Source organism: Hippopotamus amphibius, chromosome 10 (genome assembly GCF_030028045.1).
Source record: "Hippopotamus amphibius kiboko isolate mHipAmp2 chromosome 10, mHipAmp2.hap2, whole genome shotgun sequence".
Lineage (NCBI taxonomy): Eukaryota > Metazoa > Chordata > Mammalia > Artiodactyla > Hippopotamidae > Hippopotamus > Hippopotamus amphibius.
The window spans coordinates 101,048,018-101,120,106 of NC_080195.1; positions in this window are offsets into that span (position 1 = coordinate 101,048,018).

Here is a 72,089-nt window from a genome sequence, read left to right on the forward strand (position 1 = left end):
ATAGATAGATAGATAGATAGAAGATAGAGAGATAGGAGATAGGTAGACAGATGATAGATACATACATACATACATACATACATACATACATACATATATACCTACATACATAGAGAGAGGCAAGTTTCTGATTGTGAACTTAATCTTGTTCCCTGTGGGAACGTAATCCATCTTTCGGTATGAACTTAATCTAACTTCCTGCTGGAAAATTTCTGCGCTTTTGACTAAATACCCCACTTAGCGTCATACTGTCTCAACATTTCCAGCTTTCCAACAAAATAGTTGACTCAGAGACCAGGTGTTTGAGCAGATATGAGGTACAGACCTCTGAGGAAACAGAACAAAATTTGAAAACATTATACGTTCCTGGGATATTTGATTATGGATAGCTGTAGTCTTCCAAAATCTCCAGGACATGGACTTCTGAAATGCAAATGCATTTTAAACCTTTCAATAGTAAGTTTTGAATACTATAAGGGAAATAAAAGTCCTTATTCTTGTCTTTAAGAAGCTAAATTCAGATTAGAAGCATATAAGTAATTTTTGAAATTTTTGAGTGAGAAGAAGGTTATCAAGAAACTGGCCTCATTTTGCCATAGTACAGATGAGGAAATTAAGGCTCTAAGAAAATTAAATGATTTGGTTAATTGAAAAATTGGATCTAGAAACCAGCCTTCTAATTCCTAGGACAGTGTATAATGAATCAAAATGAGGCATTGGTTTACTCTTCCTCCCTGACTAACACATTGTTAAAATCTAATTTGTGATTAATTGCAAACTTACAGATAAATTGCTTTAAGATTAATGGTCAAGAAACTAACAAGCCTCTTTTGATAATGTTTTTCAATCTCAAAATATTATAAAAGTTTAAAAATATATTGCAACATTTAGACGGAATTTCATTAAGAATTTCTTAAAAGAACTTTTATAGAAAAAATAATGATATCTGTAATTATATCTACTTCCAAAAATTTGTGTTGCCTTATATTTTAAAATACTTTGAATATAGAAAATTTATGGTAACAATAGTTGCTATTTACAGAATATCACCATGTGTCTGACAGTTAGTTAAACCCTGAGGAACACATATTACCTCATTTAATTCTCGAAGCCCACCATGTCAAATATGGTTTCTTTTACTTTACACATGAAGAATCTGCATAAGTTAAAGAAAAGAAGTGGAAATGTATATGAGTGAAGAAAGATATGTGTACAAGACATTCTGGATGAAGAAATTACTAGGTTTGTAGTACTGAATTAGCTCTAAATTCAAAAGCTATAAAATAGTGTTTCAAGCCACGGCATTTATTATCTTCAACAATGCTCAGAGTTTCAAAAAGGAAGTAAAAACCCCATCTATGCAGACTTTTTTTTCTAACAGGAAGGTGTTTATCTGAGAAATTATATTTATGCTAGATTGCATAACATTATGGTTGTCATTAGATTAAATCATTTAACATCTCTCTGTAAAAGCCAAGGATGCAGCATGCTAATGGAAAATTCAAATCATAAATTTTAACACATAGATTGACATTATGGATTCCCAGTAATGGATAATTAGTGGAGCCCTTCAACTTTTTAAATTATAGTTTTTCAATTGAGAAAATGAAGTTTAGGGGAATGTGAGATTTTATTTCATTCCTTGATAGATGAACTAAATATTGTCCGACAAAGACAACATCCTATGTTTCCATTCAAAGCACATTTGTTTTTTAGAATATTAGGCCCACTGATAATATTATCAATATTGTCATTAAAAAAAATATGAGACAATACAAAGATCACTGTTATCTAAAAGTCATGGCCAAAATATCAGTATGTTTTTCTTTAAAAAAAAAATGCTTTGCTCTGCTTAGACATGGAACTAATTAAGACACAGAGATATTAAAGTAAAACACATGGAGGAAACCAATGAGCATTGTGAAATGTTTGGAAGTGGGGGAAAAAAGTGCTTCTTTGACTGTGGAGGAATCTAAACATGCTCCCTGGGGCCCATCTGATTTTTAAGTGGCCTCTCCCTCCCTGACCCACTCCCACTAGGATTTGAATGTCTAACAGGCTCCCCAGGTGAACCAGATGCTGATGGACCACATTACTCTTTCAGTAGCAAGAGTACAGGCAACATCTAAAATAATAATTTACGCAGAACTGTTTCTGATTAAAAGTTCATAAAACCTAGGAAAGAAAGAAAACCCTAAAGGAGAGATTTTTTAAAAATAAAAATCCCATAGTTTTCAAATCCTAAAATAATCATTCATATATGGACATTTCCTTCAAGTTATTTTTGTTTAGATATAGTTGCCTAGTACATATGGAGTTTTACATCTCACTTTGTTACTTAACAAACTGTGGCATGCCTCCCATGTAATTATTATTTTATAAAATAATTTAAACAGTACAAAATGTTCTGCCGTGTAGTTATACAATAACTTATTTGTCCTATTTGTACTATGAAATATTTAGACTCTTCCCAGTGTCTTATAGTATAAATAATATGTGGATAAATAATTTTTCTCCCTTCTGATTATTTTCTTATGATAGGTTTTCTATAAATTAAATTACTTCATCACAGGATATGAACATTTTAAAACTCGATCAAAATGCATACAATATATCTATCTAGGCATTATTATTTTTTGAAAATGTTTACCAATTTCATAAAGGAAAGCAAGTATATTATATTTATATTAATAATATATTCCTTGCAAACATTTCCAAATTTCATTTGTTTTTTAATTTTGTTTCACCCTGCAGAAAGTTTTCATTTTCTCGCATAGTTTTCCATGCAGAAAACCATTGCAAATTTCAAGCTTATTTTCTCTTAGATTATTTTGGTTTAGTTTTTTTTGTCGTCTAAAATATTTAATCTAACTGTAATTTATCTTTGTAAGCTTAGAACCTAATGTTATTTTACTCCCTAGGTAGTTCTCAAGCACATTGCAACCAGTGAGAAATGCCTGCCTCATGAATTTTGATGATTTTAAAATCATTTAGTAAGAATTTAGAAAGTCAGAAGTTAAATATGGGATTTCTAATCTCTTTCATAATATATCTGTAAATGAATGAGACAATTTTAATTTTATCTATAATATCTGAAGGTGCACTTTCTTTTTTATTCTAACTTTTCTTCGTATTATTTGTAATTTAAAAAAAATAACTCTTCATTTTACCAGGTGAATAGACTTATCATGTTAAGATTAAAAATGTTTCCTCTGGACTCTGACTAGGAATATTTAAATGTCACATTAGTTTTCCATTGCTGTGTAATTTATTATCACAAACTTAGCAGCTCAAAGCTCTGTAGGTCAGAAGTCCAACACACTGTGGGTTGGGCTCTCTGCTCAAACTGAAGTCAAGGTGACTGCAGGCTGTGTTCTCATCTGGCGCTAGGGATCCTTTCCCAAGTTCATTTCTGTTCTTGGCAGAATGTGTTCCTTGCAGCTGTTGTACCAAAGTCCTCATTTCTTGTTGCCTTCCTACCAGAAAATGTGTAAATTAATGCAGGGAAAAAATGGGACACTTGACAATATTTAGGCTTTCAATAAATAGCTTAAACAATACATATTTCAATTCATTTGAAATATTATATATACACTCATAATTATTATAATAATTTTTGTATGTCTTGCAAGTGTCCTGTAAAGATGTGCTGCTTGTATATTCTTGATTTATGTGTAGATATTTTCTTCTAACTCATCATTTGTATGGGAAATTTCAGCATTCTCTGTATTTGTTCTTATTCCCCTAACTGGACCCTTGCATAATTCTACGTATTTTTATCTAGCTATCTTGGGTTTTCGAGAATTAGTCAAAATGTTTGCAAATACTGATTTCTTTCCAATACTTAAATATCTTACTAATGGAGAAATTTTTTCTTTCCTTTTTAGCTAACTTCAGTTGGAAAGTCTTACCATTTCATTAATAAATATACTGACAGCTGATGATTTCATACAGTTATCCTTAACCCTATTTTAAAAAATAGCTTTCTAGTTTATCTTGGTACGTTGTTTCTTTTGTTTTGCTTTGCTTTGTAGTCAAAATGAGCATTAAAGTTGTTTTTATTTTTCGTACCAATTGAAATGATCATACGGATTTTCATACTAGAATTATTGATGTAGTATAATATTAACTGATTTCTTAATATTTTAAATCAATTAGATATGATATATATAATACATACATAATTTATATACATTAAAATGGACATATATTACCTGTATAATTTGATGTACTTTGACAAATGTATACACTATTAAGTCTACTATACAAAATCTTTGCATTTAATCCCTACTCTGTCACCAGCAACAACAGAAAACCACTGATTTACTTTAAAATGTCATATAAATGGAATTGCATTCCTAATTTGTGAATGTCTTCCCTCTGTCAGCATAATGCTTATGAGATGCATCTGTTTTGTTGTATGCATTAGTAGTTGATTCTTTTTCAATATGGAACATTATTTCACAATCTGTTTATTAACTTTTATGTTGATAAATATTTGGATTATATCCAGTCTTTGGTTATTTTGCATAAAGCTGCTATGCATATTCTTGCTCAAGTCTTCTTGTGGACATATACTAGCATTTCTCTTGGATAAATACCCAGGAGTAAAACTGCATGGGGAGACTTCCCTGGTGGCGCAGTGGTTGAGCATCCACCTGCCAATGCAAGGGACATGGGTTCAAGTCCTGGTCTGGGAGGATCCCACATGCTGTGGAGCAACTAAGCCCAGGTGCCACAATTACTAAGCCTGTGCTCTAGAGCCCATGAGCCACAACTACTGAATGCTCCGCAACAAGAGAAGCCACTGAAAAGAGAAGCCCAAGCACCGCAACAAGAGTAGCCCCCGCTCTCTGCAACTAGAGAAAGCCCATGCAGCAACAAAGAACCAACACAGCTCATAAATAAATAAATATATTAAATAAATAAATAAAATTACATGGTCATAGGATAGATGTATATTTAGCTTTATAAGAAACAGACAAATCTTTCAGAAGCAATTATACCACTTTACACACCTGCCAGCACTGTATGAAAGTGCCAGTTACTCACATCTTATACAACACTTGGGATTGTTAACTTTTAATACATTTTTCTAAGAACAATTTGCCTTAATATCATATGCTTATGGAACTTTACCCGCAGATCGAATGTGATTGTTTTTTTAACAATAATCGAGGATCATCAAATGAGAGAGAATAGCAACAATTCTGGTGGTAGAAGAGCTTCTCCTGGATCTTTTTCAGGTTTCAGTGGTTTGTGAGATAGTTCAGAATCTTAGGGAGAATTCTGGACAATATAAAATGCAGATGGAACTTTCTAAGACTTGGAAACTCAAGTAAATTGTTCTGTCAGTCACCGATATAGAAAAATGCTGCTATTAATCCTGTTATACGAGGCATGGCATATTTTATATCTCCAAACCTGTATGTATTTCAGGTCCTGAGAGCTCAGCTCAGAGTCTCCTAAGGAAATCTTTGTGACTCCCAAAGGATATTGCTAAAACAAGGATAATTTGAACTTAACAGCATTATACTGACATCATCTGAAAGCATTTTATGGCATTATTTTACTAATTTTGCCAGGATAAAACTTTCATTTTGCTTCTCAGCAGTCTTCAGTGACTCAGAATATAGGATGGATTGTTACTCGGATATGTGGTAGTCAAGGCTAATTTAAACCTTTATAAAATCCAATTGTATGTAATTAGATAAAAGCTTCCTCCACTCCAAAAGACCATTTTAGTTAAACAGTGTGTCTTCTTTGGCATCAGTAGATTTACTTCTGCAATTGAAGAGAGTAAATTACTTCCATAATGTCACTCCCTCCAATTAGGTGAATACCCAGACTTGTTGTATAAGTCATGGAAGAGTCACTTTCAATCTGGTCTAAAGAAACTCTGCTCTAAAACATATTAAGCATAGGGAAAATAAAATAGTTGACTATCGTTCATTCAATAAAGCTGGTGCATAATTAGTGATGTGTCTGAAATTTTCTCCAAGCACATTCTATAAATTGTTGTTTAGAATTATAAATGTTGCAGTAAAGGACAATGATTTTTTTTTCCCTTCATGTAGGCATCTACCCCTAGAGAAATAGCCCATAGGAAAGTTATCTCCACAATCCAGAGTTTGTATGGATGAAGCTTCAGGAGATTCATCCTCAATCCTGATGTTAAACTCCACTCAGCAAATTAGTTTAACTTAAGGCAGCTTTGAATGTATAAATTTCTGAAGTCTACTAAAATGGATTCCAGCTATCTAAGGGATCTTTACATGCATATAGGATAGAGGTGAATGTATTAGACAACCCAGCTCAATGTTATCAGAAAATTGCATCACAATCAAATAAGTAGTAATAAACATCAGAATGAAATAAATAGTAAACTTATTAAATATATCATGTCCCAGAAACTGCTTCTTTAACATTTGAGCAAATAACTCTGTCCAGCTCACCCTTGTCACTACCAAAAATACTCTGCTAAAAGGCAAGGTAAGATATGGGGCTGGTACCTTCAATATGGAGAACTGCAAATGGCATTAGAGTTCAGAGAGCTTGTGTGGCTTTCTAGGACCGTCACAGTTAGGCAGTAATCTACCACTCACATTTATTTCCTGGATTAATTTTCTCCCATAACTCAAATATATCAAATCCAATGACTTATTATAGTCTGAAATTTTATTTCTCACTTTCTTTGTTCAAATTGTTGACTTTTTCTAAAATGTAAACAATTATGAATTAACTCGGATCGCAGAGTGAGCAAACGGTAAGTGAAATTAAACTTATAAATTCTGAGAGACTGGAGGTGTCAAGATGTTTTCACAGAAAAGAAACACTGAAACTAACATGTAAAAGATGAGTAGATGTTTCCTTTCAGGAGCAATAGTTGAAAAGAATTTTAGAGAGTAAGATATTCTAGGAAGATGAAGAAAGAATAAAGATAATTGGATTGGAAATTGGTAAGGCAAACTTCAGTGAGTGGCAGAGGTATAAAATGGATTTTAAGCTCACAATGAACAAATTGTACTTAGAGTGGGGAAAATTATTTTTAAATTGTCAAGAAATAACTAGACCCAGGGATGAAAATTTTCCTCTTAGGACTTGATAACAATCGTAGACTAAAAACAGACAAACAAAAAAACAGTGAAGGAGGAAATCCCTTACAAAGAGAAAATCAAAATAGTCAAGAATCTGTGTGACGATGGCATGTATTTGTTGCTTAAGGAGAGAGCAGTGGAAAGAGGAGAGGCAATTGTTCCTACTAAGTAGGAAGCAAAAAAACGTAGGTGAAGAGAAAGGGGAAAAAATAATTAGGAAAGAGAGAAAGAAGAACCACGGGTGTAACATCTAACATACTAACTCAAAATTACAGTTTATGTGTTTCTTCTTCCAGAAATGAAACCTGGCTTAATATCCTTCTATCTCTAGTACCTGGCACAGGACAGCTTCCTCACTATATGTTTATGGAATGGATAAGTGGCGGTAAAATAATTCTTGTCACATGATTTCATTATTTTTGAGGATGGAGGAAATTGGCTCCCCTGGGAATAGGGGAACTGGCAGTTAGTTGAGAGTCCATTTGGAACACCTGTTGAAAGGAGCATGGTAACGATTTTTTTTTAAAGTGCAGAATGATGAGAATAACATTAAGTTGAAGTGGATGTGGTCAGCATGTTTTTGAGGGTTTTTTTTTTTTTTTAATCATCAACTGCAGTTTGGAGAGCAGATGTAAAAAACCAGACAGTAGTTTAATAAAATATTGCCAATGCAGCCACAGTGATATGGCCTATGTATTGGTGCTCTTGGAGGCTGTGTGTGGCAAATGACATGGCTGCCTTTGGCACCCTGGCCAGCAATGAAGGAAAGTAAAATTGGAAGTAGGTTTTGGATTTGGAAAAGAAAGGAACAGTGTTATCGAGTCCAAGGTTGCTCTGTTCGCTGCACGACAGGCCAATACATCGGAGATGAGCTGTTGAGGCAAGAAATACGACTTTATTTGGAATGCCAGCAGACCAAGAAGATTGCAGACTAGTGTCTCAAAAGAACCATCTTATCAGGGTTTGGATGCCAGATTCTTTTATAGCACTGAGAGGGGGAGGAGATGAGGAAGTAAAGTAAAAAGGCCATACATTTTGCAAATATCCCCTGGAATGGCCAGCCTCTGGGAGGGTGGCCATTTCTTCTTTCTTGTAGCCATCCACAGGTGGACAGGGTCCAGATGTTTCCCTGAACAAAGGCACTTTGGTTCAACATTCAGGCAGAGGGGCAGGGTTCCCCAAGGCAGGCCATTATGTATAGACAGTATACCTTTAGTGGACAAAAGCAATGGAAACCAAAGGTTAAAGTAAAAGAGACAGATCCAACATGTAATCAGTTTTGGCTCTTCCCTGTTATAACAGTGCATGTCAGAATTAAGATTTTAAAAGAACAGACTTAGTGGGGTTATGGAAGTGAGACAAAATATATTAAAAAAGAACTATTGTTCTTGCAATTCTTCATTTTCGAGGCTGAGAAATTTCAGCATTCAAAATTGTAAAGAGAGAGGAAACAAGATGTGATGATTTCAATCAAGGTTACATTTATGTTTGTAGATAACAAATAAAATGGAGAGACCTTGGTTTGATAGGGATTGAAGCACTCTCAGCCAGCATGCGAGAAGGATCATCTACTTGGACGATAAAGCTAATAATAGGACTGGGGTGGACAGAAAAATAGTGGAGCAAAGGCTAAAAAAATGAGAATGTTAGGAGGTGGTAGATTGATGACTGTCAGGATATGCAGAAACTATGTTATGACAAAATTCACAGAAAAGACAGATGATACAAGAACTGTATCAAAATGATGGCCATCAGTAAATAATCTCAGACGCTTCTTCCATACCTAGGTGGAAAGGAAGGCCTCCAGCAGAGAGGTGATGAGAATTTTAACCATCAGAGAAAAGTCACTTTCAGTTACAGAGTAGATGTGTAAGAAATTCTTACACAAAACGTGGCCAAGGGAAGGAGCAGTAAAACATACATTTTTCTAGTTATTACATAATGCTACAAATAAAGATTCTCTAAAAATTCATATGGAGCATATAATATTGAATATAAATTAATGTATTTCTCTAAAAATCTCAGTGTATAAATGATAATCCAAAGTGGCTAAGTGAAAGTTGTCATAAGTGTAAAAACTGGAGTTGTTACCTTTCAAACAATTATTAACATCACAGCATTATTTTGGGCTCCTGGACTCACTGGATGAAAACAGGATACAGACCTACACACACACAAGCATTCAGGCATATGCTGAAATTTTTATTCTAGATGCCCACAAAAGAGAACAAATAATATAAAATAAGATACGTTTTGCCTTAATTCTGAGATTTCTCAAGCCAGAAGTAGACAACTATTGGATTTAAAAGAGTTATTAAAAAGGCCATGAGAAAGCCAAGTCTTCTGTTGGACGGTGCAGGGTTTTTTTTGATAAATGCTACTATCGAAATAAATTATTTTTACTTCTGAAATGATTACTGATTAGGTCTCAAGGTTTTTGTTTCTTTGATACTCATCATGATCTACTCACAATTTATTTCAAAAAGCATAACTAGTTTTCCAATGATGAAACTGCTTGATTGTTATTGCCCCAGAAGTACCTGAGGTTCAGGGTTTTTTCTATGTATTTGCTCTGTATTGTTCAGATTAGATCATTTCTATTACTCTACCTTCATCTTACTAATTCTTTCCTCTGGCATTGCCATTCTGCTATTTAGCCCATAAAGTTTTAGCCCATAAAGTATTGTATTTTTTTAGTTCCAAATATTCTATTTATTATTAAATCTTCTATTTTTTTACTGATATTGTCTATGTCTTTATTTTTAGCTGAATACACTATTACTGTTTAGAAAAATTTTATGATGTCGTCTTTAGAATTCACATCCAATAATTCTAAGCTTTGTGTCATCTCAGTGTTAGATTCTGTTGATTTCTTCTCATTTGAGATTTCCCTAGCTTTCGGTATCTGAATAACTTTGGATTGTATCTTGGGCAATTTGAATATTATAAGACTAAGGTTCCTGTTTATATGCTCTATTTAAGCAGGTGGTCAACCTTTTTAGGTTCAAAATACATGTTCTGGCTCACTTTTAGGGCTACTTAATAAATGTCAATTGAGTTTATAAATTTCCTGCACTGAGCAGGTCTCTTGCACTTGTGTGTTACTCCAGTGACAGGACTCCACAATCTCCTGGGCATTGGCTAGGGAGAGGGGCAACACCACTTCACCACCACAGGGCAATGATAGAACTCAGAGTTCCATCCACATGTCTATACACCTTCTCCTTTGTGCAGGGCAGTGATGGACAACAGAGTACCACACACAGGCTCCACCAGCTAGGGGTGCCTCCCCTTCCTGGAGTGGGTTGGATATCAGAGATCTGTCCAGGGCCTCTGTATAGGAGGAGTACTACTTCATCCCTACAGAAGGAGGGTGATGCCAGAGGTCTATGGGGGACAGGGGGTACCTCAGTACCACAGGGTGAGGGTGGAAGACCAGGTTTTACCACAGGTATTGCTGCTTTAGCACGCACTGGGCTGGGGAATGGACATTTTTTTATGAGATTCACCTTGAGAACTGACCAGTATGAATAAAAAGTTTTTGTCCTAAAGATTGGCTTCCTCCCAGTACTTTGGCTAAAGATAGATAAGTGATAGATAGATGATAGATAGATAGATAGATAGATAGATAGATAGATAGATAGATAGATAGATAGATGAAGCAGCTCAAAATAAAAGTGGATAATTCCTAATAATATTGGATAGAATTAATGACCAGGGCCTGCTTTACACATCCATTGCATGATAATAATCAAAGAAAGCCAAAGATTATTTTTAATGAAAAAATATCTGCCACTTGTATAATACAGTGTCAATAAATAGCTTGACTGTTCAAGGGGTTCTAAATAAGTATTTTTTAAAAGAGATAAACCTGTTTCCACTAAATATCACCCAACCAACACAGTACAGCATATTTTGGTAATTAAAGAGTAAGTTAAGTTTATTTTTTTTAAACAAAGGAATATCATTATTTTAATTTATCTGAGAATGGAGAAAGGAGAGTGGAGTTCAGAATATAATTCAGACACAATTAATGTGCCATACTTCTTTACTGTGCATGGATCAGTGGAGAAGTTTGAGGAGGCAAAAGTCAGAATAATTAAAAAGATGTTTACCAGAGGCAAATGTTATGTTAGTACTCAGCGTCATCATTTTGACTAGGATTGATCGTAAAGGCAGAGAATCTCAGTTCTTCACTGGATGACCATAAAGGAATGCATGAGTGATTAGAAATGTGACAAACACTAGCTGTGTCTAAATATCCATACTCCCCTTTTCCCATAGTAATGAAAATGTTAGCTCTACAAATAGATATCCAGAATAAATATGTATATATTTCAAGCCCCCTTGCATCTGGGTGTCGTCATGTGAGTAACTTAGACATGTTGGGATTAGGGTGAAAGTTATGAGTTCACCTTCCAGGTAGTGTCCATGCAGCAAAGAGTATGCCATCCCCTCCAGCCTAGTCTCTTCTCCCCAGTCCAGAGTAAACCCTGAAGGTAAGTTCAGGATCCTAAGAAGTAATAAAGTACCACCTGATAGAGGGAACTCAGGTTCCTTTTGACTTTGCTGAGTGGACCTGTCATAGCTACGTGGCATTTTATAAGAAAAAAAAACTTATATCATGTTTAATTCATTATTGTTTGGATTCTTACTTACACTCAAACTCAAACAGCAATACAGGAAAAAGAGAGCATGATGAGATATACAATTTATTATATCTTCAGCCTAACGTATCTATATTATCGTAATTGTTAAGTCAATAGTCGGTTGAATCATTTCATAGCAAGACATAGAGGAAAATAGTGGAAAGCAGTTTACAGTTGTTAGGCAGAGGAGAACTGCATTACTAAATAACATTTTTACATATAACGCGGAGACCTGGGGTATTTGTTTATGGGAAAGAGAATGCAACCAATTGAAATCCAATATGATTATATTCAATTGAAAAAAAGTTTATAAAATAAACTTTAGTAAAAAGCTAAATTTAAGAACCATTTTTCTGAAGTTGAACTTTTGAGTATGAAATGTTATAATGGCATGGTAAAGCTTCAATCAGTTTTATTTTTAACTATGAGTGTCAAACGTTAACATGATAGATACATACTAGATTGAATGACATCTCCAGAGGGCTTATACTGAAAAAAAGTTAGAGCGTGGAGTTGTTTCTCATTTTACTCCAAGTATATATTATGAGCATACCATACCTGGTGTGTTTTCCACTATTATATTTAAAAGAGTAATATACTTAATGGTGAAAGTGCAAGTTTGTTATATACTGCAGTGTATACAAAATATCCTAAAACTTAGTGGCTCAAGATGACAATCACATTTCTTTGCTCATGATACATGCATGGATCATGAATTTGGGAAGGAATGGGCTGGACAATCTCTGCCACGTGGTACTGGCATCATTTGCTCTCTCCCTTCACTATGCTGGAAGGTCCAAGAAGTTCACTCGCATATTTAGCACCCGCAGGCTTCTTCACGTGTTCTCTTCCTCTCCATTGGGGAAGCCTAGGCTTCCTCACATGACGCGATCACCTGAGCTTCTTACATGGCAGCTGGCTTCCAAGGGGGCATACCAACAGAGGTGAAAAAGGAAAGCACGAGTCTCTTACGGCCCAAGCTTGGAAGTTATACCATGTCATTTCTGATGACTTCTACTGTCAAGCAGTCACAGGACCTGTCCAGATTCAAGAAGAAGGAAAACAGACTCCTCCTCTCAATTAAGAAGGACGAAGAACTTGTGGCCATCTTTGATCTATCATGATATAAAGCCAGATTTCAGATATGAAGGCAAAAATATGAAGCTGCATATATCCATAAATTAGAAAATGGAAAAGAAAAAACCTTTCAATATATTTTTTTCCCTCAATTTCTGGGCAGCATTAAAAAAGTTCTCCATGAATAATGTGAAATTTCAGAAAGCTGCAGGTAGAATTTGAACAGACTGCTGGAGATATGTGGTTTAAATGATATATATGTATCAAATGTCTTCAAAAGTGGCAATAATGAGAATTTTATTTATTTATTTTAAATTGTATTTTCCCCAGCATTATTGAGATAGAATTGACATATAGCATTGTGTAAGTTTAAGGTGTATAAGGTGATGGTATGTATTTCAAAAATGATTACACACTAAGGTTAGTTAACATATCCATCATTGAGGACGTTTATTGAACTGAGAAAAGTCTTCAAATAGATTAAGTAGTTTCTTCATTCATGCAATTGTTTCTTCATTTGTTTATTTATCTAACAAATATTTCTTGAGAGCTCAGCATGAGCCTGATGATTGTGTCAGGCAAAGAAATTGTAACAAGGAAGAAACAAATATTGCTTTCTTTCCTTCACGGTGCTTACAACTTAATGTTATAAATGAACTGGAAAGATCATTCAGCTGGAGCTTTGATAATGTAGCACAACAGCCTTTGTGTAATCTATAAATGAGGAATTTTGTGTGAACAAGATTAATGTAATGTAAGAATATAAAATACAAATTCATGGGTGCATTCAGTTATTCAATCAAAGAAGCATAATTGAAGGTTTTGTTATGCCCTGGGTTCATCCTAAATCTTTAGGCTAATATCTAAACCATGTCTTAACAAAAACAGATGCCTCCCAGCACACAGAATAGTCACATCTGCTCTGCGGCTCCATGTGGGAACATCTTCTTATTGCTAGCAGCCCATCCCCAGTTCCAAGAACACATGAGCCTCTTAAAAGAAAGCTGAAAATCTAGTGGCTTGCAAGTCGGCTGGCAGCATATCTGCATTTTTCAACAGGCTTGGATATCAGGGGGAGCTTAGAGTTCACTCTGTAACTGACCTCTCTGAGCCAAGTTCAGAGTGGTGTGAGTTATCAAATCTGACAGCTTTTTGGCAAGTCTTTGAAGACTCTCAGGCCAGACTCCCTTCCAAGCTCAGCTGGGATGAATTAGGATAAATAATAGTTCTTGCAATAGCTAGTTCCTACCATGCTTTTAAAAAGTATTTAGTGTGCAATAGTGCGATTGATGGCTTACCTGTACCATGCCTTCCATTCAAAAGAAAATAAGATCCGATTGAAAGGTTGAAATGCCCTGGGTTTTAGAACAATACAATGAGGGGAGGAGAAGGGAGAGAAGAATCAAAGAGGCCAATATTTTAAAGATTCTTTGTTCTTTAAATTTATCTCAAACGTAAACATATATTCAAAAATATTGTATTCCTCCCAAATCTGAATTTCCACCCCAAATGCAGTATTTTGAAATTTTGGTTAAAATATTACCCATCTGCCCCCCACCAACCTCCAGCGTGCACACGCCTGCACACACACACCATAAACATACACACACACACACAATCAAGGACTTTTGATCACTCTCAGCAACCAAGAGACTTGCTAGTAGATAATGCAGATTTTTATTTCTAGGACAAAAAATGAACCCAAGTACAAGTTACTGGTGAATAATAAATGGTAAATACCCAATGGAAGTCAGTGGTACAGCAGCAAATAATAATTTTCTATAGTAATTTAATAACACTGGCTTCGTGTGAACCAAGTTTTGCTTTTATTGGGTGTATTTCTTCATGTGGCCTGAGGGTAAGGTCTTGTAACCATCTCAAGACTGAAGTTCACACCTTGACTCTTTGCCAGAAATTTCCTTTTTGACCTTATTAGTCGCTGGAATCATGAACCCTCATTAATGATTGTATAGGTTTGACGTTGGTCTCCCACAAAATGTAGCTGCTTGTTTAAAATGAATGTAAGTTAAAATGTTGCTTTATATTTGCTTTAGAAGTGTTTTCTGCTTCACTTGGTGTCTCCCCTTTTGTGGCCTCAGCTCCTTATATTTTTAACAAAAACAAACAAACAACAAAAAACATTTATTGTTAATAAGAAGTTTGAATTTGGGTAGGTTCTTTTTCCACTCAGAGATAAAAAGTTATTTGAAGTTCTTTCTATGGAAATATTTTGCGTAAGTGACTGCAATGAAGATTTTTTGCAGATAGATTTTATCCATTACATTAACAACTTTGTTCAGTTATAAGGACAGTTGTTGAATCATATAAAGATTGTGGAGAAAAATGATTCAATAATGTTTACAAATATCCAAGCAGACCCTTTAACGGGATGAATCACTAGCTCCTAAACGTTGGTAGAGTACTCATGCAATACTGTTGTTGCTAACTGCTAAGGATACAGTGATACTCAGACACACTCCCCACTCTCCCAAAGCTACCTGTTAAGCCTTGATGAGTTAAGTGCTCTCTTCAGCTCCACCTCTAAATTTATGGAGTTCATGGAGCTGAATGATATAGTGATGCCAAATGGGATTGAGTTCTTAAGAATTATTAGTAGATATTATTTTAGTGAGTATGAAAACAAACAGTTTGAAATGACTACAACATATAGTTTGGCTAAGTGACACATAAAATATTTTATTGTTTTTCAATGTGAAGAGTCTGCAGTACAGCTTGTGTGTGTGCATGTGTATACACGCTCTCATATCTGACTATTTCAAGATCAGATTATGACATGTTCAGCTTATTCTGAAAATCATTTTTTGAATTACTGACTTCTAATTGAGAAGTTAGTGAAAACGCATCAAAATTTGGATAATAGAAAAAAATAAAAACCTTAGATTGCAATCTGTATAATTTAACAAATACAGTGTTAAAATACGCTTCCACTATTTGAAATATGTGGGAGATACAACGGATACAAGGCTTGGTATTTAGTTACGTGGATATTAAGAATCTCAATGAGAAAATCTCAGAAAATCTCAGTGAAATACAAGGAAGAGGTAACTAATGATCCAAAGTGAGTAGTTCAACTGCTAGTTACTTGAGCGAGAAGGGAGGGTTGACTACGAACCAACAGACTCAAGGAAGACTTGGCTGGAGAGTTATGACCGGTGCTTCTCACTGTCCAATTTAGATATCCAGAGAGGAGAAGAGAAAGCATACCAAATGGAGTATTGAGAAGTTGATCAGCATGAGCAAGGACTAAAAGGCAGAATGAGGAATAAGGTCCCAGACTGGCTAATTCACAATTGGACGATCATCTTTAATAATTAAGAAATGACTTTAGTTACAACATTTTACTTCTACGAATATAATATTTATCAATCATGTTAGCTTGTTTACCTATACAAGTTTTGTATTTATTTCAATAGAAATCAATAGTACTCATAGGAAGAATTCCCTTTGTGATACACTGTGTCTATTTTGCAGATTCCCTGAAGGCAAACACCTGCAGAAACCCTCTGCAGCACAAGGTTAGGTTCAGAGTTTTGCTGTAGAAATATTTGCTTGTCTTTTTTGTTAGTTTTTGTTTTGATTTTTGTACACATAACGTTATTTAAAAATTCAGCATTTTTGCTTTCTTATACATGTTGCTATTCATTCATGTTAACTCTTGAACATAGTTTCATTCTCCTAGTCTTTCTTTTATTTTTATTAAAGGCCTATACAAATATTCATGTAGGTTTTTGTATAAATGAATTAATTTGATATTTGTTTCAAGTATATTTTTCTACTAATTTAGTACTGAGTATTACTATTTTATGTTAATATACACAACATGCAAATTAGTAAAAGTATGGATCTGTGATTATAGATCTTCTGTAATTTACTTTTAAGTACTTCAGAAAAATCATTAGGATGCACGTAAGTAGAAAAGTTAACTGTAATCTACAACTTTGAGTGTTAGATCAAGGTTGAGAGATGTTATCTAAAATCCATGTTACAGAAACATCTAAGGAAAGTACTTAAGATATGACTAACTACATGTGCAGTAACAGGCTGTGGTAACTTGTCTCCAAAGGTGGCCACCAATGAACCAGCCTACCATAATTTGAACTCTTGTGTAGTCCACAAAGGACAATGTGCCAATTCTTGATCTATACATTAAGAAAGCTTTTGGTTTCCAATTTTCATCTCTTGGGAACCCTGAGCCACCATGAAAGGTGCCAGTTACCCAACTGGAGAAATGATGTGGAAATGCATCATCTAAGACCATAAATTGAGGGAAAGAGTAATAGTTTTCTAAGCATTCCAGCTGAGTCTTCCTGGTACTGCCATCCCAGGTACCAACTTATTGCAACTATATGAGAGACCCCAAGTAAAACCAAAAGAAGAACCACATGGAGAAGAATACAAGTTGTTCATTGATGCTAATTGTGTTGATAGTTGATGAGAGAAGAAAATTTTCTCAACCTGATAAAGTTTATTAACCAAAAAAAAATATATATATATATATCTTACAGCTAACATCATACTTAATAATGAAAGATTGAACTCACCCGGCTTAAGATCATGAACAAGGCAATGATGTCCATTCTTACCATTTTCACTCTGCACTGAGCTGAAAGACCTGGCCAGTGGAATAAGGTAAAAATAAATTAAGTAAAGAAATAAATAAACAAACAAGCAGACAAATAGCAGCACTAAAGATTTGTTTACAAGTAGTAAATGTGTATGTAGAAAATTCTAAATAATCTACAAAATATTTCCTATAACTCAGAAATGAATTTCTCAAGATTGCAAAGTTATGAAATTAATACACAGATTCTGCCTTTTGCCATAATATGCATGTACCTTGAGGACATTCTGCTAAGCAAAATAAGCCAGACACAGATGGATAAATACTGCATGATACCACTTGCATTAGGAATCTAGAATAGTCAAACTCATAAAAGAAGAGAGTACAGTGGTGGTTGCCAGGGGATGGGGCAAGGGGAAATGGGGAATTGTTTTTCAATGGGTATAAAGCTTCTGTTATGCCAGATGAATAATTTCTAGAGATCAGCTGTTAAATGTGTTTCTATAATTAACAATATGGTATTGTGTATTTTATGTAAGTGGATAGGTTCTTCAGGATCTTGCTTGGTGTAACGGTATCACAGGTGCATGCGTATGCCCAAACTCATCAAGATATAGACACTAAATGTGTGCAATTTTTTTATGCATCAATTATACCTCAATAAAGCTAAGAAAACTGAAGTCTTCAATTGCACTTCCTTTTGAGCAATGTATTCTTTTTCTTCTCCACGGTCATTATTTAACAATGAAAAATTTAGAAAAGGAAACAAAGGCATGTTAACCTCACTATATTATTTTCTTACATGTATCACATAGTTTAGCTTTTACTCTAAATCATATAATCTGAAATTTTACTTGGCAATTAAGCCATTTTTCTCATTATGAAATAACTGAATAAACATTGAAAAATAAATTTATAGAGAACACTTATAGATTAATAATAAGAAAGAAAACAGTGCAGTTCAAAAATTGGGCAAAAAATTTAAGCAGATATTTCACAAAAGAAAAGATGCAACAGACTTGTAGTGCCAAAGGGGAGAGATGAAGTGGGAATTTGGGGTTAGCAGATGCAAAATATCATTATAGAATGGATAAACAACAAGGCTCTACTGTAAAGCACAGGGAATTATATTCAATATCCTGTGATAAACCATAATGATAAAGAATATGAAAAAGAATATATATATAACTGAGTCACTTTCCTATACAGCAGAAATTAAACACAACATTGTAAATCAGCTATACTTCGAAAAAATTTAAAAAAAGAAAAAGGAAATATGTAGTGACAAATCAATAAAATTAAGATGCACAATACCATTAGGTCATTAGGAAAATGGAAATTACAACTACAGTGAGATATGACTACACAAACACTAAAACAGTTTAAAAGAAACTAACAATCTCAAGTGTTAGAGAAACTCTTGAGCAATGGGAAAATATACAAGGGAAAACTACTATGGAAAAGAAATTGTGTATAATCAGGCCATTAACCCTAGTTGGAAATAAAAAGGAATGGGTTTCTGACACTCAGAATGACATAGATAAACCTCAAAAGCACTGTGTTGAGCAAAAGGAGCCAGACACAAAAAAGCATATATTATGTGCTTCCATTTATATAACATCTACAACAGGCAAAACCAGTCTCCAGTGTCAGAAATCAGATCAGTGGTCACCTGGGTTGAGAAGTGGAGAAGATTGAAGGCAAGAAAGAACAAAGGACTATTTCAGGGAGATAAAAACACTTTATTTCTTTACTGTGGTTATTACATTGATATGTACAACAAGCAAAACATCAAACTGCACTCTTAACTTGATGCATTTTATTGCATGTAAATTATGCCTCAATAAAGTTGAAATTTTAAAATATTCCTCAAAAACATATCACACACAATGAGTAGAATGGCTAGGTTTTTTAAAAAGGTCAGCCGTAAGTCAATAGATCATAACTTCTTTCTGTTGGACAACATGTTTAGCAACTAGAAATTTTATATATTTCTGTTGCAAGTGAAAGAAGGTATATTCACTTTGGAAAACAGTTAGACAGTTTTTAATAAAGTTAAAAATACACGTATTATATGACTCAGTAAAACCATTCTGAGGCATTTACTTAAGAGAAATAAAAATGTGTCCAACAAAAGATCGGTACAAAAATGTTTATAGAATCTTTATTCATAATATCCCCAAACGGGAAATAACCCAAAAATTCATCAGCAGCTGAAGAGATAAACAACTTGTATATGTGTCATATATTCACATAATGGAATATTACTTAACTATAAAAAGAACAAACTACTGATGTATGCAATTGATTTGTGGAGAAATCTCAAAACACTACACTGAACAAAAGAAACCAGACACACAACACATAAAATGAAAGATTCCATGTATATAAAATACATGTATATATTGCTCATACAGAAAAACTAATATTTAGTAATAAAAAATATATCAATTCCACATGCAAAAGTTTATAGCACCCTTATTCATGATTGCTAAAATTTGGAAGAAACCAAAATATCTTTCAGCAGATGAATGGGTAAATAATCTGTGGTAAATAAATTGTGCAAAGAAGAAATGAGCTCTCAAGCCATGAAAACACATGGAGGAAACTTAAATGCATATTACCAAGTGACAGAAGCCAATATGAAAAGGTTATGTACTGTGTGATTCTAATTATATGACATTCAGGAAAATGCAAAAGTATGGAGACAGTAAGATGAGCAGTGATTTCCAGAGGTTTGGGGTAAGGAAAAGAGCAGGAAAAGAGGGCTAAATAGAGCACAGAGGATGTTTAAGGCAGTGAAACTACTCTTTATGATTCCGTAATGATGTATACATCTCATATACATTTGTCATAATCTATAGAATGTACAACACTAAGAGTAAATGTTAAGGTAAACTACGGGTGATGATGATGTTTCCAGAAAGCTTCATCAATTACAGCAAACATATCACAATGATGGGGGTGTTGAGAGTGGTGGAGGCTTTGTCTGTGTGAGGCCAGGGGATGTCCTGGCAACTCTGTACCTTCTGCTCAACTTTTCTGTGAACCTAAAACTGCTCTAAAAAACAAAGTCTATTCAAAAGACAAAAAAAGTTTTATCAAGTTTGCCTGATCCAAGGCGTCGGTCTTTTATTGCAAAGAGCCTTGAATGAAATTTTTGAATGACGGAAATGTTCTCTCTATAACTTGATGGGATAGTATTTACATATATACATGAGTGTATATATTTTTTTAAGCTCATGCACTGTACACCCGTAATGGATGTATTTTATTGTATGTAAATGGTACTCCAATAAACTCGATTAGAGATAGTTTTTAAAAAGCATATTTCAACAGAGGGGGCATTGGGTAGACTCTGTGGTTGGTGACAGTGAAAAAGGTGTATGCAGAAATAGTAAGAATATGAAGTACACTGTTTGGGAAACACTGATTGCATAACAGCCCTAATTAATGACACCCCTTCCCTTACCCATGTTCTTTGGATTAGTATATCTTTCCACTTTGATTCTGGGTCAGTGGTTCCTTTGGCCCTTTATAAAATAGTCAATGTGGTGCATGCTGGTATTCATTTCTGCCCTGACACCATTGTTGGACTAGTCTTGCTCATTCCTAAATCTCTGCCTTAAACAAGAAAACTTGTTTAGATTAGATACTGGATGGATGGGAGATGTGTAACAGAGCTATCTTTTCTCAGCCATCCTAGATAAGCTGCTGGTGGATAATCCAACAGTCAGCCAACACCCTTACATGTGAAGAAATACAGCTATAGCAGGACCAAGCTAAATAGCTGACCCACAGAGAACCCAATGAATGCTTATTGTTTGAGTCACTGAGTGTTAGGATGGTTTGGTATGTTCTATGGGGCATTAAAACGTAACATAAACATCAAAAGTAACTAACATTATTTTTAGATGATTCATAATATAGTCTTACTAAACATATGTTGACGGTATAGTTTTATACGATGAGCTCAAGTGTTTAATAATCTAGGATTGTCTTATATATAATAGAAATTTAAGGTTTAGAAAAAGGATTTTTTAAGCCATGAGGTTAGATTTCTAAACAAATTAATACACTGTAATTCAAATGCTTGGTGTATTTTATTTAAACAGAAGTTGGCACTAGATAGAGGTGAGACTGAGTCATTGATGTTTCTTTTGTTTAAAGTCTTTTTCTTGTTTCTGTGGGATTCCAGGACTTTCTGGAGGACATTCACGTCTACTATCTCTTTTTTTCCCCTTATGTCAATAATACTGTTATTCTCTCTCTCCCTCTCCCACCCCCTCGCCACCCTGCACCTTCTCTGTTGGTCAACCTGGAAATTTCCTGAATACTAGAACATGAGGATGTATCCAGTTCTGCAAATCTACATCCTATTTAAATAAGTTGTTTTATAATGGACTTCATGAGGTTTAGTCAGGTCTTTAAATTGCATTAGACTTCTGTGTCCTGGCCACTCTTTAACCTGATGAAGCATCAACTGAAGCTTGGCAATCTTTTATGAAAATATGCTATTTGTGGTAATGATATTTTCCTTGAAGTTCAAATTCCTAAGTAGGCTGTCCTAGTGTTAACATCTTCCACTGGAATCCTTTAGACTAGGATGTAACCTATCTGGTAAAACAAAAATGCCACCAGGTTTACAGTGGATTTCTAAATTTACTCTTAAGTTTAGAAAAGGTCAAAAAAAGATAGTATTGTTAGCCCTCTTTTATCAGAAAAGATGCAAAACATAAGAGCTGGCACAGTGAATAAAAGCTTTGGCAGATGATTATTCAAAGCACATTGAAGTTGCTAAGAGATCTTAAAAGCACTCATTACAAGAAAAAAATTGTAACTCTATGTGGTGATGGATATTAACTAAACTATTGTGGTAATCATTTTGCAATACATACTGTGTATACAAATCATTATGTTGTACAACTAAAACTAACACAATACTATACACCAATTACATCTCTGTAATAATTTTAAAAAGCACATTAACTCAAAGGGCATGTGTAAGGGGGAAAACGACAAGTCAATACAAGCTACATAACATTTCTCACATATTTGGCTACCATCTATTACACAGAACTAAAGTAACTGTTATTCCTCAAGCTGCACATCAATTTTTTATCATAAACCTGATTTTAACATTTCAGAACTAGAAAAGCTAAAATTATTGCTTTCTGATCACAATAATGAAGAAAAGTATTATTATTATTAATACATAAGTGGTAATTAAGGATTTTGTAATTTTCTATGATAAACTTCACCTGTGATTACACAAGTATTTTCTACTGGTTCATGATTTAAATATTTGATTTTATTGTTATCTTTACAATGCCCTTTTTAAAAAAGTTTATCACCTCTAGAAATGTTGAAATTTATGTTTATCAATTTTAGTACTTGCTTATTTCACTCAGACTTTGCATTCTTCCCTGGACTATTGTTTCCTCCAAAAATAGAATATGATGGGAAATGGCTGCCACTTTTGACTAAAATTGAACATAATAAATAATAAACTATCCATTATCTACCAGTATAACCAAAACAGAAGTAACCACAAACTACCTGAAAGTTTGGGTTTATAACTTTTATGTTTACAATAACAAAAGCACCTTCCAATCCATACCTCCACATACACTTTGATATATACATATACATCCCCTAGGTGCAATATCTGTAAAGTCCTCCTACTAATCCAATGAGTTTTAATGAAGCAACAATTATATACACAGCAGACACTTTAGAACAGGGGTCATCAAACTTTTTCAATAAAGGACCAGATAGACTTTGTGGATCACATAATAGTCTCTGTCACATATTCTCCTTTGATCTTTTCTTTAGCTTTTAAACAACCCTTTAAAAATGTTAAAACCACGAGGCTTTAAAAAAAATTATAGAATACCACTGCTGTTTTGAATGCAATGATTAATTTGTTATCTGAAAGTTGTCCCCCTAAGTATGTGATTTTAAAATATTTTAATTTCTATTTTGTAAAAATTATGACCTTAAGTCTCTACCTTCTCAAGGGCTTCTACCGCTGAAGTTATAATGAGTATGTGGTAGTTCAGGTAACTCTGCTGCCATACAGATATAACCCAAATTGCGATGGCTTTACTTTTTTGCAGTTTATGTACTTCTAGTGTAAATTTACATCAGCAGTTGGGTGTGAAGGTCTGTGCTACAGAGTTATTTGCGGCCCTAGGCTGAAGGACATTCTATCATCTTCAACATACAGTTTGTAAATACCGAGAACACCCTGAGCATTTATTTACGTTTGCTAAGCTGGCTTGTGTAGAGGTAGAGAATTAGGGTTTGAGGGAGATTCTTGTGAACCAAGGATGGAGGTCCATGTTCTATTGGACAAACTCAGTCATGTGACCACACCTTGCTTCATGGGAGGTAGGATAGCAGAGTCATACCAAGCATCTAAAAGGAAGAAAAAGCAAGAGTGATAAATAGTATCTAACTCAAGTATAGATAAACCAATAAGACTCAATTGAAATTCAATTTTAAGCCAAATTTGCTACAATTGAAACATTTTCTTAAACAAAAAGTATCTTTAGGTAGATTGATTAAAATGACCTTTTCCTGATTTTATACTCTGTTTAAAAAAGTGAACTTCTCATGTGTGAGTAATAGTACCCTTCAGAAATATAAACCAGACAGCAACAAATAGCCACATTATGGTGAAATGATTAAAAAAAAAAAAAAAGACTGAGATTATATAGGGAGATCATGTATCTGAGAAATGCATGCATAATTGATAACCTCCATATGCATGTGGAATAGTGGTTATTAGTGTTTGATAGGTGAGGTTTAACTCCTCTAAGACTGAGTCCTTTCCCTTAGCCAGTCAGAAAAATAGTTGCTATCAGACAGAGATTGGTGTGAACTAACTTCAGCTTTGTGATTAAGGCAGTCAATTCTGGTCATCTGAAAGGAATGGCCCCTAATCCTGATCATGCCAGGGGAAGGGCTGGAAAGCTACAACAGGAGCAAATTTGCTGTCCTATCAAATGGCTATGGGAGAGGGCAGCCTCTTCTGAAATCTTGCAGCTGAGAAGCACCACAGTCATGAGGTCAGGACTCTTCTCCCAGGGACTAACATCCTGCCCTGCTAGATGTTGTGAAGCTCTAGAATAAATGAGTAACTCGTGAGTTTTCTCCAGTGAATTCTGCACTAACAGCAGGCAGGGAGGTGTGACTTAACTGTGGCCCTCGTTTGCATGACCTTTCCTCAAATATTTTTAATTTTTCATTGATTTTACAGTGTAAAGCTTACCTTAAGATTTATACTTCCTCCATTCATTTTTTTTCCATTTTTTCTTTTTTATATTTTTAATCTTATCTGATATCAAAGTGTGAGGATTTTTTTTTTCTGGTAGGATACCTTTTTTTTTTTTAAATTGGAGTATAGTTGGTATACAATATTGTATAAATTACAGGTGTCCAATATAGTGATTCACAATTTTTAAAGGTTATACTTCATCTACAGTTGGTGTAAAATGTTGGCTATAATCCCTGTGTTGTAAAATATGTTCTTGTAGCTTAGTTTATATGTAAGAGTTTGTACTTCTCAATCCCCAACTCATATATTAATCCTCCTCTGTTCCCTCTCACCACTGGTAACTAATAATTTGTTCTCTATATCTGTGAATCTGTTTCTTTTTTTGTTATACCCACTAGTTTGTTGTATTTTTTAGATTCCACATATAAGTGATATCATACAGTATTTGTCTCTCTCTGCCTGACTTATTTCACTTAGCTTAATATCCTCCAAATCTATTCACATTGTTGCAAATGGCAAAATTCCCTTCTTTTTATGGCTGAATGGTATTCCATCACATATATATTATATATATATATTATATATATGACATATCACATGTATCATATATAATACATATATATCATATATAATATATATATGACATATATCACATATATATCATATCTTCTTTAGCCATTCATCCGTTGATGGACATTTTGGTTACTTCCATATCTTGGCAATTATAAATAATGCTGCTATGAACATAGGGGTGCATGTAACTTTTTGGATTGGTGTTTTTGTTTCTTTTGCATGTATACCCAAGAGTGGAATTGCTGGGTCATATGGTATTTCTATTTTCAATTTTTTGAGAATCCTCCATACTGTTTTACACAGCAGCTGCACAAATTTACATTCCCACCAACTGTGTACAAGGATTCCCTTCTCTCCACATCCTTGCCAACGTTTGTTATTTGTGTTCTTTTTGATGACAGCCATTTTGACACGTGTAACGTAATATTTCATTTCAGTTTTGACTTGCATCTCCCTCATGATTAGTGATGCTGAGCACCTTTTCGTGTTCCTGTTAGCCACCTTCACATTCTCTTTGGGAAAATTTCTATTTAGATCTTCTGCCCAGTTTTTAATCAGGTCATTTGTTTTTTTTAATGTTGAGTTGTATGGGCTGTTCAAATATGTCAGATATTAACCCTTTATAGTCATATCATTTGCAAATATTTTCTCCCACTCTGTAGGTTGTCTTTTCATTTTGTTGGTGGTTTCCTTTGCTGTGCAAAAGCTAAGTTTAATTTGTCCTATTTGCTTATTTTTGCTTTTATTTTCTTTACTTTAAGAGACAGATCCAAACATATACTGCTAGAATTTCTGTGAAAGAGTATTCTGCTTATATTTTCCTCTAGGAGTTTCATGGTTTCTGGTCTTACATTTAGGTCTTTAATTCATTTTGAGTTTATTGTTGTATATGATGTTAAAGAATGTTCTAATTTCATTGTTTTAAATGTAGTGGTCCAGTTTTCCCAGCAAAACTTATTGAAGGTATTGTCTTTTCTCTATTGTATATTCTTGCCTCCTTTGTCATAGATTAATTGACCATAAGTGCATTAGTTTATTTCTGGGCTTTCTGTTCTGGTCCATTGACCTTCATGTCTGTTTTTGTGCCAATACCATATTGTTTTGATTACTGTAGCTTTGTAGTATTGTCTGAAGTCAAATTATGATTTTTTTAAAAAAAGGGTTAATTAGAGATGTGAGGAAAAAACAAGAAAGAACATTAAACTAACTATACCATAAGTTCCTATTAATAAAAAGATATTTCAAGAGTATCATTTTAGTGTTGTATTATAGTTGTTTTACAGTGATTTAGCCATTTTAATTCAATATCAACACCCAATAGCATCTAATTTTTACGGGATTATAAAGATAGAAAACATAGAACATAAATATGCCAGAATACTTAAACATTATTCCACATGTTCATGTTTGAGTCTAAGTTGTTTTATTGGAAATTTCTGTATTGCCTATTTACAAGGAATAAGTTATTTCCATAGCTTTTGTTCCACTACTAAACCTTCACAGTATATTGTCATTTCCAATTCATTTATCTCTATAGACAAATATAAATATAGTGATTATATTTACTGGACTAGTTACTGAAAGATCAAATATGGGTAATTTATCTGAATATTACAAAAAATAATGCATAAATCCATAATATGTGTAAGTTTTTTTTAATGAATTTTTAAAATGAATCAAGTAATTTTTAAAATGAATCAAGTAATTTTTAAAATGAATCAGCAATTTTTAAAATGAATCAAGATTTTCAATGGAAGCACATTTACATTTACACTAGGTATCTTTTAAAATAAATTATTTCATTTCAGGCATGTAACTTATTTATTAAGTGGTACACTCATTAAGCTTTTTTGTCATTGCCTTTATATTTTTCATTCCTCTACTTTTCTCTGGGTGTATAGAGAGAGAACTTGAAAGCTATTTTCCAAGTGGAAGTAACCAATATTTTGGCCTTTGATATTGACAGTGGGCTTGTCACATGGTCAGATTGCTCTTGGGTCAGGTCACCCTTCAAGTCTTCTGCAGCATCAGTTTCCATGACTAACTCTTGACTAAAATAATCTCAAGGTTTTATCTATAATATTGGAGAATTAACTTGTAACTATTTTAACATAATAGGATTTATTTTAATGCCGGGGTGGGTGGTGCTTGAGGTGTCTGTGTCTTATCCAACAGATAGTAGAGACCAATCATAAAAAATGTGAGAGACAAGAAACAGCTCCCCACCCTCCACTATGATTCCACTTGTCACTATGAAAGACATAGTCCGGGAAAGAATTTAACAGAAAATAGGAGAGAATGGCACTAGAGTGCTTTGATATAATTGTTTTATAATGTATAAAAGAAAGAAAGAAAAATTTTAATTGCAGGAAAATGCAGAATGAATCATACCAAGCTTTGTCTAATTTGGGGAGAAGGGAAGGGGGCATGAAAATGAGAATAAGTGAAACTTTCTAGTTTTCGCTTGATTAGAGGAGATTTTTTTGTAATTAGTGACTTCATAGGGCTCTACCCTACAGTTTAATAAACTCAATACTTAGGAAAGATCATGAGTACTGCATTTAAAATAATTGAGGTGGTGATGTTTTCTACTTGTCAAGTTTGGCTAGAACCCATATTATATTTCACAATAAAATAATGATTGATGAGCAACAAATGTCACAAATATCCTATATTGTAATTGCCTGTCAAAGAAATAGATTTGCATGATGACTTTATGATTGAAAACAAATTTTAGTTATGAATTGTAAAAGGAAAGAACAAGTTTATTTGAATTAATAGTTAATTACTATCTTGATTAATCCACCTCTAACTGGAGTTAAAAGAAGTGAAATTTGAATTAATAAAAACCAAAATATTAGTATCACTTTAATAAAATACAGCTCAACAATATGCTATACAATGCATTGATTTTAATTATATCAATACATAATTTTCTATCAGAAGTCCCAAGAAATCTTTGCACATTACCAAGTTGCATTTTATTTCTATGTGCAAGAGGTTGTATGAAAAATTCATTCTATTTCGATTTAAAATTCCCCCTGTAATCTTTTTTGTCCCTGAAGATTTTAGGTATATACAATACGTAATACACATATACTGAAATACCTTGATAATTCAAAATGGGCAATATGAATTTCCACTATTGAAGTGTGTTTCTTGTAGTTCCACTTTTAAGGTCTACTGAATTATGTTATTTGCCCCTCTGGTAAGTACAGTAAACCTCTATATTTTATAGCATTTCTGTTTTCTCTCCTATACGTGAATTTCTTTTCTTTTCTTTAAATCCTTTATTTTAAATCTCATGTCAAATAGAAATAAATCTGGATTATATAGAATTAGATAATATCACACATATGCACACTTAATCCCAAATGATGTTGTTACAATGAATCATTTTTTCTGTAGAGAGAATATCTCAATCCTAAATCACTAGGGCAAACAATGGAAGCTAGTATTGATTTCATTTACATAGACTGTTGGAACATGGGCCATGGGCCTTGCTGGGCAACAAGAATGGGTCTGTGTGGTACAAGAAGGGAAGGCCTTTTAGATTCTCTCCAGTTGTAACCACATAGAAAAGATCTTTCAATTTTTTTTTAGAAATTCTGTTTATTAAAGAAAAGCCATTCAAATTTAAATTTTGATTTCTTTTTTAAGCTGAACAACACATATCTGTGTGGCTTGAATGGCCTGTGGGTAACCAGTATTTTGACTCCTAATTTAGGCAATAAAGATGAGAATAGTGAGTTTGGATCATGTAGGAAACAGCAATTCTTCTGCGTAGGGGAAGGGACGTCTATAAGGTGACATTTTGATGGAAGGCAGTGAGGGGACCTGGCTTTGAGTTTTCTTTGCATACCCAGCACACTGTTTACACTTATGTTGTATAATTTCAGTTTAGTTGGGGAGTGGGTCTCTGATGGATATTTAGGATATATGTGAATTCTCAATAGCTGTCCCTTAGTCTGTCCCTCATTCACTGTCCTGTTCTGAAAAGAAGAGCCATGTTGGTTCAATGAATAGTCTAATATTATGTTAAGACTATGTTAAGACGAAAGAGACAGAGAGAGCCCCCCGTCTTTCTTTATAGACTAATGCAATGTAATGAAAGAATCTGGAAACGTCATTAATTAGCTTTGTGGTCTTGACAAAATCATTTACCCCATGTGGTTTTTGGTACCTCTCTTTGTAAAATGAGGACATTTTACCAACAATCTCTCTAAAGTCCCCTTTTAAACATAAATTTTTATGATATAAACTTTGATCGGATTTAATACATATTTTTGAAACAATGAATGCAGAAGCAAAGTAGTAATTTGGATGGTTTGCTAATTAATGTAAGGTGAAAGTACATCTAAAAATAATCTCACATCTTAAGAGTCCATCTGACAATAGCCATGATTGCAAATGATTTTACTATTTAGATTACACTATTCACCTATGCCAGTTCCCTCATGCTGCTCTATTTATACTCCCAAAAGTAACATATCCAGCAACAGAAAAATGTTACTCACTTATTGAACTACCCAATACCCATGCAAATTTTTGCCAAAGTAGCATTTTTAAGTGACTGACCCACCCCCATTGGATTTTTTTTTTTCAAATAATTCCTTTACTTGATTCATAAGCGACAACCAGCCAGTGGAAATTTTTGCAAAACTCTTGGCTTTCCGTGCTAACCTAATAGTAGATGGATATTTCCCCACTACAGATGAAACAAATGTTTCTCTTTGGATAAGTTCGCCCATTAAACAAACTTTTCCCATTGAAATCTATGTTTAGATTTGGGCGGTTGGGACATCACCAAGTAAAACAGATGCCTGCTGAAATATCTGTTTTATTTTGCTGATTCAGAAACGTGTTAATTGTTTTGTGAATTTAGTAACAGTCATCAAGCATTATTTTAAAATAATTATGTCAAAAGGTGGTACTTCTAATGTTTGATTTTTTTGGCTTGTGAAGTAGATTTCAATCTTTGAAAATTACTTAAACTATCTACTTTTTCCTGAATACAAATGAATCATTTCTTTCTGTGTGTGTGTGACAATCACACTCTACTCAAAATTTGCCCAATGAGAAATCCAAGACCAGCAAAACACATCATTGTTGCTTAATGGAAAAGAAAAAAAAAAAAAAAAACAGCATTTTTTCAAGAGTTCATACCTATATTAATTTTGAGCAACTTGCCCCTTCTTGATCTCAGTTTCCTGTGTGTGAAATGATGAGTCTGCGTTAGATGATTTCCAAAGTCTCTCCAGCCCTAAATTACCAGGACTCTATGACCCCATTTATAAATCTTACTAAGCTAATTTACTGCAGATGTACTCTGGTCCAATATCAATGCCAATAAACATCAGCATTGAGAAACAGTTAATAATAAACTAAATGTTCTTGACGGTGCAAACAGATATTAATATAAATGAAAGCACAGTTTAGTTTTCATTAGATGTAACTGGATTTCTCCATCATTCTTTTTGTTACCTACAACATGTAAGTTTGGAATTCCTACCTAACTTCAGTGTATCATCCTCACTTTACTTATCTTCTATCATATTCTGAAGATTTAGAGGCATTGAGTTGAGAAAAGCACCGGTTTAAGGGGAGTATTAATAAGCTCTTCTCCAAGCCTCAACTTCTCCCTCTCCTGACCCAGAAGCTCAGATGCCCTGCGTATGGTTGTAAGGCATGCACTGCTTAGGGATCAATGTGGTTACAAATTAATAATAAAATCATCCGTAGGAAATAGTATTTTTTTGGCTTACAATATATCAATTCCTTGCTTTCCTCTTATTAATAAACCACAGAGGCGACAATATTCCCAGCCTCATAAAATTAATCTAAGTCAATCAAGATAACCCTGTGCCCTTCAGAGAACTATTAAATTTGCCAATTTCCCTTGCCCTGTAACCAATTTGAACTATAAGAATTAAAGGTACGTCTGCTGGAGGACTTTAACTTTCTAGATACGAGAATCATGATCAGTGGTATCACCCACCTTTCCCTTCTTATCTTGGTGCCTGGAGTTGGAGTTGCCATCTTGCAAGTAGAAAGAAAGACCACGAGAAATAGATACACAGAAGTCCCGACATCACTGAATGGGTGAATCAAAACCATAGTAACTATTCATATCTAGTCTTCTTTTCGTTGAAGAGAAAATCAAGATGTTTGTTTACAGTGAATGAGGTTATGGGCTGCCTACATGCCCTCTTCAAGATTGAAGGATTTATTCTTCCACCTGCTAAAAAGATTATGAGCTGACATCCTTCCGCTGTCAAGCCTTCTTCCAGAATTGTGTCAGCTAAAGGATGCCTCCTTGCTGAGGGAGGATATGTGCCCCCTTCCTAGAGAAGCCCCTATCCACTGCCTGGTTGATGTGGGAGTAAAAGTATCTGGGTATCTCCCTTCAATACAGGATAACCATCTCTGAAGAGCCACCCATCTTTGGTGTTCCCCACAAGTTCAGCTGAGTTCTTGTTATAAATTAACCTCAGCCTAACTATCGCTCTACCCAGAGTCCTGCTTTCTTCAGAATCCCTAAAGTGATGTTTCTGAGGACACTCCCTCTGAAAAATTCTGACACTAGTCTCTGTCTCAAATTGGCTTCTAACAAAAAAACAAATTACAGTGTTGCTTAATCTGCTGTTAGACTTTCTGTTACTTGTGGCCAAAATTATCCCTAATTTATATATGAGTATATGAGACAATTAGAAGACTGGTTAAATTCTTCTAAAATAGAAACTGTTACCAAACTGAGTCCTTTGGACCCTGCTCAGGCCCTAGCCCAACCCAGTCTCTCTGCCTCCACAGGGGAGGGTTTTTTTTCTGGTGTGGTTTGAGTAGATGAAATCAAAGCTGAGATCAACACAGCACAAGCTTTATTCAGTGGCCAAAAAATGGAGAAGGAGGAACTAAGTTTACAGATCACCTTCTTGCCCATCTAGGTAGAGGGATTTAACTTTTAAAAGTAAAGATAAAGGGAGGAGGAGTGAGGCTAAAGATGGGGAGGCATTATGCATTATTCTACTGAGGAAGAGGCAGGGCTTTTTCCAAGGGAGTGGGGTGCCACCCCCTTTGTTATCCTTTTTTGGTCCTTAATGTCCAGTCATGGCCACCAGTAGGTGTGTCATTTAATATGCTAATGTAGTAAAATCAGTGTGTAATGAGACTCAGGGTCTGTGGGAGGTCAGATTTGTTGTCATCTTGGTTCCAGCTGGTTCCATCTGGTTTTTTTGTTTGTAGATTTCTTTCTTATTTCCGGACTCTTTAATGTACATATTTATGTTAACTCCTGCTAAAGGTGGAGGGTTGATGCGTTTTGAGCAAAGACCTGGAGTAGCACTGGCAACAAAACCATTGGGTGAAACTAACTGTTTTAGACCCCAACAAAAGAGACTTTGCACTGATAGAACACTCACCACTTTTCATGGAGGTAGGGTTCAAATCCAGGTTTGGTCTCTTAACCAGCAAGGTAAATTTAAGCTTTATATTTAAGCTTCTTTGTCCTCAAATGTTAAGTTTAATGATAACAACTTTCTTATTATTTAATTCTTTTTGGTGAGTAATAAGTAGGTAACACATATGACACATCCAGCACATATAATTGTCCTTGATCATTTTTGTGAAGATTCAACAAAGTAACTCTGAATAATATCTAACATATATAGTCACCCATTCCATAAACAATACTTATTACTATTACATTAACTTCAGAATTGTTTTCCTAAAATGACACCAGCCCAAAATTATAATTCCAGATTTGATTACCCCAGAGCTTATCTTGTATATGTAACTCTTTGGCATTTATTGTTTCTTCTTTCAATTTTATTTTTAAATCTGTATGTGGTCCAAGGTCCTCACTGAGATTTATGGAAGTGGCATGAGTGGGGAGATTTGAGAATGTGACAATGACAGAGGTGCACATTCAGACCTGCCTCAGAGGAGAGCCAGAAGTCCAGAGGATCTGTGACACATTCACAGTGACCTCAGGTCTTGGACACAAGATGGCTTCAGATAGGGCCTGAAGCTGAATCCAGCCTCTGTATCTTGACACCAAATTAAATCTCAGAGGCAGAGTTTTGGGTGAAGTAGAAAAAAAAAATAGCTTTATAGCTTTGCCAGGCAAAGGGGGTCACAGTGGTCTAATATCCTCAAAACTGTATGTCTCAACCTGGAGGAAGTAGTGAGAAGTTGTATATCAATGATTCAAAAAGGGTGTGATCAGCTCATGGACATTCTTCTGATTTGATGGTGGTGTGGTAAGTGGGAGTCAGTACCATCAACTGTCTGATTCCAACCAGTCTGGAGCCTAGTGCTTGCGGGCAACATACCGTTAACTTCCCCCACCTGGTGGGAGTTTCAGTATCTGCAAAACAGCTCAAAGATGTTGTTGTGTATATCCCTTAAGGGGGAACCAGGACGCTGTACCAAGGCTGCACTATTGTTTCTTTTGACTTCTCCACCCTGTCCCTGCATCCCCTTCCTTTGCTAATTAGCAACTGTTTGAACCTGCCCATTGGAAACCAGGGAAGGTCATGGAGGCTCAATGAAGCCTAGTTCTTGTAATTGTGCCCAGGAGCCCCACAGGGTCCTGCTCTGTATCAGACCCACATGCCCCTTCCACCCAAGAGGATCAGGACCTCAAACTTTTGTGCCAATTTTGACAGACTCTTGTTCCTTTATGCATGGTGACTTTTGACAGACACTTGCTCCCCACATCATGTGTGGGTGGTTCTGCATTTATAGCTTTGGGGCACTTGGTGGAACCTCAGTAACTATTTGTTGATCTTGAAACAGTTTATCAGTGGGTTTCTGGTCTATTCTATGCTTTTAACAGTAAAGAATGAATTCTTCCTCTGAGTTAGTCAGAAAGACTGCCCAACCAAGAGGTCAAGTATTACCCCTCACTCTTAACATTAAAAAAAAAAGTCAGTGTTACAAGGGAGTCATCTCTTAAAATTTGAGCAAAGAAATGTTGGAAATCCTATTGTAGAATTGTTGGTAAAGGAGGCTCATTCATGGCAATTAACCTGCCTTAATTACTATAAGATTTGCTCCCCTCTCTTGAGGTATTCATGGCCTGGTGGGAAAATTAATGGTGAAATTCTATGTAGTAAGACTCCCTAAGGGAGTGTATTAGGCTTGCCACCTTCAGAATCTGGATAGATGAGAGTGGGCTACCAGGGAAGGTTTATTAAGGTTCTGTTCCTGTTAAAAGCCACAGGTCCTCAGGGAGCAAAATTACTGGGCAGATTGCTATTGATATTTGGGCTCCAGCTCAATATCTCCAGAATAGAGATTTCAAACTGGCAACTTGCAAGCTGAACGTGGCCCACAGATATGTTTTATTTGGCTCTTTTACTGTTCTAAAAAATGTTACCAACATTTAAAACTGGGATATTTCACATAAAAACCTAGATTTCTGGCTTCTGCTGAAAAAATAGAAAGATCTGGCAACACTGGGCTCACATTCCTGTATGACAATTGGCTGGATCTGTGTAATGGCTCTCCAAGAAAATGCTCTTTTCTGTCCACCACAGTCCCCACCACTCCCTAATATTCTCCAATTCTGAACCCAAGTGTCAGTTGCCATTTATCACCATGCTTATAGTTTTCTAGTGCAAAGAATTATTTCTTTGTAGAGGTGTACAACTTTCTCAAAACCAGGGTAAAACAGAATGAGAGGCCCTCAGGTTAAAAAACAATGAGAGAATTTTCCATTAGAGGTGAAGAATAATCACACACATTTAATTCTGTTTAACTTAAAATTTATACCTGACCCTAAGTTAAGGGAAAATCCTTACTACTCTTTAAGGGTTCATAAAAATATTAATTTGATGAAAAGGTGACTTTGTTCTAACCACATACTATTGACTTTAGGATTGAATTTGACATATCATAATGCTTCAGTCACCTAGATAAATGAATACATTTCAATGGCAAAAATCTAGAACCAAGCCATTTCTCATTCCAAGTCATGCAGATTCTGAGGGAGACTTTCTGTCCTCTAGGTTGTGAAAGATATGTGTTAATTTTAAATCCCTGCTGAGATATTGACACCTCTTCACTACCTGAGAACACCTGCACAAACATTATGAATCTGCACTTCCAAAATGCATCCATAGGAGTCTTTCATACTATCATCTGATAGACACTTTAAAAGATGTGTTCCAGGACTTAATGCTTGACCTTGTCTGTCCAAATCAGGAGTTAATGAAGACATTGCTGATTTGCTTAACATATTTACAGAAGACAGTATTGAGGGGAAACGAATGTCTCCAAACTAGTTTTCAGGTCAATATCCATGTCTTGAGTGCTAAACACACTAGAGAATCTACTTTAGAGGTCTAGTCAACATCATAGACTCAGATGAAGACAACAGTAGTAAAAAGAGACATGAATCAACAAAAGAACATTTAAGAAAAAAAAAAAGCTAAGAAAGGCTCACTATGAGTAAATAGTGTTACATGACTTTTTAAAAAGTCTAAGTAATCTTAGGGCATTGATAGAAATATAGAACGTTAGCTCCTCCACACCATGCACTTATCAAACCTTATTCAGTATTATTTTCATTTCTCAGAATCACAAATGTGTGTGGGGGGGTGGCGTATGTAAAAGGGGAATGGCAAGATCAGGAAGATTGAGTCAACAGCGTGTCATATGAAGAATGGCCAAGCAAACTTGAACTAATTAATTCAGAAAATGATACAAAAGTCAGGCATATATTTTATTTAAAAGATATAGTTGTGTTTGGATTATTTGGGTCTATTTCCTCTGTAGCTCAAAGACATAGAAATAGTACTAAAGGATAAAATGTCAATACAAGAAATATTTTTTTCACAAAGGGTTCTGCCCCCTCCTCCCCATCAAACAGGTAAATTGGACTATCTCAGGGAAAATCATTGTCCTTATCACCCTTCCTGTAATCAACTGAAGCTTAAAGAAGTATCATACTAGATGATATTTAAGAGCTGTTCAGTCATTGGGAACTTCTCATTTTATAATTTTTTGTAAAAAGGAAAACATTTGGTCTCCAGTCTTTTATACAAATCCAGACAGCTGAAGGTTGCTATCCATTTACAAAAGGTCTACCTTGTTTTCAAAGACAATTGTCCTTTTTCGCTTGTTCAGCATTCAAACAGACTTCCAACTTTTAAGATATTTACTCTCCTCACCTTCTGATAGGCTTGGTTGACCAGATGCTCCTGCCTAGAACTTTGACTTTGGAATGAGGAGTACAGAGTCCATGGGCAGTTAAGAAAGTATTCCTAACAGCAGTGCTGGCAGCATCGAGAGTCCTAGGATGCCAGTAAGGATCTAAAAGAAGCGTCGTATCTAGATTCCCTTGATCACTGATCATTTTATGATCTGGTTCCCCAGCCCTCACATCACTTCTGTGCATGTCTCCATGATATTCTAAGAAATAATTTTGCTGCAAGAGCTAACCAGAGATGATTTTCGTTGCTTGTAGGCAATAAGTTGGTGAAGCAAAAATTTTATGAGACTATTTTATAGAAGTCAATGCAAATGCATTAATTTACAAGAAATAAAACTGCAAGAGGTTGGCTTTTGTGACATATGCCCACCCAGCACATTCTCTTACATGAGAAGAATGCATTGTAATCTACATTCTAATCAGAAGATTTGGGGGGACTTAGAATCTATGAGAGAGCTTTAGGACTCACATGGTTAAAACTGATCACAAGATCAAACAATGGAGCTGATATATATTTATTCTCATTAGCAGGGCTCTTCTCCTACAGAGACAAAAGAAAAAAAGAAGCAGAGATTTGAAGTGTCTCTAAACATCTCTAAGTATTTGGATGGGTAATAGTAGTTTTCATCTCTGACTCCTAGTTTTCAATATTTCACGATGATGCATTCTGATTGGTACATTTTAATGTCCAACTTTTTCCTTTGTTGCTTCTCAAGTAATAACAAAGCATGTAAACCAAGATTCCTTAATCACCCACTTAATTATTGATTTTCAAAGCTTACTTTTGAAACCATAATCTCTTTCAAATTTTGGGAATACCTTTACTATTCATTAGGTACCACCTATGGCTGATTGTGTGCTTTTATAAACACTTCAAAAAATACTCAACCTAAGGCAATCAAATACTCATCAAAATGTATTGAACGTTTAGAGAAAGGAATTTAAATAATCAGTGCTCTTTCGGTATAGTGATTTAACTCAACTGTTTATGATGTGACCACTTTTCCAATTATAATCATTGCTCTGTCCGACAAATACAATATTGCCATATTTCCACTGATTTTGCCATGAATGAGGTTTCTAAAGTAATTATTCTTTATTGTACAATCCTTAGAGCCTAATAAATTTAATGTAATGGTACAAATAGTATGTGCATCAGTTATCAATTTATTCTAAAATCTGCATAAAAGGAAAAAGTATAGTATAGTGGAAAAAACACAGGTTTTAGAATAATATGTCCCAATGTTAGTGAAGTATTTTGGCTTTCTAAAGATTTCACTATATAGAGCTAACTTGCTTCTTTAATTTTATTCTCTGTCATGCTTTGCATTATCATTCAAAAATAGAATCAAAGGGCTACCATATAAAAACACTACAATAAATGCTAGGGTTGCCAGAAGTTCCTGTCCTCAGATATCTGATTGTATTCTTAAGATAACTTGACATGTATTGTGAAGATAGATCATGACAGCATAACACAGAATACATAGTGCTGAATAGTGCAGTCTAAGAGCAAAACCGAATGCTGAACAGAGAAAAATGAGTACTGATTCCATTCCTTAGAGGAGGTGGGCATTAGCTGAAGCTTAAGGGAACAAAGAGAGCCTTCACTCTATTTAGGGAGTATTGCAAGGGAGAGAGTGTTGCTCACTATAAGATAATATGTTTGTGCTTTTCAATGCCATTCCATATGTGGAAATTTGTTGCAATAAAAATAGAAAGTTAAAACAGATTTTAACACCTGAGAGTGAGACACTGCTGTAACAAATATCTAAAAGGATGTCATAGTGCCTTTGAAATTGAGCAGAGTGAAGCTGACGAATGTTCAGGATTATGTTCAAAAAAGTTTAGATTGCCTTGAACATGTTGTCAGTAGAAATATGGGTATTAGTGACTCTGCCAGAGAAGACTCAGAAGGAAGTGAAAAGCATGGTAGAGAAAATATAGATTGCCTTAAGGAATAGCTAAATCATCACAGACTATTAGTAGAAATATGAATATAACAAGTTCTGTTGGTGAGGATTCAAAAGGAAACAAGCAACATATTACTGAAAACTGGAGGAAAGGTTCTCCTTACATAGTGGCAGAAGTCTTAGCAGAATTATCTTCTTGCAGTTGTATGGAAAGCAAAACTTATAAGCAATAATAAATAAAACTTACAAGTAATATTTAGCTGAGGAGATTTTCAAGCAAAGCAATAAAGAAGCAGCCTGGTTTTTGTTTGCTGCTTATACTAAAATGCAAGGGAAGGAGATAAATTGAGAGAACAATGATTAAACAAAAAGGAACCAAGAGGTGATGATTTGGAAAATCTTCAGCCTATCTAGATTGCAAAAAAAAAAAAAAAAAAAAAAAGAAAAGCTAAAATTAAGAGAGATTCACTGTCAGGAATGTATGATCTAAAGAAAAGCTGAGGGTGTGGCTCTAACAACATTTTGCTAGTATTCCCAAAAGATTAGAAGATCACAATAGTCAGTCACACACAAGACTCTTTGAAGGGATTAAGAGTGTGCCTCTCAGATTCCTTCAATCACATCAGAAAACATCCAGGAAGTTTAAGGGTTCTGTCCCTCAGTTATCTGAGAGAAGCCAAAAATAGAGAACTATCTAAGAGATATCTGTGGCAGAATCTCTTGTGTAAGGGAATAAATCTCTATGATACACATGGGAGATCCACAAAGTTCTTCTGAATTTTATACTACAAGAAACACTACCAGTTTGGACTAAAAAATATAAAGTATGAAATGAAAGAAGGCTATTGGACTCTTCAAATTCTACTGACAGGAAACAAGCTAGTAAAACGACTCAACTGCAAATACCTGTCATATTTCATGAAAAGAAAAGGATGATTCAGAGGAAAAAACCAAGAGTTTGGAAAGTAAAGCTGAAAAGCACAGAGAATTATTCACAGGCCTTGAAACCTAATGAAATTTGCTCAGCTGGATTTAGAAATTGTTGGGACCAGTATCTCCTTTTTTCCTTTAGTTGTCTCCTCTTTTTTTAACTGGAAAGTCTATAACTGTTGTCCTACACCTGTCCCACATGGTATTTCAGGAGCAGATAATGTGTTTTTAATTTCACAGATCCACAAATAGAAAGGAATTGTGTGTGCCCAAAGAGAGTTCATGTCCAGAACCATACCCATACCTAAATTAGATCATTGAGATGAGGACATTTGGGACTTTTGAACTGACAAGATTTGGGATTTGGATGAGATTTTAGGTACTTAGTTGATACTTTAATGAGTTAGACTTTGAGGAATTGGGGGTTCAATGAATAAATTTTGCATGTGGACAGGTAAATTTTAAGGGACCAAAAGGCAACTATACTGAATAGGTCCACACTGCCATGACGTCTGGATCCTCATTCCCAGAATTTAATAAATAGGTTACCTTACATGACAAAGGATTTTGAAGATGTATTTAAAGTTAAGACACTTGAGATAGGCAGATTACTATCTAGGTGAACTCAATCTAACCATGTGAGTCTTTATGAACGTAAAACTTTTCTCAGTTTTCCTATTGTCCCAGAACCAGGAAGATGGTAGCATGAGGACTTGGCTCATCATTGATGGCTTTTAAGATGGAAGCAGGTGCCATAAGCCAAGGGGTGTGGGTGTTCTCCAGAATCTGGAAAAGGAAAGGAAAAAGATTCCCCTCCTATAGCTTCCAAAAAAGAAATGCAGTCCTGCAGCAACTTGGTTAGATTTTAGCCCCAAAAGACCTGTGTCAGATTTCTTACCTACAGAAGCATAAGAAGCATGCAAAGCAAGGGCTGCTTGTCTCTAAAGAGACAGCTATATGTATAGAAGTTCTGAGTTACAAGGTAAAGGGTAATTCTCAGTTTTAAAAGTTTGAAAAACATTGATAAAGATGGCATTTGAATAAGTTTATAATCTAGCCTACATTTCCAGTTACGTATCCCAAATGTATGTTATATTCTATTCAATTAAAAAAAGTCCTTTCCTGAACATGCCTTGGGTTCCATAACATTACTCAAGTTGTTCTTTCCACCTGAACTCTACTGCCCTTATTTATCTGGTGAAACCCTACACATCCTTGGACATGTCATTCAAGAGTCAGTTCCCATGGAGAGCCTTTCTGGTGCCCTTTTCCCACCTTTGTCATTTATGTAAAAAGCTACCAGTCTTTCTCTACCCATGTATCTGCTATGGTCTGAATGTTTGTGTCCCCTCAAAATTCACATACTGGTATCCTAATGCTCATAGTGATGGTGTTAGGAGGTGAGACTTTGGTGGGGGGTGATTAGTTTATGAGTGTGGAGCCCTTCCAAATGGGACTAGTGCTCTGATGACAGTGTTTCCCCAGAGTTCCCTAGCCCTCATCTGACCATGTCAGCACCATGTTCCCAGACTTCCAGCTTCCAGAACTAAATTTTGATTGTTTGCAAACTACCCAGTCTGCAGTATTTTGTTATAGCAGCCTGAACTAAGACAGAATCCATCCTTGTTTATTGGTTTTTGTTTTTAATTAATAGAAGTTGATATGTGATAGCTTTTGAGCTCCTACCAAGAAGCTCCATTGAAACTCCAGTAAAGAATTGAAAAAAATACTTAAGCAAATATAAATCACTGTCAGATTGTCATGGAAAATCCATGCTAGTCTCTCTCTCTCCATCTGCATATATATGTGTGTGTGTATATATTTTAAAGAGGGCAAAAAAGTGTGAACAAAGAAGCGCCAGCATGTATCTGTGTGTGCACATGCGCAAGAAGTTCACACACGTGTTTTTTACAGAAAAATCACAAGGTTATGAAAAATATTTTGACATGATTATAAAACTGGCTTAAGAAAAAGTAAACTAAGGAGAGAATTCATCTTTGGATGAAAAAAATATAAACAAGATTCTCCAGGGATAGGTGCTATGGCCAATTTTGTTCCCCACCATAATTAAACATCCCCTGGTGTCATTCAGAAACAAAACACTTGATTATACAAGCCATTAATTTGGACCAATATGGCAATTTATCATGAAGTCTTCACAGGGGTTGAGCTGCAAACAGCAACTCATACAAATTATTAATCATTATTTGAGCTAAAACCAGAGGGAGTAAGATATTTAGAGAATCTATTATTAAAAACATCTCTATGTAGAAATGGATTTTTAACAATTTAATCATACTAATTTTCTACTTTCTAAGTTTAGGTAGTAATTATAGTAGTTGGTATGGACTCAGCCATCCAATAAATGCTATATTTCAATCATTCTTCTTTTTTTTAAATTTTATTTATTTATTTATTATTTTTTGGGAGGTACACCAAGTTCAATCATCTGTTTTTATACACATATCCCTCAATCATTCTTCTTTACTCATCAATTACGGTACTTGTGTTTCAAAGATAGTGCTTAAGTCTGAAAGAGTGACATCACATTTTTTACAGTTTTGAATACCTCCATCTTCACTAGCATAGAAATTTAATTTCTACTTTGTAGAAGTTCTTATCAGTTTTGGGTTTCTTTCCCACTTTTAGGAGAATGAAAGATTGACAAAATCTCATTTATGTTAAATGGAGGAAAATTACATGCCTGAAAATTTAAATTATCAAGTAGACTTATTACTAGGGTGAAAAAAGATGATTTTTGTTCTAGTCGATTCTTCCTATATGAAATACCAAAGTAAATGTTTTAAGGGATTTTATACCTTGAATATTACATTTGTCAAGATACATCATGGTTTGACTCTCACTGTGAGGTACTTTTTGCATAGACATTTCCAAATAACATGTTTTCCAAGAGCTCCCCCCAAAATTAGTAGTTTAGGGGAAAATATTTTAAAATAAATATTTATCCTTTTAAACAAGTTCATATTATTAAGCAGCTGGGAACCATCTATTTTTATAAAAACAATGTGTTTAATATGGTTATATATTTAGTACTGTAGGCTCAGTGAATATTATATAGTAATATAATGAATTGTTATTTACCTTCCATGCTTAATTTTTGTTAATTTTTTCTTCAAACTTCATAAAATTTCTTTAAGTTTGTGAGGATATATAGATATGTTTTATAACTTTTCCATAAACTCTTTCACAGATTGTGAATACTGAATGGTAAATCCAAAGATCAAGGACATATACATGAACTGTATCAAATCATTGGTCAATAATCTATGTTGATTATTCCATGATAAATTGAGATTGTCATTGGCCCTCAGATCAAAGCTATATACTTAATCAGTAATTAATACTAATAGGACAATAGCAAAACTATATTTTATGATGTACTGAATATATTTCATCCAAATTCAAGTTCTTGCAACATATAGTGGACTTAATGGATAGTATTAGCTCCTCTTTTCTACATTTTATTCATTTCCCATTCTTTCATAATATCTGTGAGTGGCACAAAACTTTGTGTTTGTGATTAAATATCAAACCATCATTTACCGAGTGACAGAGTAAATAGAAGTCTATGAAAACACCCCTAATGAGTTTTCTCATTATTGGATGATTTTTCCTTTTTCCTATTAATACAAACAGAAAGAAAGAAAATAAACATTTAGGAACCTATTATAAACCAGGTATATTTCTGCCATTGTATATAATTCCTTCCATCACAATGTAAACAGTTATTATAATTCCCATTTTACAGAGGGGAAATATTGCCTGTAAACCATTAGCCATATTGTTCCAAAATGAGACATCCAAGAAAGTAGTATGGCTGAAATTTGGTACTAAAATGTCTGAGAATTCTAGGCTTGTATGTTTTTAACACCTTTTTTTTTTTACACCTTTCAATACCTTTAAGTAAGTTAAAAAAATGTTTAAGTGGCAGATGACGACCTCTTTAATTCTGTTCTCCCCAAAGAGATGGGTTATGCCTCTTTTGAATATTTCACACAATGTTATATGTTTCCAGATTAAAAAGATAAAATTGATTCCAGAAAATAAATGTCTATATCCATTTAAACTGCTAAATCATAGCATCAGATATTTTAAGGCTAACAATAACTAATTCCAGACAGAAATATAATGCTAATTGTGGGCATAGTGTAGACTTTAACTATGGAGTTAAATGAAGGAGGATCATAGAATCTTGATGTAGAAAGAGAATATTGGAGCATCCATTCCAATTTGTGCTGGTCTATTGGTAGAAAGTGCCAGAGCTTGGATATTTGCTTTTCAAATCTCTGGCAAGTCTCTTTTCCAGGGGCTGTTTTGTGTGAGGAGGGATGATGTGAACATCTGGAAGAAAGATGACCATCACAGGATGCTGTGAGGAGATATATTTTGGCACCAAGTAATTTGTATCAGCTACAGAAGGAATTTTGTTCTGAAGGGCATTATTTGGAAAGACAGTTTACCACAACAACACCAACAACAGGTCGGTGGACATACAACTATTAAATTTAAAAACAATCATTTTAAGAAAAAATAAAATAAAAAATAAAAACAATCATTTTATATTGTATTTAATTATATTATATACTTATCCTAAAGTGGTTAAGTTTCAAGCTAACCCATATTGTTAAGGTTCCTTACTCAAAAAAAAAAAAAAAAAAACCCAAAACAAATAAAAAATATGTTAATTAACTAGATAGTGGAAATTCTTTCACAATTATATATATATGTACACAATCACCACAATGTACACTTTAAATATCTTACAACTTTGTCAGTTATACCCCCATAGAGCTGAAAAAAAGATCCAACAGAACCTCAGAATAAATAGTAATTTATTTTGATGGAAAATAAATTCTAGGCTCTGTAAATGTGTGTGTGTGTTTCTAAATTATCCCTTAATTGCCTTGTCTTTTTCTTTTAGAGAAAATAAAGATCAGGATCTTGTTTTGTTTTACTTGACAAATAATTGCCATTTCTCTCATTCATTCTATTAAGCTTGAAGTAAAACTCAGTGTGTTCTGATTGATAAAGTAGATCTGGACTTTACAGTTAAGGAGATAGCAAGAAAGAAGACCGCATACCAAACTGACTATTCAATATATGTGGTGAGATTTCTGTGAAACAAATCCTTTGATCATATGGAAGTAATTATACCCTTCAACTGATGTATTGACATCTCTCTAAGTTAGAAACTCTTGAATAAATGTTTAGATGGCTGTAGGAAGTAAATACATACTGCTATTCTATTTATAAATGTTTTGATTAGAATGGATGCTGTAAGATTATTTTATCATACAAGTAATTATAATGAACCATTACTTTTAGATACATTTCTTCTTCTAAGTGTCTGAAAGAGAGGACTTAAGGTCAACTGAAACAAAATTATCAGGAGACACATGCACAGAAGATCAGCAAAGAGTAGGATTTCTTCCAACTGAAAACAATCTGGATATGCAAAAATATAAGGAGCTCAGATATGTGTATGTTATAAGTTCAAATATAAGGGAAATCTAAGTTTGTCTACATATTTCAGGAGAGAGAAAGTGAAAGAAGAAGGATGATGACAAGTTTCTTGATTGTTTTCATTTGCATATTTGCCATACAGGAAATGTGTCTAGTGAAATATAGTTGTTGAAATTTGTCTTCTCAGAGTTAATTCTGAGCCCCTCTCCATTTTTTAAGGGACAGTGTGTTATGGCTTGAATTGCTTCTCACTCAAAAAAAGATATGTTGTAGTCCTAACCCCTGGTACCTCTGAATGTGATCTTATTTGAAGTTAGGACCTTTACAGAGATAATCAAGTTAAAATAAGTTTATTATGGTGGTCCCTAATCCAATATGACTGGTGTCATGATAAAAAGGGAAAAGTTGAGCACAGAGACAGGCGCATGTAGAAGACAGACAATGGGAAGAGACACAGGGAGAAGATGACCATCCTATAAGCCAAAGAATGAAGCATGGAACAGATCTTCCCATCAGAGTCCTCAGAAGGAACCAACTCTGCTGACATCTTAATTTCAGACTTCTAACCTCTAAAACCACGAGACAATAAATTTCCGTTGTTGAAGTCACCCCATTTGTGGTACTCTGTTATGGCAGCCCTAGCAACTCACACATAGGGCTTCCACTTCCCTTAGCAAATTCCTCCCCTACTCTACACTATTTGGGACATCTCCAGCTCATGTAGGTGCATAGCCCCTCCCAATCAATTATCCTTCCTAGGCCTTCTTTATGAGAGCCACTTCTTCCCTTAAGGTTTTTGTATTGCAGAGAGGATGTCCATATGGAAATGACGAGGAGACCAAATTACGGGAAATGTAGAGGCAAGAAAGGATGAGCAATAGTCAGGGAGAAAAGGGTCCCAATTACGTCCGTTGAGCTGCTGCTTCTAACCAGGTGTGAAGAGCTACACCTGGACTGCTCAAAAATAAATTATTTTTGTTCCCTTCAAGTAAGCTAGTTTGAGCTGGGATTCTAGTCCTCTAATGAAAAAGGATCTGATAATTCTGCTTAACATCATAGGTGTCTGACTAAGCATCTTCCATTTCCCTGCTTTTAGGAATTCATGCGTGTATGTGTACACATATATGTATACACACAGTAATGCTATTTTAGGAAGAGAAACTCAGTTTTGCTTGTTTCTATCTATGTACCCAGGCAGCATGGTTACGTTTCAGAAGATATTATCAGGGTTGAATGCTGGATTTTTTTTCATCCGCTCTTTTTTACCTCCTTATCCATGGAAGATGAACTTACTTTAAAGCTAACTAATGCCATGGCTATATTTTCTGCACTTCTCAATAAGACAGATGCTGATTATGTGAGGTGCTGCTGCCTGCCAAGGTGTGTGCCCTGGAGGCACTTAAGACTAGTATGTAAAGTTTAATTGGGGAGCAAGGGCTTGTGCTCAGCTATATCTACACTAATGTGATTGACCTAAGGCTTAGTTCAAATCCTGACTGGACCAGGGCTGCAGGATATTTGGCCGCCAAAATTATATATATGTATATGTATATGTATATGTATATGTATATGTATATGTATATGTATATACACACACATATATATGGCATATAGCATGATCCAAAAATACTTTGCTGAAACACCAAGATGTAATGTCACATTCCAAAGGACTTCCTAGACATTATGCAGAATTTACAAAGCTGGTAGCGCAAACCTAATAATTTTTCCCCTACTTCTATTTGAGAGAATTAGATTTTGAGAGAAGTTTTCTTTGAAAAGTTCTGCCCCAGAAAGAGGAACTGCATGGCCATTTTTTGCCCCAAGACTGCTGAAACCCCCAAAATATATTTTTTAATATGATTACTTTGGAAAGAAGGAAAGGGAAAGAGTGGGTGTACCCTCCTCTATCTTGAACTTAGAAAGAGTATCTCAACAGAACAACTCAGGGACGTTGAGACGTGTTTCTTATAATGGGTAGACAGGGTCAACTGAGGTTAGCCTCCACCTAAAAAATCTAAAGGGCGACAGACAGGCAGGACAGCTGTTGACGGATGAACCAAAGGAGTAGTGGCTGATTAGGGAAGTCCACTCCCAGTTTGTCAATGCTGAAGGGGTGTGTGTGCATGTGTGTGTGTGTGTGAGAGAGAGAGTGTGTGTTCGTTCAAGAGGGCTGCCCGAAGGGGCAAACAGACTTAAGACAAACCAGAAATGCTGCCAGATGCTCAGAGATTGAGAAAAAAGCAAATGAGGAGCCAGAGAAGGAATCATCTCTCACTTGGAGGGTGAGGAGTGGAAGACAAGAAAGGGTCCACAGGAGGAAAGGGGTCAGCCTCCAACTATTTTCAGGCCCAAAGGAGTATGACACTTCTCCTCCTCTCACTCCCCGTGTGCAGACCTTTATGGGGACAGATACCTCTGATGCCAAGAATGGAGAAAACCAGTAGAATTATAAGGTAAGGAAAGAAAACAAAATCAGCCATGTGCTTTCTGACCCTGACTGCTTGTCTGTAGCAGATCTGAATAAGGAGACTGGGATAAGCCTGGTCCTTATACCAGTTCAATCTTTACTATTGCAATGGGATGGAGTGTTTTAATAACCAACCAGAGAACTTTTTATTACTTGAGTTACATCACAAAAGAAGCATCCATAACAGGAAAAAAAAAAAACTATATAAATAAGGAGGGACAGGGAGAGACAAAAAAGAAAAAGAATTAAACGTAATTGTTCCATCTATAAGGGAAATTGTCTCTATCAAAAATAATACACTGCAATGTCATATGTAGGCTTCATCCAAAAATAAAGAAGAGAGATGCCTAATAGACTTCTATTGAATGATGGTGGGTTCTCAATTAAATGGTGTTATTTCAGTTCTAAGCTTGACAAAACTATGTATACATTTTGAAAATATTTATCTTTTTATCCCTCATTTTTCTCAATTTTAGGAAGTTATTCTTTTTAAAGCAACGTTAGTATGTTTACTGCTAAACATGACTGCTTAGCATACATTAATTACAAAGATTGTTATAAAGAATCACAGTTACATTTCGCAGACTCAAGCATCCTTGTAATACATGTTCAAAACAGCTTCAGAAAATAAAACATATCAAAGAAAATGGGGGGATTTTATTCAGTCGCATGACCTTCATCCAGTACTTAACCTTTCAGTGCTCAGCGTCTTTATGGTCAAAAGCAGGTAATAATAACTACTTGCTTAGGTTGCCATGAGGATTAAGTGCGCTCAGACATGTAAAACATTTTGAGTAATGACTGTCACACAAAAAAAGTGTTGGAGAAGTGTTAGCAAATACTATTGTCATGCTAACCTCATTATGCAGCTGTATACACTATACTAGAAAAGTATTTTTGACATTAAGGAGTAATTAGTGCTTAAGTATTGATGCATTTCTGCTAAGATTTTCATGATATAAAGATGAAAATGATGATTCAATGACTAACAAATATTATGATGCTATCCTTATGTAGGCAAAGTAAGTATTTCCTGAATCACTCATAAACAAAGTAGGAATTAGAGAAATATTGCCTAACTCTATGAAAGTAGTACAAATGCAGATATAAATAGGGTATGCATGTTAATTACCAGCAACAGATGTTGTTTGCCTGGTTTGTTAAAATGGAATGTAATATAAACACAGAGGATTAAATTATAGGATTAAAAATTCTATCTAGAATTACATAGATAGAATTTTTTAAAAGCCTGACAAAAATATCTGAAAACATCCCTTAGATTTTATTTTTAATTACCCCTAATTTCTTTCTCACTATGAAAAATGTTCCTTTTTAAATTGTTCAAGAAGTCACAAAACAGATGGAATAGTTAATATGCACCCTGATTTTTCTGTAATTAAAAAAAAAAACTCTTTATAATTAAGAGGATTTTTTTCTTTTCCCCTTCCTTCCTTCCTTCCTTCCAATTTAAGTAGCATGCTGTGGTTTCTCTTTTTCAAGTACATGATTTTGATCATTTGTTTTCAAAATAATATCAAGCTTTTAAAACATATCATCCCTCACCCAGATTATAATGACAATAATTTTGATGGCTTGTCTAATTATTAGGGATTGGAGTTGTGCTTCAGTTTTTCATTACCATTCTCTACGACAACTTCTACAATGTGCATGAAAACACTCAAGACCTAAAAAGCACTTAATTTCCATGATTAGGTATCTCCCTACTGCAAGTGGAGAATAAATTTAGGAATATCTGTTTTATTAATAATACTCATGGAACATAGTGACAGAGAAACCAAATCTCATTACCTTTGCCATATATTCTAGCTCTTTCCATGGAAATTTTTTTTTTCCTTTGTGAAACCACATAGAGGGTAACTTCTATGGGTAACCTTTCTATCATCAAAGAAGGTACAAATATGATACATAAGATCTCAGAATCTTCAACCAGCCCTGTTTTGATTCCAGGAGTGGTAGGAGAAAGAAAGCACAGAGGAAAGACTTTATCACTAACAAAGGTTGTGTTCAAAAGCCTATGCAGTCAGTTCATTTTATCTCATTTCATAGCATGAGGTTCTGCAAACTCATTTCACATATTTTAGCTGCTGACCAGATTATTTCCTGGACTCCTTTGTCCTGTGCCTGCCTCCATTTGTCTGATCTTGGCTCTTGGATCTTCCCGCTCTGATAATGAGATTAGTTCAGAAAAGAAACCAAAAAAAAAAAAAAGATTTCTCTTTATGCCTCAGCAGAGCTGGCCTCAGTCACCCTGTCCACATTTTCCTTCTTTGAGACCTCTGCCTGTCTGCCCCAACCCCAAACCTCTTGTATCAGGAGACTTCCCATATGAGCCATTACTCAAGACCAGGCTCCCTACCCCAGCCATACTGACTGACGGTAAGAGAAGAAGGAAGAAAATGATAAAACAACCTTAAAGGAAAACAAAAAGGATCTAAGAAAGAGTTCCCAGAGTGAAGAGTCTACTTTTTCTAGGCCCGCTCAATTAAAACACACTAGAGTTTTGAAGGAAAAGGCAATTGACCAGACAGGGAATATTAAATCTTTTACTTTTGTTGTATTTTAGAAAAATGAATAATATAGTACACTGCATCAGAACAGTGCCTAATGCCAATGGTGCTATAGAAATTGTAGAGAGCATTGGAAGAAAATCAAATACTCCTCCCTGTGAATCTCTGAGGTTGCTGTCCGTTCAGTATCCTTTCTCATATCATTGGGAACGGTCCACTTTTTTTATGGAGAAACCAGTGCCTGCACCCTCAGTCCATCTGGTTGGGATGGTGCTGATTCTGCTCGGCCTCCCTACATGACCATGATTTCACTCATGACTGAGGCAGAGCTGCACAGGTGAACGCAGATCTCAGAAGCATCGTCCTAGCATACACTCTTCTCTAGAACTGGCCCAGAGGAGGTGTTTGTTTTCCCTGGATGTTATCACCTTGGGAACCTAGAGGCTAGGAGCTTTCCACAGCCTTTGTTGTAAAATACTGCTTGAGTAAAAAGCCAACATGAAGAGGAGAAATAAGAATCAGAAAGGGGGTCCCTGGGCCCTTCCATGACAAAAATCAGCCCAAGATCTGGACTTCTCAATTGTGTAATCCAATACATTTCTTTTCTTTAAAAAAAAAAAGAATTAATGTTTTTGTCGGACAGGTTAAGTAAGGTTTCTACTACTAAACCCCAAAGTTCTCACCAATATGATCACCTTGTATTTTTACCACTAGTTCCAATCAAATTCCAATTGAATCTCATTTAATTTTATAAGACATAAGAGCAAATTGCTTAATTACCGCTTGAAACTAATGATATATAACACATTTTATTCTCATATTAAATTCTAGACTGCTATTAGTAACGTGAAATGTATTTTTAAATTACTTGGAAGATTCTGCCCTTTTGATATTTATGACTAAGCAGCATAGTTTCATGCCTTGGGTTCTTAATATTTTCCCGAGTTTTCCAACATGCTTCTGGTTTTCAGAACATAATGTTCTTTTCCTCCAGGTAATTACATATGAAATAATCCATGGGGCTATCAAGATTACAGGTTTACTCACTTGATAAGTGTATCTGTAGAAATCACTTTATAGTTTTCTTCTGTTTTTGTTTGTTTGCTTGTAAAATAATAAATATCCTGTGACGTTTTATGTTTGAAAACACTCAAATTATTTTCAAATATTTTGAAATTGGCAAAATAAAAAAAGACTTCTGCCAAACAGATTTTGTGTGTGTGTTTTATGGAAACTTAATCCATATGTTTCTCATTCCATTTTCAATTAGCTGACAAAAATGTTGTTTTGCAAGAGTTTGATATCTGTTATTTTCAAAAGGGTGCTTAAATAATTTCCTCTTATCTACAGACTGCTGAAATCTATCTTACTCAGTAAATTTGATTTCTTGATTATTTAATTCCATTTGTGATTCAGGTGGCATATTGTCAACAGACTAATCAAAGTTTATTTTAAGAAATATTTTTAAAATGCTAAACAATTAAAATGATAGTAATAATGGTAGAAAAGAAACAATCAAAGGAAGGCTGTACAATGTAAGTCAGAGAGGGAAAAATAATGAGAAAAATGGATACTACAAAGATAACAGCCAAGTGACTCAACCCCAAGTCAATTTCTTGAATAAATACATGCTGTAAAACTTTGGGTTTGAATCAGTTTCAAATTTAAGGTATGGAACAGGAAACCTTCCTAATTGTACAATACAGCAGGACAGCGAGTCCTAAAGTTCTAAGTAGATGCTCAGTCCACCCACAGCAGATCCCTGATCCTCCACTTTGTTCCCCCCCTTCCATCCACTTCATCCTGTAACATATTTGAACCCCATAACTGGACCCAGGTGACTTCCCAAATACTCCCAGCATGAGACAAAAATCTCACTTTGTGTTCAAAACTATTGAACATGCATCCTGTCATTTTCTTTTATGCTAATTTCTTTTCTGCCCTTTGGATGTGAAAACTCGGGAAAGACAATTGTCAAATGACATATTCTATGAGTGTCAGATATTAGCAGCAATTGAACCTAATATTCCATTTGACAGCAAGTGTTTGCACCATTTGAAAAATAATATATTTTTCATCATTTCTCTCCATTTCTGAACATAAAATAGCATCACCTCTAACACTTATCAATTCTTAATCATTCCCATATGTCAGGGTTTCTCCTTGGAGTTTTGCACACAAGTTTGCTAGTCTTCCAAATAACAAGAAAATTATATCTTGTTATCCACATTTTACAGAGAAAAAACTCAATGGGATCACCCTTCCCACAAGTTCCCACTGGTTAGTATTTTAGGAATATTGTCTTCAGGAATATTTCACACTCTCCAAACATTTCTAAACTACTTGCTACAATTTATATTTCTTAATACAGAATTAATAAGGATGTGTTTATATTACAAAGGAGTATGTATAAGTATACACAGAGATAGTACACCTATCTATCATCTATCTATCTATTGTAGCTTTAGTTCCAGACGATTACAATAAAGCAAATATTGCAGTAAAGTCACAGAATTTTTTGGTTTCCCAGTGCATATAAAAGTTATTATGTTTACTCTACACTATAGTTTATTACGTGTGCGATAGCATTATGTCTAAGAAAACAATGTGCATACCTGAATTTAAAAACATTTTATTGCTAAAAAATGCTAACCATCATCTGGGCCTTCACTGAGTTGTAATCTTTTCACTGGTGGAGGTTTAAAGCATTGTGAAAACTACCAAAATGTGACACAGAGCACAGAGACAGGAAGTGAGAGAATGCCATTGGAAAAAAGGTGCCAATAGACTTGCTCAAAGCCTGCTTTCTACAAACTTTCAATTTGTAAAAAAATGCAATATCTGCGAGGCACAGTAAAATGAGGTAAGCCTGTATACATACTTAATATATGTAATATATGGACTAAGTATACACCACATCTACCAATGTTCCAACAATCTTCCTAGAACACAAGTCTCCAAGCACATTGTGGGACTGCAGAGTCATGTGAAGTGTTTTTAAGGTCCAGGCCTGGAATTGGCCTACAGTTTGGTGACCAGAATAATGAACTGTTGGAGATACAGTATTAGGGTCCCTCTACATTCACCTGGCCCTGAGGAATCTGGAGTTGGAGAAAAATGCATTGGCAGAATTCATTTAGCTATCACCTCTTTTGCTCCACCTACAGTTTCCAAGTTGCCACCTCTTCCTCTCTTCTCTCATCTCTTAATGGTAAAAAATACAATGTTTCTGGTTTTAGGAGTCACTGTATGGGAAGTATCCAGTGCTTTAAAACTGTTTTCATGGCATGGCACATATGAAAAATTTTAAAATTTTATGATGCACTTAATCATATTATACTGTGTATTGTGCAGGTCTTACCAGATTTATTTATTTTTTAGACAGGCTTTGACATGCATTCTAGAGTGGTCCTGACCTATTGACCATTCAGACAGAATGGTAAGAGGTGGAGAATAGCAAGACTGATTCCCAAGTTTCTGCATTTGTTAATTGTTATTTGATTTAAACAAAGATGAAATGAAAAGTTATCACTGGAACAAGGTCTGAATGTTTATAAATTTCAAAATGAGTGATATATGTGGCTATGCATCTATCTGTGTGTGCTTTATAAAATGTGGATATTGATACTTAGAGGACAAACTATCCTGTTTTGTATGTATTTAGTCATAACTGAGTATCCTTAATCTGAAGTATTAATATAATCTTCCTCTCTCTTGCTTGCAATCTTAAAGCTGAAAATGGCATTGATCCCCACTAAACAGATATAATTTTTTGAATAATATGTACTAGAAACTGAATTAATTTCAATCCAACTGAATGCATAACAGTAGATTAACAAGAAAATCTTTTAAGATATAAATAATTAAATAAAAACAATTACACAATCAATTTGACATCAATTTACACAACAAGCATATACATTTCTTCATTTCTGACATAGAGGGGAGATTCACTTAGAGGATAAGAACTTATATTAAAATGAAATGATAATATAGTCAAAAGAATAAAATTAAATTAAACTGCTGTGTGGAGGATTTAGGTTAGATACTGCTGTTTAATATTATTTTAGCTTTATGTTTTAAGAAAATGTGAAACAAAGAAATTTTGAATTAATTTGTTTTAATTTTTTGTCTCCATTCTTCCATTCTTGACCTCGTATTAGAGATCTGTTTCTATTATTATAAGCACACTTATTATAAGCACACTCTAACAGCAGTTCTTTTCTGTCTAACTTGGGGTAAATTTGCTTCATATGAATTCAAGTCTCTGAAATTAACTCTTTCCATAAGTCTTATGATTATTCAATAAATATTAATATTAAAAAAATCATTTAAATTTCCTAGGAAATGTTTGATTTCAAGGGCCATTTTAAACAATGGAAGAGACCCATATACTATACAGTCAATATCTTACTCTTAACTGGTGTGTGTCTGTGTTTTTGTGTGTGTCTGTGTATGTGTGTGTTTAAGGAAGAAAACTGCATAATGAGCATTTCTCTTGCCCTCCCATGGCTGGACTCAATACTATTGGGTTTTACAGAAATAAGTACTAAAGTGTAAAGAAGGGATTTAACTGGAAGGATGTAAACTACAAGAATTAATGGTAAAGAAAGAAATCAGTGAAGCCTTTTCGTGAATCTAAGTAGGTATTTGTTATAAAACGAAGGTGAATAAAATGGATGTAAAAATATACACTTAATTGCTTTAACTATTATGTTATTCAAGAGTAGAATAGAGATTTTTTTATTTATCTTAGGGTTTATTAATAATGCATGTATTTTAAAAATAACCTCTGAAAGAATGGATAGGTGTAATTTGCAAATCAGTAAAAAAAAAAAAAAAAAAGATGTATGCTAGAATAAAACTCAATCCTATCAATAGATTCCCAGAAAGGAGGTGAGGTAATATTTGTGAAAAGCAGAGAAAAGCAAGTTAAGTAAAGACACACTCACAGGGACTTCCCTGGTGGTCCAGTGTTTAAGATTTTGCCCTCCAAAGCAGGGGGTGCAGGTTCGATCTCTGGTCAAAAGCTGAGATCCCACATGCCTCATGGCCAACACAGAAGCAATATTGTAAAAATTCAATAAAGACTTTTAAAAAATGACCCACATCAAAAAAAATGTTCAAAAAAAAGACGCAAACACACACATACACACACACAAGGATGACAAAGAGATTAAAATACATCCATAAGCATGATAAAAGTAAATAAATTAACCACACTAGCAGTGAAAAAAAGAAAGTTGTAGACACCAGTATACAATATATCTTTTTTATAAGACTTTTGAATGCAGTACAAATACTATGTTTTTGTTGGATACACATATCTGTAGTACACTTACAAAAACACAGATGGGAAAGATAACCATCAAATTCAAAACAGTATCTTTTACATCTAAGAAGGGAAGAAAAATAAATTATTTATAGTGTTTAATTTAATAATAAATTAACTTTTGCTAATCCTGGGTCATATATACATGAAAGTTTATTATATTTTCTCTTTGCTTCTCTTTATGTTTGAATTTTTCACCATTAAAAAAAATTGTGTAAGTTAGAATGTAGGCCAACCTTATTTAGCTCTAATAGATACCCCTCAGTGTCTCTACATCATCTAAGGATCATAGTTCCTTCATCTTGGTTGTTCCGTCACCCCCTTAGTGCAGGGTATTTGTCTGCCTCTTCAATGATGGCCTTTCACAGCAAGAAAGAGGAGAGAAAAAATAGAGTAAGAAGCTCTCTTTAAAGACATGACACTTCAGTTTCACACATAATTTCTGTTTACAAGCCATCAGCCAGAATTTAGTCATATAATCATACCAACATGCAAAAGAGGCTGGTAAATACAGCTTTAAGATGGGTGAACATGTGTCCTGGTTAATACTTCGGGGTTCTATTACTAATAGGAAACAGAAAAGTATGAAGATTGCCAAACCACAAGTACACTCTGCTATAGAATCACTAATAATACAGTGTTTCTAAAAGTATGGGCTATAGACCACTGATTGTTCAAAATCTTTTTTTTTTTTTCCCTTGGGGGAAGCATAATTTTATGCTTCTAGGTCAGTATATTTTAGCAAAAACAGCAGTTTAGCAAGAGGACTTCTTGCCTATAAAACACACACACACACACACACACACACAGAGTTTTAGGTTTAATGAGAAAAAAAAAGCCTTTGAAGTGCTTGAGGGATAGGCATGAATACTTTTTAATTTTTTTAAAATATTTTTATTGAAGTACAGTTGATTTATAACATTGTATTAGTTTCAGGTGCACAGCAAAGTGATTCAGATATATATATATTCTTTTATATATATATGCACATATGTGTGTGTGTGTGTATATATACATATCTGTTCTTTTTCAGATTCTTTTCCCTTACAGGTTATTGCAAAATATTGAGTATAGTTCTCTGTGCTGTATAGTAGGTCCTTATAGCATGAAGTTAAAACAGAGCAATCAAAAATAAAAATAAAAAATAATAACAAAAATAAAACAGAGAAATCATTTTTTTCCTGAGCATTAAAGTGCATGAGGAAGAGTGGGAATAGGGCAGGTGGTTTAAATTTTTCTCCTAAATAAATCTCCTTAGTTTAAATAAGAGCAGTGCTGCTTAGCATAAATAGGCCTCTGGGAGGAATGGAAGGAGAAAGACCAACTAATATCACTAGGAGGAATGATATTGAAATTGTCAAGATCAGATTATTTTAGTTACATTATTAAACAGGGTAAACTATCTTCCAAAAGGTTCTCAGCAGGACAGGGTGTTACAGCTTATTACATTATTGCCATTATTGAAAAACCTGTCTCTTGATCCTATAAGAGTGATGGTGGTGATAGCAGTTCCTCTGATTTCAGGCATCCAAATACATGGAAAATTCTTATGTTTTGTTCCTCTAATATCCATTACTTATAAGGAATAAGGTACGATTATAAATTCTTTTGCAGTTCTTGCATCCATATCTTAATGGTAAGATACGACTACATTCTGAAAGCTATAGGTACCATACTAAAATTTTGATAATATATTTTAAAAATTTAATCTTTATGGACATGTTCTATCTTCAAGAAAAATGTCAAAAGCAGAAAATCCACAAAAGACACCAGAGAGCACTGAAGTCTTTCAAAGAAGCCAAGTTCTGCAATTTCTTGTTAAAGTTTTGTGAGGTGAAATTGGCAAAACACAGATATTTTCCAGAGATGGGGAGTTGGCAGATATGATGCACACTGGCATTTCACTAATGAAAAAATAAACTGGTTCAGGTGATTGGAAAGTATGAAATGTTTGTGTATTATTATGTTAATGATGCAAGTAATATAATTGGAAGCTACAAATAACTTTCTTCAATTGCATGTGTTACATTGTAGTAGCTGCTGAGGTTACAGAGCTTTATCCTACTTTAAAATATCAGCATTGTAAGAAGATGGAATTTAAAAAATAATGTGGAAAAGTCAATGGATGTTAAAGACTTGAAATGTCAAAATTCACATAATTATAACACGACATTTCTTTCCAAGAATCCTGTGGAAGAAAATGAAAAGGCAAAATTATTTTTATTGCTTTTATCCAAAGTGTCACTTTAGATACAAGCTAAAGCTTCTATGCATTTAGTCAATACTATAGAGTCCTTTGCAGTCATTTATATGCAATTATGCAAAATTGTTATAATAGCTTTGAAAGTTATGTATGTGAGAATACAAAAAAAGACAAATACTTTCTTTAAACAAAAGCATCTTATATGTTGGAAAACTAATGACAACTCCAGGCACATTTTTAAATGCCCTGAAAATGCTAAGATATATTTCTACTTGCCAACAGTAGCGGAACACGTATAACAGATTTTCTTCTATTTTGGACAATTTTAATGCTATATATATGTGTATACATGTATATAAAGTCCATATATGTATCTTATATACACATTATTATTATTATTCAAGGACTATATTTCCTGAAAACATACAGTTAATATTTTAGTTCCCTTTCACCCTCAAAGTTAGCTAGGCCTGAGTATACAAACATTGCTTTGTTTTTGGAAAGCATCAATAATAAAGTCCATCCTTTTTTTTCCAGTGGATTGATACTGGCTCTATGAAACATGAGAATTATCCTTAAATAACATATTTGTGAGTTTAAATAAATTACAGGACAATGAGGCTTAGTTAACCATGATTTTCTTTTCTAGAAAACACAAATCTTCATAGAGGGTAAATGGCTTAGCATTACTCTACAAACATCTCTCAGTTTGAGGAAAAAAGAGATAAATACACATTCATTAAGTGTGCACCTCATTCCAGTCTTTTAGACAAGGAGGGAGAAAACAGAAGATCTCGGACTTAACTGGCCAGGACGACAAATCCACAGGATTGAAAATGTAACATAACCACGAAAATTACAAAGCCAAGATGTGTAAGAAATCCAGTGGGTTCAACGACTCTCCAAGTATTTTCAGAGACTTTATCGCCTAAGCTCATTATACTGATATGAAAAATAGAAGAAAAACGCTTGGCCCTTCTTTCTTGAGCTCATTCCAAAGTCTGGAGGAGAGTGGTCTACCAGTTACCACAGTTGGAAAATTTCATGTTTCTTTGTCTCCACGTTAAGCAGAACTAGGAAGATGAACCTTATTTCCATTTCAGAATTAATATTCTCAGAAGGCAAATGTTCTACGTATATTGATTACCTCTGCTAAGAAGAAATGTAAAGAAAGATAAAGCACATGAAAAAGTTACAAACTCTGGCTCTAGGCAATAGAAAAAAAGTAAAGGGGCTCATTTTAGGGAGAAAATATTTGGAGATTAAGGCCCTAAGGGAGCAAACACATTTCCTATTGTGATATGAACACGAGAATGTTCTAATATAATTTTTATTAATTTACCATGCTTCTGTCCTTTACCTCTACTTAGCACTACTTTGAAGTTATGTGAAAAGAAACAGGAAGAAAAGAAAAGAAAAGAAAAGAAAGAAACAAAGAAAAGAAAAGAAAAGAAAAGAAAAGAAAAGAAAAGAAAAGAAAAGAAAAGGAGACCTGCCATAGCTTACCCTGGCATAGTTACTATTTCCATGAGTTTTGATTTCTTAAATATGTAAATTCAAACCTAGTTTTCAAACTAATTTAACAGTGATGGCCAGTTGTGTTTCTGTAGCTGTTTAGTAAGGATATTGTATTTCTTATGTTTAAGTCTCATTTAAAATGAAACCCAAACTCTTACATATTTGACCTTATTTTTAGCAATAAACACACACAAAAACCTTCATGAAGCCAAAGATAATTTGGCAATTTTATTTCTGAGAAGCCATAGAAATATTAGTTTTGATGACAGGATTTAAGCTTTAATTTACCAAGTGGTTTTAGTGCCCATGCAAAGATATGTGACTTGCAAAATTTGCATTTAGGATTCTAAGATTAGCTGCTTTATAACTGCTGCCATAATATTAATGTAATAAGAAAGGGAAGAAAGTTAATAAATATGGCAACAACCAAATCAGCTCAATTTGTGTTGTAGAAAATGCTGTTTTCCTTTGGCTTCGTCATGATATTTTACTCACGATGGAATTTTCAAAATTCTAACTTGTTAAATAAAAGAAGAAATTGATTCTCACTGACTCCATGGTGGTTATAAATAGAAAACATATTAAAAAGATACCACTAGATTCAGATATTCCACTATTTTATTTTTATTATTTTCACTATTTTATTATTACTATTATTATTATTATTACTAAATCCATGAACAGATGTTAATATAAGCTTTTATGAAAGTTAGAGGTTTTATACAAGAATATCAGTTTTTTTTAATTTACCTCTAGGGTAAGTATTGATAAGAAAGAATTTCCTGTATATTTATGTGTAGTTTTGACATCACAGAAATAATGCAAGATACACTTCCAAAAGGATTTGGTGTCTACACAAACTGTGTTCCCACTGAGAAATCTACATTTCCAGAGAATATTTGATGGAAAATGAAAAGGCAAACATGAGAAACACAATCATAAGGGCAATTCTAAGAGATGACATAGTGAAGCTCAGCCAGAGAGTATGATTCAGTTTGGTGGTACCTTGGTGTGATCATATTCCAAGATGTAATGCTCAGCTTCAATCCTGTGAATGACTTTTGCTTTGAATGCTACAAGACAAGATTACATCTTGCTTTCATCCTCTCTCGGATTTCTCTTTCTTTGTCTTCCTTATGGACGACTCTTCCTCTAAGTGTCATTTGGATGTTGGAATTCTTTATTCCTTTCCTGAGCCTAATTTCACATTTCAGATCTCCTACCTGGTATTCAGACCCATCTAGTCAGCTCCCTACTAGACAACGTCACTTTCTGAAAACAAACCAATCAGTAATTCAAAATTGTAAAAATGAATAGGTTATAGAGGAACAATGAAGAGGGGAGATGGAACTTCTTAAGATAGAGTGGTAAAGAAATGTGTCTTTGAGAGGGGCACTGGATCCAGGGTCAAAGCTAGTAAGTAATCCATATGGCTCACACTCACAGGAAAATTAGGAGCAGAGAAAAAAGCAGGAGCAAAATCCCTACAGTGAGAGAGTACATGGTACCTCTGAGCCTAGTCAACAAAGAGTCTCATAAGAAGTTGAAAAGCTAGCCCAGGAGCCAAAATCATGAACAACTTGATACAGCATGAAAACTCATTTGATTTTCACTCTAACAGCAGTACAAAGACATAGAAAGGGTTAAAGAATCAAGTGTGACATGCTGGGCTCATTCATTCATTCAGAAGATATTTGTTACATGCCTACCATGTGTCTGGCACCGTGTTAAGTGCTGGGAATATAATGTGAAAGAAACAAACCATTCTTACTCTCGAGAAACTTACCATTTAATGAAGACTGGGTTGTTAATGAAATATGAGTATGCAAAGCCAAACTGATATTTGTTCTGAAGGAAAAATATGTAACCAACTCATTAATGAAAGACCTCATAATATGGGAATGCTGGTTCAACAATCCTTTGAGGAACAGGAACTTAAATAGCTCATTAGTAAGGGCATCTTGAGACAGTTTTGTTTTTTCCTTTTCCAAATGAGACATTTGTTTAATGTTCCATAGGGCAATAAACTTTGGTGTTTGGGAATGTTTACATTTTTGTACCAGAATGTGGTAAAAACAGAGATAGTTAATATTTCCTGTATGTACCATTTATTGTTTCTGAATTTGAAATGAACATATATTAACTTTAATATTTTAATTAAAATATTTTATAAGAATGTTAAAAGAATACTTCAGTTACTTTGCCAAAAGGAATATGAAGTGACTAGATAAATTGGCTAATTGTTTTCTTTGTGTTGTGTCAAAGAAACACTGAGATTGTAAAAGGAAGCCTGAGACAGAAATAGAGACACAGTTGTAGAGAATAAACATATGACACCAAGTGGGGAAAACAGGGGGTGGTTGGGTGGGATGAATTGGGAGATTGGGATTGCCATCTATTCTTTACTAATAAGAAAAAAAAGTATCAAATTGTACACTTTAAATATATGCAGTTTATTGTATGTCAATTGTATCTCAATAAAAGTTCTTAAAGAAAAAACAAAGGAAGCCTGAGAAAACAGGAAGAATCACCAGGAGACCTGAAGAATATAAATATAAAAGCCATAATTCATCTGCTGTTGGTGAATAAAAATATTACTGAAGGTGAAAAGTTAGGGCAGAAATTTAAAGGCTTTTTTTTCTCTATAGGTTCTTTTTTTTACATATAAATTTATTTATTGGCTGTGTTGGGTCTTTGTTGCTGCACGCAGACTTTCTCTAGTTGCAGTGAGCGGGGGCTACTCTTCATTGTGGTGCGTGGGGCTTCTCTTGTTGCAGAGCACAGGCTCTAGGCATGTGGGCTGCAGTAGTTGCAGCACATGGGCTCAATAGTTGTGGATCATGGGCTCTAGAGTGCAGAATCAGTAGTTGTGGCGTGCAGGTTTAGTTTCTCTGCGGCATGTGGGATCTTCTTGAGCAGGGATCAAACCCGTGTCCCCTGCATTGGCAGGTGGATTCTCAACCACAGTGCCACCTAGGAAGCCCCCTCTATGGGTTCTTGATTCACCATAGGAAAAGTGGAACATATGGCATCCGTGTGAGTGTTCTGGGGCATATAAGGCTCCATGACGAACATTGCACATGGATTTCATTTAACAATAGCAAAAAATAGGGAAAAATAAAGTAGTATTAGAGAGATCAGAGTGGGTCCATTGTTAAGCACCTTTTATTATGGGTACAAATTTTGTACTTTTGGTGTTTGTTCCTAAAATTCTTATGGGAAAAATCTTCCAGAAACCTAGGCCTCTTTAAATCCAGGTCAGTTGGTGGCTAAACCAGAATAATCCATAGATACCCCAATAAAATTCCTGCATCAGGTCATCCTATACTTTATAGAAAATTCTATAGCACTGGGAGCTCAGCTCAGTGCTCTGTGATGGCCTAGTTGGGTGGGATGGGGGTGGCGAGGGAGGTCCAAGGGAGAGGGGGTGTGTGTAGGTGTATGAATCACTTTGCTGTGCAGCAGAAACTAACACAACATTGTAAAGCAATTATACTCCAATAAAAAAAAAAAAGAAAACAAGCCAATCTTTAACATTAGTTTGACATGATAATTTATGATCACCCAAAAAATTCCATTATTATCAAATTACCATACCCTGAGGAAATGGCAGGTCCTAACAAATTTCATAATAATCATTTAATATGTGTCCACATGTAAAATTTCTACCCAGTACTTGGAGGGAGAAGGGACCTTAATTTCCTATAGGTTACCTCACTAATACATGGAAGAGAACAGAATCACTAAAAATAAGAACAAAATCACTAAAAATAAGTTCCCTTAGCAAACTTGTTTCCCTTTTGAGCTATGGAATGAGGTTGACCACTATTTTCAGTATTCTAAGTGTTACCATATTGGATTCCCTTGGTAGTCCAACTATACTCTACAAAAACAAACAGAAAAACAAGCAAACAAAAAAGTATTATTGGAGGAGTCAGTATAATTGAAGAGATGTCATTTTTATTTACTTTAGAGAGTTGTTTTCATTGTAATACTCCTAAACAGGATGGATTTGGAGTTGGTTTCTCTCCAGAAAAATACATACCTGAAATGTTTATCTGAAATGTAGCCAAGTTTCTGAAGATTTGGACAAGATAGATACTACAAGAACACACTTTTATTGTTGAAAATGGATGATTGCCATGCTTTTCTAGTAAAAAATTTAAATCTGGAAACTTTTGCTACCATGTACCCTATTTGTTAACCATCAGAGCAGCTTGTGTGTGTTCAGTTGTGAAGCACATTGCAGTCATGGCGTTATTCTGATTTGGATCTTGCTGTCTGCTGACTGTTACATTTTTTAAGAGGACCAGCTTGCATGTGGGATGTACAGCAAAATATTTGAATCTGAGCCAATCAACAAAGCACCAAAGTGCTTCCACTACTCAAGAAACCTTCAAGTTCTTCATGGCACATATGAGAAAAGATGAAAGTTCTCTTTCTTAGAAAAACATCTTAGAAAAACAAACACTTCCTGTACAAATAAACACAGACCTTTACAGCAGTATAAATTGTTTGTGAATATGGCCTTACTTGAAAAGAAACAAAGGATTAAGTTATTTTCAGATTAAATAGTTGCTACTGTACACATCTTTCTTTTTTAATCTCTACCAAGGAACGCAGGCTCAAATATTTGATGGTTTAAGTATTCTATATTTGGACCATTTTCTTTTTGGTCAAATCTTCTAAAGATTTCTTAGGGAAGACATAAGAAGTATAACCAGAAAAGAAGACTACAACAAAGAGAGACAAATTAGACTTAATCAAAACTAAAGAGTTATGCCCTCTGTAATATGCTGTTACAACATGAAAAGATAATTCAGACTGTGATAAAATATTTTTAAAATTTATAAAAGATATTTAACAAAGCACTTGTATATGTAATATAAAAAGAGTACTTAAAATTCAATGATAAGGAAACAAACACAGGTTTTAAAAAATAGGCAAGAGATTTTAAAAGACAATTCAGGAAAGATAATATACAAGGGGCAAATAAGTTCAACATCATTACTCACCTGAGAAATGCAAATCAAAACCTAAATGAGTTAACAGTCAAACCCGATTAAGATTACTACAATTTGAAAGGTTGACAACACCAACTGTTAGAAAGGATAGGAAACAACTGGATTTCTCATACATTGCTGACGAGAAGGGAAAATAGTATAACCACTTAGGAAAAACAGTTGGGTAGTTTCTTGTTAAGTTAAAAATAAAGGTATTACAAAACATATAATCCAATTTGAACTAATTTGAACCTCTTGGAGTTTGACATAAAAGTCAATTGTGAGGAGCTCAGTTGAAATATGACTTTGTCTTGCAAGGAGGCAGGAACAATGAAATCACAATAACAATATAAATTGGAGATATCATTTGGCAGTAAATATTATAGAACTGGCCTTTGCTTAGAAAATTACTTTATGTATTTTCATATAATTCTCTTAGTATACTTTTGCCAAGGACTAATGGGATTTATTTTACTTATTGGAATAAACAAAAGCATTTTTATTCCAAAATCTATAACTAACTTGTTTAGATCTTTGGCCATAATTCTAAGATTCTAACATCTTTCCTATCTCTCTCATAGAGTAGTTGTAAAGATGAAATGACATAATGTAAGTGCTTTGGAAATTGTAAAACACTGATTGAATATAGACTACTATACCCAAAGAACCATTAATTTTATCAATTTCCTTTATATCATTATGGCTATTAAAAGGTCTAAAATTATTAAATCTTATTTCTGCCATTTTTTATTATCAATTATTAGGTAAAAAAAACCATAATGATTAAATAGCTCAATCTGTAGAAATAAAAGAAGAATAGATATTACTCATATGATTATCAAAATGTCTGCTTTGACTTTATTTCAGTCACCCTGAAAAATAATTCTGTGTAGGGTAAAATTGCAAAATTATTGAAAATTTGCTTTATTTAAGTGCTTTAGGACTTTTTAAAAAGCCCTGGCATTTTTATTATATAAATACCTCCCTTGATTGCGAGAGGTAATAATCATTATAACATTGATTTCAAGTTCTGTAATATATACCATATGAAAAAACAGGATACGTCAAAACCAAAATTCTTCTCAAGAGGTGATTGTTAGGTGACTCTTTTTTGAAATCATGCTTCAATATTTTTTCATATGCTTCAGAGAAAAAATGGGCACACGTGTTAAAATCAGTGGGCCAGGGTTACCTCATTTTAGACATGCTGAACTAGATTTTGTAGTTTGCCAATTGTAGTAAATCATAATTAAGAAAAATAATAAGAGTTCTATTTTCATGTTTTAAGAATTCCAAAGACTGACAAATGTTGAAATAACAAAACTGGAGATTGAACATGACAATGGTTCTCAAATTATAACAATGAATTTTAAGTTGTGTTCCATTTATATATATAAATATACAAATATTACATATATTTAATTGGAGTAGTATAGTTGGTTTACAATATCATGTTAGTTTTAGGTGTACAACACAGTGATTCAGTTATACGTACATATATATTGATATATTCTTTTTTCAGATTCTTTTCCCTTATAGGTTATCACAAAGTATTGAGTATAGTTCCCTGTGCTATATAGTAGGTCCTTGTTGGTTATCTATTTTATATATAGTAGTTTGTATCTGTCAATCCCAATCTCCTAATTTATCCCTCATCCCCTTGCCCCACTTTCTCTATGTCTGTTTTGTAAATAATTTCATTTGTATCATTTTTTTAGATTCCACATATAAGCGATATCATATGATATTTGCCTTTGTCTGGTTTACTTCATTTAGTATGATAATCTCTAGGTACGTCTATGTTGCTGCAAATGGCATTATTTCATTCTTTTTATGGCTGAGTAATATTCCATTGTATATATATTGTATATACCACATCTTCTTTATTCATTCATCTGTCAGTGAACATCAATGTTGCTTCAAGGAGACTGATTTCAGTAAATTTTACAACTGAAGAGTTTTGAAAAACCCAGGATACATTTATTATTTGCCTATAAATTCAACACTAACACATTAATATTTGAGGTAATGGATACATATAGCATAAAAATCTTCTCTCAGTCCAAACACATATTATGTCCTATAAGTATCTCTTTAAATTGCCATCTCTTCTCACTTGGCTATGTACTCCAAAGACAGGAATAGTATTCTATTTATCTTTGTATCACCATCCCCAGAAAAAAATATCAATAATTTTCATATTCCCAAGTGCAAATTATTGAGTCTACACCATTCTGAGCTTGAAGGTTTATCTCTGAATACTTGACATGCATTATCTAACTCTACCCTCCTATAAACGCTACAAAATGTTTGTTAGTTCTGTTAATTCATTTATGATATCAGGTAATCATCACTAGTATTACATGTGAACTCCAAGTTAGATTTTAATAATAGAGTTAACATCTATATTTCAAAAATCAATACAAGTGACACTGTGGACAATATTGTTAAATGTTTCCAAGAATCAATTTGAGAAATCATTGCAGAAAGTAGACGAAAAACATGACGAAGGTCAAATGATAAAAGATTATCCAAAAGGTAAGGGAACAGAAATTGATTTTTGAGAAATGTAAGTGATCCTGATTTAGAAACAAAAACCAAAAAAAAAAAAAAAAAAAAGAGGAAATAATCTGAAATAATTGAAAGAATAAAATTTATGGATTAAAAACTACACATGGATATATAAACATACCTATCATCAAATGGCACTACAACTCAATTTAAAGAATTTACTGCATTCTGTGCAAAATATATGCTTTCTGAAATAATTCATTGGTAAAAATAAAAGATAACTATAAAAAGAATCCTATGAAAATCTAGAGGAAATGTAAATTTTGTCCAAAGAAACAATATTCTTATCGGTATCAGCCATCTCCCTTCCAACAGGACATTTGAGAAGATATGTGAAAATCATTAAAGGATTTTGAGAAGAAATAGTTTTATACATGACTCTGCTAGCAAAATTCTATGTATCCACTGAACAGTTCCCTCTTTCTGTATGCCAACTATGTTTCCCAGACTCTCTTACAGTTAGATTGGGGCCATATGACTGAATTCTGGCCAGTAAGAGGGAGGCAGGGGGTGGGTGTGGCAGAAGAAACTTACATGAGGCAATTCTGGCTCATACAAGCCTCCTATGGAAATGGTCAGTTATCTCTTCCTTTCTGCAGCAAACTAGGAATCTGTTCATAAGACTGAATTACTGATTGAAAGAGACTCAGAATACCTAGATCACTGCTAGGAGGAAGACAATCAGAGCTGCAATTATGCTGCAATGTTAATAAGAATAAACTTGCTGTATTCATTTCCTCTTATTACAGTTATAAACTGCCATAAATTTAGTGGTGAAAAAGAAAAAAAAAAAAACCCAACAAATTATCTAACAGTTCTAGAAGTCAGAAGTCTAAATGGTGCTTATAGAACTAAATTCAATATATTGGCCCATCTGCATTCTTTCTGAAGACTTCAGGGGAAAACCCGCTCCTTGCCGGTTCATCTAAAGGCTGCCCACATTCCTTAGCTCACAGCCGTTATCACTCCAACCTCTGCTTCTAACCTCACATCTCTTTGACTCTGACCCTCCCGCCTAGCTCTTATATGGACTCTCTTAACTATATTGAGCCTACTAAAATATTCCAGGATACTCTCCCCATAACAAGTTTTAACTTAATCATACCTGCAAATTCTCTTTTGCCAAGGTTATATATTCAAGAGGTTTGGGGAATTAGGACATGAACATCTTGGTGGATCATTATTCTGCCTACCAAATTTGGATATGTAAACTGCTAAGATTCAGAGGTGTATTTTGCTACTGCAGTATAGCCTAGCCTGCCAGGATTAATAAACGAAACAGGTTTCTCTCTAACAAATTGTTAATGTGAAAACCTCCACAGATATGTAATGTCTCAAATATATCATGCATATCGCCTCTCTTTAAACTACTGGAAATAAACTCTTTTATTTGAGAAATAAAGCAAAATTTTCAACTCAAGACTGCAACCATGGTTTAAGTGAGTCCATTTATCAGGCATGAACTTCAAATTTAAGAATTTGTGTACTGTGGCTCAGCCAACTGTTATGCTTCTGCTTTTGTTTCATTCCCCAAATCAGGAATGTGCTTGCTAGGATACATCCTTCTGTTCAAAATTTACTCTCAATTTCTTGTTTTGACAGTTACTAAAAAAATAAGCTGGCGCTTTCCTGTACCCATTAGTGCTGAATCTAGTTCAGTCTTTCACAAGGTTGGGACATACTTCTTGAAGAATTTCTAAATGAATTTTTTTGTGATGGGAATGTAACTCGGTGCAACCCCTATGGAAAACAATGTGGAAGTTCCTTTAAAAACTAAAAACAAAACTACCATATGATCCAGCAATCCCACTGCTGGACATATACCTGGAAAAGACAAAAACTCTAAATAGAAAAGATGAAGACACCCCAGTGTTCATAGCTATGCTATTTACAGTAGCCAAGACACAGAAGCAGCCTGTGTCCATTGACAGGTGAACAGATAAAGAAGATGTGGTATGTATATACATATATGTATGTGTGTATATATACATACATATATGTATGTGTGTATGTATACATACATATATATATATAATGGAATATTAGTCAGCCATAAAAAAGAATGAAATATTGCCATTTGCAGTAACTTGGATGGATTTAGAGATTATCATACTAAGTGAGGTAAGTCAGAAAGAGAAAGACAAATATCATGATATTGCTTATATGTGGAATCTAAAAGAAATTATGTAAAAGAAATTTACAAAACAGAAATAGACTCACAGACATAGAAAACAAACATGGTTACTAAAGGAGAAAAGTGAGGGGCAGGAGAAATGAATTAGGAGTATGGGATTAACAGATACACACTACTGTATATAAAATAAACAACAAGGATTTACTGTATAGCACAGAGAACTATATTCAACATCCCATAATAATTCATAATGGAAAAGAATCTGAAAAAATATATATGTGTATATAACAGAATCACTTTGCTATAAAGCTGAATCTAATACAGTATTCTAAATCAACTATCTTTCAATAAAAAAAAAATTTTTCTTCACAGTTATATGAAGTAACACAAGGACTCTCTCCTTTATCAAAGAACCTGTGTGATAATATTCTGCATATCTAAATCCTGTGGTATGTACACACTACTAAATATAAAATAGATAATCAACAAGGACCTGTTGTATAGGTCCTGTATACTCAGTATTTTGTAATAAAGTTTAAGGGAAAAGAATCTGAAAAAAAAAACCTATAAGGGAAAAGTGTTTTATATATATATATATATATGTGTGTGTGTGTGTATATATATGTGTGTAAATATATGTATATATACATATCTGAATCACTGAATCACTTGCTGTACACCTGAAACTTACACCACATTGTAAATCAACTATACTTCAATGAAAAAGGAGAGAAAGAATAAATATTATGGTAAATCTCTTGTTTTCTTGTGTTCTTGGCAACTACCAGGTATCCTTTTACTACTGTCTTTCCACATATTTTCTTCTGTTACCACATTAGTCAGAGTAGGTTGGCTGCTTTGCAAACTATTCCAATTTTTACTGGCTTAAAACAATATAATTTTTTGCCTGTTTATGTCATGATCTAAAGCAATTTGGCACCATGGGAGGATATATTAGTCAGCTAAGTTTGCCATAGCAAGTACATAGGTTGGGTGAAATATCTCAAAGTTCTAGAGCTTGAAATTCCAAGGTCAAGGTTGTGGCTAATTTCTTTTCTGCTGAAAGCTCTCTTCCTGGTTGGCAGATGTCTACCTTCTTGCTGCGTCCTCATGCAGCAGAAAAACAGAGATCTCTCTCCTTTCCTCTTCTTATAAGACTACCAATCTTGTTGGATTGGGACCCACCCTCATAACCTCATTTAATTTTAATTACGTCTTAAAAGTCCTGTCTCCAAATACAGTCACATTGGGAATTAAGGCTTCAACATATGAATTTGGGGAGACATAATTTATTCCATAGCATTCAATTCCTGACCTCCAAAATTCATGTCCTTATTCACAAGAAATTATATTCTTTCCAACCTAACAGCCCTCTGAAATCTTAGCTGATGCCAGCATCAATTCTAAAGTCTAAAATCCAAATTCTCATCTAAATATTATCTAAATCAGATATGAATAAGACTTGAGGTCCAATTCATCCTGAGGCAAAATTCATCTCCAAGCTGTGAACCTGTGAAACCAGACAAGTTACATGCTTTCAAAATACAATGGTGGGACAGGCATAGGTTAGACATTTGGATTTCAAAAGGGAGAAATTGGAAAGAAGAAAGAGGTGCTAGGTCCCAAGCAATTCCAAAACCTTGCAAGGTAAATTCCATTAGATCTTAAGGCTTAAGAACAACCCTCTTTGCTCAATGTCCTGTTCTCCTGACCCAATGAGGCAGCGGGGTCTCATCTTCAGAAACCAATAGGGCAGCAATTCCGTACCCTGGGGCTCTGCCCTCAAATTCTGTAGGGAAGCCCCACCAGCAAAGCTTTTCTGGGCAGTCCCACCCTCAAGGAGTCAGTTGAAGGCCATCGACCTGTTGATACTGAAGCGATGGTTCACCCTCTGAAACCTGGGAGGCAGCCTTGATCTCTGAATTGCCCTTGGGATCATCCTTTCCTTTTCTTGAGAAATAACACACATTCACAGCCAAATAACTCTTTATTCCAATCCTGTAATATCTAAGAAGTCTAATAGCCTTCTTGATTTTTGTGTCATTTTTTTCTGTCCATTTTAGCCCCAGCTGGCAGCGACTCTGCTGGCATAATCCCATCTCTATTCCTGGCTTTCACAGAGATGGCTGATTTAGTCCATGAGTCACTCCTATAATCTCTTTATCAAATGGTTGTTCAGCCACACCTTTAGTGTTCTCTTCAGAACAAGTGTTCTCATTTTTTGAATATATATAAATAATTTTCTAAATCTCCAAGTTCTTATTCTTTTTGGCTAACAATTTCTTCCTCAATCCATCTCTCTTCACTAACATTTTACAATGAACAATAAAGAAGATTCCCAGCTGCACCCTCAGTACTTTGCTTAGAAATCTACTCTGCTCTGCATCCAATTTCACCACTTGCAAGTTCTACTTTCCTCAAAACACTAAGACACAATTCAGCCATGCTCTTTGCCAATTATAATGAGTGACTTTTCCTGTAATTTCTAATAATCTGTTCCTCATTTTTCAAGGAAAAAAATTTTCTGTTCCTAATTTCTCACAAGAATGGCCTTTAACATTCATATTTCTACCAAGATTCTGTTCATAGCCATCTATGCTTTTTCTAGCACACACCGTGAAACTCCTCCAGCATCTAATCTTTACGCAGTTCCAAAATGCTTCCCCCTTTTTAGGCATTTTTTACAGTGGCATCCCACTTCTCAGTACCAAACTCAGTATTTTACCTTGGGCTTCCATAACAAGTACCATAGACTGTGCAATGAACTGATTGTGTCATCCCGAAACACATATGCTGAAGTTATAACCTCCAATGTGTTGGTATAGGAAGTGGGGTGTTTAGGAAATAATTAGGTCAGGAAGGTAGACCTCTCATGAGTGGGATTAGTGCCCCTATAAAAGGAACCCCAGTGAGTTCTCTCAACTGTGTGAAGATACAAGAAGACTGCAACCCAGAAGAGGGCCCTCACCAGAAGCTAACGATGCTAGAACCTAATCTCAAACTCCCAGTTATCAGCACTGTGAGAAATAAATATCTGTTGTTTATAAGCCACCCAGTGTATACAGCCCAAACTGATTAAGACTGAGTAGCTTAAACAACAGAAATTTATTTTGTTGTTGACAACAAAATTTGTTGAAGACAAATTTATTTTGTCTCAGACCTACCATTCTGGAGGTCAGAAGCCCAAGACCAAGGTTCTGGCTGATCTGGGTTCTGGTGAGAGTTTGCTTCTTGGCTTGCAGATGGCCCCCTTCTCTCTATGTCATCTCCTAGCATAAAGAGAGAGAGAGGAAAGAGAGATCTTCCTCTATTCCTCTTCTTATAAGGCCACAAATCCTATTGGACTAGGGACCTATTCTATGATCTCATTTAACCTTAACTGTTGCTTAAAAGTCCTGTCTCCAAATACAGTCACATTGTGGGTGGTTAAGGCTTCAACATACACATTGTGCAGGAGATACAGTTCAGCCCATGGCAAAGTTGAAGGGTCAACTTCATACAGTTAATCTATTTTCTGACTATTTTGCACCA